Here is a 72,089-nt window from a genome sequence, read left to right as displayed (position 1 = left end):
ATCAAAACATCAGCTTCAATGACCAGCCAAGTTTCAGCTTAGAAGATCAGAAATTCCTATAAAAACGTTTTTTTTAAGTTCTAAAAGAAAGATCAGGAAGTAGTTCGAGCCAAATTTGATAATAAGAATGCAGAAAACTTTTAGGTATTTTCAGGGTATTTTTCAGAGTGCCAATGTCTGTCCCTTTTGTGTGAAAGAAAGGGTCTATATATAACTCTTAAGGGATGCCCTCTGTTGCTGAAAACAGCGTGGGAATTATTCCCTCACAAGGCATCTATCCTAACAGAATTGGGACAACTGGCTGTCCCTCATTGGCTTATGCATTTTGTGCAAACCAAATGAAGCCAGCTGCCCCTATTCTAGAGCCTTCCTAATATAAAAATTATTTAAAAATCCCTGTTTATTTCCCAGCTCAACCCCTAAGTTTTCAGTTGTGCAATTAACCCCCTAGAAGTTCTAATGATTTACAGATTAAGGCAAACAACACAAAAGTCCATCAAAGATCAGAATGCAAATTGAAAGGGCAATAGAACCAAAAATGATGAAATTCAAACCAACACTAACCTAATCAAAAGTGTTTTATCTAATTGATTTAAACAAAGCCAGACTTAAACGACTAAAGTATCCATACAATAATCAAACCAACATTTAATTAACAAAATACAGGCGTGGAACAGTTAAACAAAACAGAATAATCGCCTCACCAAAACCCTAATTAAGCATAAACGCAAAATTAACTTTAGAAGAACAAATATCAACATGCTTGATTAATCAGAAGGAACGAACAAACACAACCAAAAGAAAAGAAGATAAAACCTAAATCAAACGGCTAAGTCAGGAACAATTAAATGAGATGGAATCAACCAAAAAGAAAAAAAAATAAAGGAAAAGGTAAAAGAAGTTACCAAACAGGGCCACTTCAGACGAGTCTTGACCAGGCTTTGGAAAGGGTAAAATGAATATGGAACTATTATTAATCGACCGTTCTCAACAAGAACAGTCGGCTAATAAAAGTTTAGAGTTCAAATGACCGGGTTCTGACCAGAAGACCAAAAAGGGGCAGGATTAGGGTTCAATGAATTCCAGATTCGAAATTGGAGGAAATTGGCTGGGATTTTCGGGAAATTAATTGTAGTTTAGGTTTCAGGGGTTGTAAGGACTATGGGGTGTGATTTTGGGGCCTTTTGAGTGACTTAGGGTTTTGGGGTTCTGATCTTAGATCTAAGATTTGAGGGGTTTGACAAGGATTTTGGGAAAATGGTTAAGAGGTTTGGAAAGAGGAGGGCGAGGAGGTTATGTGGTGTTAATTTGGTGGTATTTGGAGTGTCGTTGCCGTCGTGGGGCAATTGCCGGTGGGTGATTGATGGCGGAGACGACAGGGATTTTGGGGCGGCGGTCTCTAGGGTTTGCTTGAGGGAGACGAAGGTTAGGGTTGGGGTTCGAATGAGGGGGGTGGAGGGCTTTCAGACAGTTTTATATTTGGTGGGGGGAGGGTTAGTTTCGAACTGTTGGATCACTAGGATTCAACGGCTATGATGAAATAGGGATAAAACAGTGTCGTTTAGTGGTGGGGAAAATCTGGATCGGGTATTTTGGTTCTTGGGCTCGAATTTGGGGCAAAAATGGTTTGGGCTTCAGCAATTTTGGCCTAGCAGCCCTTTCATTCTCAAATTCCTTTTTTTTTCTTTTCCAACCTTTTTCTTTTGTTTTTCTTTTCCTTTTAATTAATAAAAATCCTAGATTAAAAATTCTAAATTAATCTAAATTGTAAAATTAGGCTAATTATCTGATTGTAATATTTATAAAAATTAGTTGCTCCTGGATTAAAAGATAAAATTTACTAATCTAAAATTAAATAGCTAAAATGTAAAAGTGAGTCATTTTTGTGATTTTTATTTTTAATGAAACAACTAATTAATTAATTAATCCTAAAAATGTGAACACAAAATCTAAATGCAATGCATGGTATTTTTGGTATTTTTCATTGTTTTAATAAAAGTAAACATGCACAGAAATACAACAATTTAACAAAAATTCTTACAAAAATCCTATAAAATTGCAAATAATTGGAAAAACTCTATTTCTTTAATTTGTAGGAGTATTTCTCCTAGGGCAAAAATTGCGTTCTCACAGGCGACGTTGAGTGGTCATAATATGGAAGAAGCGAGTGTTGACATCTCCTTCATTGAGCCATTGGATGTGCGATTTTAGCTTCCAAAAGTCTTCTTCATGTTTTAACAGTTAGCTAAAATCAGTAATTAGTGAATTTTTAAGATGTAATGAAAGCTATTTTACTTAGTTACATCCATTGTTTGCAACCCCTTAAGTCTAGGCTAATGTAATTTTCCTTTTGTAGAAAATGTTGCCAAAGGTCTCCTTATTCCAATTAATTGCATGGTTGGTAAAATTTTGTAATGTATTAGGATAGTGTGAATTGGAAGACCAATTAGCAGATACGCTAGAAGAGAAATCGGGGTGGCTCGAATCTGAATGCGGGTGGAGGCTTTGAGGCAGCTTTGTGGAGATTAAGTATTAATGAGCAATGGATAGATTGAGTATGTGGTAAATATAGGACACTGCAATCGACAAACATGAGAAGCCAAGCATCATTTGCATAGAACTTATCTAGTCGTTCTAGAATGAGATTACTCCTAATAGTACGTTTATTAGTCCTAGTACTAGTATAATTTGACCCAGTGAAACCTAGATCGATTATGGTAAGGCTGTTATTTAATGCAGTAGTCCGATTTAAATTAATGGGATTACCACCAAACTTGTCTGTACTAGAGGTGACTTCATTGAAGTCTCCACATAACAACCATGGGCAGGTATGGCTACTAGCAAAGTGTTCTAGATTTTGCCATAAAATTTTTCTATAAGAGATACTGAGTACAATTAACAGATTTTACTTTTATGTATAATGTATAACAATTTTAAATTACTATCATGACGGGTTAAGATTTACAACATTCTTTTTGTTAGTTTTTTCCTGGAGCATATTGCACCAAGTTTAGATAATTTAACTTAGGAATCAATATTGGAAATTTTAAATATGTTTATGGGTGGCTTTCCCATACTCTCGTTACTGGATTTCCTAAGACGTACAATAGAGTGTGCTAAAGTACGCCTTCGCCGGAATGATCGGGGCACGGAAATGGAAGATAGTCAATAAGATACAGCTTTTAGAATGCAAAGTCACAAACGCTAATCGATGGAAAATTTGTTGGAGATGGATGAAATCAGGGAAATTCAAGGAGCTAGGTCAGAAATTAGGCAATAACTCTTCAACCAAATTTATGTAGAGAGATGAAGACCCCTCCCATTCCAGCAACTGGGAGAAAGACAAGCTAAAATTAGTTGAATCAACCCCAAATATTCAAACAACGAATGGCCCAAAAAATATGGTGACGGAGAAGAGCACTGAGATAGGGGTAGACCAGTAAACCCAACCAATTGAGCCAGAAAGGAAACAAGGCGCCAAGTTAGAGCTTAATTGGGGGAATTTATTCACTAGTAACAAACTTGCTGCTAGATGCATGAGCTTAACATATATAGATAGCTCCAGTAATTCATGATGGTGAGAAAATTGCACAATTACAACAACATGAGATAGAAAAAGACACTGCAAAAAATGGAAGATGGTTGTGATCCTATATGTAGTGGATGATTCTCCTAAAGTAGGTTCTTTGGAACATTTTATTGCAATGCAATGGAATTTTTCTACGAACCCAAAGATCTTTTATCACAATGATGGGTATTTTTTGGCGAGGTTCAACAATATAGACGACAAAAATGAGGTATTGTACTCTGGCCCTCATACAATGAATAACAGACTTATTATTATCAAAGCTTGGGAGGCAGGCTTCAATTTCAACAATGAGGTATTGATCACGCCCAACTATGCCTTATAAAAAGGACAATGCGGACGTTGCAAATATAACCCGAGTATTACGCCCAGGGTCGAATCCACAGAGAGTCAACCTATCAATCACTATCTTTAGACTCACTAAACTCTTCAGAACCAGCTTCCCAAATGTTTGAATCACAAGTTGATGATTTCTTTATTAACTAAGATTGCAAGTAAATTAAACAGGCTGTAAACTAAAACGCTAAGGTTGTAAACAATGAAGAGATAAAGCTAAGGTAAAGATTTCCCCTATTGATGGAATCCCTTCTGTTTATGCTTCATACAAATGTACCAACACTTCTCTATCAATCATGAACGCTCGTCTTACCATAAATCTCTCCCGAGTAATCACAGTAATATACTATTGCACTCTCCCGAGATACACTAGCTAGCTTTAATTAACACAGTTCACTTAAGATTGCACCCAAGGCTTCGTTATCCCTAATCCCGCCTTTAAACCCGCAGTTATAGATTCCTCTTATACTTTAGGAGTGGTGTTATTCAACAATAACCTAAATATGCACTCTCTCCCGAGTTATGCACACTAAATAGGCACAGCTAATTGAGGATCCTGTCAATTAACTACAACAAGAACATAGTTGAATAAATAAAGATTGAAACTAGCAATTTGTATTCACATAAACAAGAAGTTCATCCCCCAATAGGTTCCATCAAAACCTTAGACAAAAGATTTAGCTACTCATAACTATGGGTAAACAAACTAAGATAAGATTCATCATAAACTAGCAATAGAAATCAAAGAAAAGAAGAAAGATGTTTTGGGTGATCTCTCACAATTGTTTTTCTTGCCAAGATACTCTCAAAATCAATACATGCCTCTCTTGGGCGAAGTCTAGTGTTTAAAATAGGGTTTTGGGCTAAAAATCCCGTGTTTTGCACTTTAGTCCCTGAAATTCCCGCCTCTTGCCGCGGTTCTGCCGCGGTCGCGGTAGAACCGCGGCCAAACATGGCCTCTGATCATCCTTCTATCCGCGAACATCCTTCACCGCGGTTCTACCGCGGTCGTGGTGGAACCGCGATAGACTCAGTTTTCTGATTCTTCAGCCTGTTTTGCATGGTTCACTTGGGATATTTCATGGTTGGCCTCTCTTTCTTCATTTTTTTTCACTCCAAACGTGCTCCCTAGCCTTCCTTAGTCATATATAACCTGCAAATCATGAAAAGCACTAATAAGAGCATTTTGTTATCACTTTTATTATCAAAACTATGCAAGAAGGCGGTTATTTAGGGTCTGAATAAAGTTAAATTCACCTATTATCAACACCCCACACTTAAACCTTTGCTCGTCCTCGAGCAAGCTAAACCACACTTCTAGGCCTAACCATTTGACGCATTACCCCATGTATGTCACACCTTCCATTTTGACAGAACAGCCTAAGAAATGTGCCGGTCACACCCCAGTTGCAGACTCTACTGCCATGACACACTTGCGCTCACTCTAGTTACTCTAACAGAGGTGAAGACTTACTTTTTCTTCCTGAGTCACATTCCCTCACATTAAAAATCTGAGAGCAGTTCCACACGCATAAAATTTAAACACAAGGAATCGAAGATATCAAGAATTCACTCACTCTCAGAAATAACATTCATATGCCACAAAAGATGCACCATAAGCTTGCCCGTAGTGTACTACTCTACTAATGGAGCTCATTCAATCTAGGATCAATTAGGACTTTATTTGGTTGTAATGTAGGTTGAGGGACGGGTAGGATACATTTAGATATAAGAGTGACTACAACTCCCTTAGCACTTTAATACTTATACTTTAACATTCAAATCCTATACTTATGTCAAGCCAAACTCCACCTTCACATTAATATACATCAACTCCCAAATTATTTAAGCATAATTATATCAAAAGTCACCACTATCAAAGAATATTGTTTTTTTTCATTCTTTTCTTTTTCAATTCAAGTGGCTCTTGCTTTTCAAATCAATGCACCCTTTCTCCTTATTTCATTAGTTCCACTCAAAAGCCAAACCAACCACCCCACACTTTAACTTTTACAAAGTTCATAAACAATTCAAGTGCTCATGAGAGGTTACAACGGTTCACAAAGATGGTTAATTCAAGCAATTGGGTAAGACTTGTAATGTGGTTGCCAAAGAAACAGGATTACAGGCTCAAAGGGGTTAACTACGATATATGACAATTAGGCGGGTAAAATATAGATATCTGGCTCAACAAAGAAATGCCTATATCACTTCCAAGACTGAACAAACTACTATTTCGCTTTGCAAACACACCGGGCAAGTTCTAGGCATCAAATGCAATGCACAGAATACCACAAACCTCACACACACACAACATGTAACTCATTCTGAATCAGTTTATCAACACACTCATACAAGCGTTCGAGCAAGGCAAGATGTTCAATATTAAGGCATAGATTTATAAGTCCACAACTGAGCCCAGACTTCACACTCTCAAGTTCGTTTTAGTTGTTTGCAGGTGTGTACATCACGGGTAGAATTCTAGCCTTTACCTATCTCAGTTCTAACTACAAACGGAAAATCTACCTAACCTGGTTCAAGCAAAACCCTTGGAAAAGAACCGTGGCCAAAAGAAAAACCAAGGGGGGCTTGCTACACTACCTAAAAAGAAAAAGAAAAAGAAATAAATAACAAAATTTTTATGGACTACTGTCACACCTCCTTTTTCCGCGCCCGTGGGGCGCAAGGGAGTTTTTTCCAATTAAAGGACAATCGAAACGGGATTTATTTGTTTATTTCAGAGTCGCCACTTGGGAGATTTAGGGTGTCCCAAGTCACCAATTTTAATCCCGAATCGAGGAAAATAATGACTCTATATTACAGTCTGCGTACCAGAAATCTAGATAAGGAATTCTGTTAACCCGGGAGAAGGTGTTAGGCATTCCCGAGTTCCGTGGTTCTAGCACGGTCGCTCAACTGTTATATTTGGCTTATTTATCTGATTTTTAATACACTATGAACTTATGTGCAAATTTATCTTTTAACCGCTTTATTATTATTGTTTTTACAAGAATGTGAACATCGCTTAAAATATATCTTTGGACTGTGTCACATGAAATGCACCCACAATCCGAAACATATTTTATTTGATGTTTTAGGATTTGGATTTGGGTCGCATGAAATGCACACCCGAGTTTAAGAAAATTAGATTATTAAAGGTGCGCCTAAAGCGACTAGCACATTATTATTTTTGGGTAGGGCCGTGAAATTTGCTAAACGACCCATCCCGGGATCTAAATATTTAATACATATATTTTGTGAGGGCCCCGCAATTTGTCCCTTTTATTTGGCGAGGCTCGTCTCATTTTATTTTTTATTATTATTATTTACTATTTATTTATTTTTTATATTTTTAAAGGGATGCCATTTTTACGTTTTTAACCATACTAAACCTTACAGCTTCTTTACAACTAAAATCTCATAACTTGTTAGAAGTTTAATAAAAAGAGTTTTAGCAAATGAGTATTTCGGTAGTAGTAACAGCATGCACTAATACTATTTTTTCGAATGAACTAACCGAAGGAAAAGACGAACAGATTAATGTCAAACTTGTGTCATAGAACAACTAGCCCAACTTGATTAAATGACATCAAATAAACAAGAATAACACAACGCAAAATGAACCAAAATGCAGACAATGAAACATAGGCAGAAAATTTCCATACCAATTTTTATATTGCATCTCCAACATTCAACGTAAGTTTATTTATCTAATACATCGAGGTTTACTAACCTTTGCACCTCGACAAACTCAGGACGACAAACACGATTCCGACGGAACTCAAGCCGGACCTCTCTGAACGAAGAACAACGACGGAACCTCGGACAGCACCTCGACGAACCAAAGTCGACCTCGACGGAAAACAGAAAACTCGGCAAGGCGGGATCGCGGCAACCCGCAACTGCCTGCGAAAGACGGAACGACGTCGACAGCAGTAAGGTCGACGCGGGGGGAGGGGGCTACTGACGGACCTGTTTGGTGGTTTGGACGTGGGGGGTGGTGGTTATGGCGTCGGGGTGGTGTTTGGGAGGACGAGGGTGGTCGTTCATGGCTGGACCTGCGGCAGTAGGTGGTTTGGACAGTAGGGGTGCCGGGGAAGGTGTTGGTCGTAGTGTTGGTGAAGCTGGTGGCGACGCTAGATGGGTAACAATGGTGGTTTGTTGATGGTGGTGATGGAGGAGGCAGAAACAGTGGTGGGTCTCGACGGGGCTCCGGTGGTTCCGGCAGCTGGGGCGACGAACGGGCTAGTGGTTATGGCGTTCGTTTGGTGTTGGGTTTGGAAATGACGACGAGGGGGAGGGGTCTGCTTGGTAATGGAGGGGGGCTCGTTTTGTTCTGTTTTCTTTAGGTTTTTGCTTCTTCTTCTTTTATGAAGAAGAAGCGTCAACAGTAGCTGTTTTCTTTTTCTTTTTTTTTTTCTTTTTTTTTTTTTTAAATTCCAAAATTCCCAAAAATCCCCCCAATTCAAAGTTTTGTCCGTGTATTTGTATAGTCTTTGCCCAGAAAAATGAGCCCACGCGTGGTGGGGTTCAAGGCATATGTCCCCCACGCGTGGTGGGGTTCCCCACGTGTCCTGGACACGGTTTATTATGGGCTAGGTCCGAAAATTAGGCCTAAAACCGGGTAGTTTGAACCCGAATATTATTCTTTTGCCCGGACCCGAGAAATAGGAACACGTTGCTTAACTAGTCCTATGTAAGCAAAATAACTACCAAAAATAAGACTAGTATTTAAACAAAACTATATATTTTTTTAAAATATTTTATTATTTTTTAAAGATTTAAAATAGCTACAAAATATTAATGAAACTATTTTTTTTGTAATTTTCGTTTTTCTTAAATATTAAGATAAAATATGAAGTAATATTTTTTTGTATTTTTCAAAGTTAAAATGACTATAGAATATTAATAAAAAACTATTTTTTGTAATTTTCGTTTTTTAATAAAGACAAAATATAAAGTAATATTTTTTGTATTTTTCCAAAATTAAAATGACTACAAATCATTAATAGAATTATATTTTTTGTAATTTTCGAATTTTATATAAAGTACCAAAATAAAGTACAATTTTTTTGTATTTTTCAAGTTTATGAGAAATACATAAACTAAAATTTATATATATATTTTGTGATTTTTTCTTTTTGCAACAAAATAAGGTAAAATAGTTAAAATAGCTATACTAGACCCAATTTCACATATTCACGCTAAAAATGTGAAAATTCTCGGGGAGGGTTAAAAATCACGTGCTTACAGCTGCCCCTCTTTGACTGGAAACACGAAGAGTTTTCCGACAAAGAACGACTAGACGTGTTTTTGACCCGACCATTGCTTGGACGGACTACACTTAAGGAAAGGGAGGGATTGTGACCGAGCCCTGGTATCTGAGCTGCCTACATATCCTTGGTTATACAGGAATCAGGCCACGTGTAGTTCGGAAATGAGAGAGATAGTGAAGTGTACCGAGGTGAAGAGCCGATCGAGGTGCCGTTCCGTCGAGGTTCCGGTCCGCGATCCTGTCATTACAACAAAAATGAAAACTGAAAAAGACTAACTAAGCCTATCAGCTACTAGTTACAAGGATTCCTATCTCTTAAGTCTTCTGAAGCTTGGTCTTGAGTCTTGAATGGTGCTTCACGCAGACTTTGGATCTGAACCTTGATACTTGCTAGTTGTAGGTGCTAGTTCTTGAGCAGACCACATTTGCTCTCCACTTTCGTGTTTTTCTCCCTTTTTGTTTTTCTCTTTTCTGACCAGCCTTTTGTGAATGCTGGGGATTTTTATTGCTTCTTGATGGGGATTCCTGTTGTATTCCTCTGCTTTATTGATTATGAGTGTGCTCCTTTCTCATATGAGCGGGCTTTTGACTTCAATACTTCAATTGTATTCCCTTATTCTCCAGGTGGGTGCCTGATTTCTATTTCTTTTGTCCTTGTTCTCCAGGTGGATGCCTGATTTCTTCTTTCTTTTGTCCTTGTTCTCCAGGTGGACGCCTGACTTCTATTTTTCTTTGTCCTTGTTCTCCAGGTGGACGCCTGATTTCTTCTTTTCTTTGACACGCAACACCCTCCGTTCTACAGGCGGGTCCCTGACAATCAAAACAAACAAAACAAACAAAATTTCCTAACCCAGTTTGTACTAGGAAGATTCGTGAGTCGTTAGCAAAATTGTAACTCATTTATACTACTGATGCAATGATGAGTAAACTAAAGACTAGGCTAGGATGTGCATCTCCTACGGGTAAAACAAAACTTTTGTTAGCAAATGCGTCTGCTAAAATAAAACCTCAATGACTCAAACAAAAGTATTCCCGCATTATACTGGTGGGCGACCTAGAACTTAAATGTATTCCCGCATTATACTGGTGGGCGACCTAGAACTTAAAATGTATTCCCGCATTATACTGGTGGGCGACCTAGAACTTAAATGTATTCCCGCATTATACTGGTGGGCGACCTAGAACTTAAATGTATTCCCGCATTATACTGGTGGGCGACCTAGAACTTAAATGTATTCCCGCATTATACTGGTGGGCGACCTAGAACTTAAAAGTATTCCCGCATTATACTGGTGGGCGACCTAGAACTTAAATGTATTCCCGCATTATACTGGTGGGCGACCTAGAACTTAAATGTATTCCCGCATTATACTGGTGGGCGACCTAGAACTTAAAATGTATTCCCGCATTATACTGGTGGGCGACCTAGAACTTAAAAGTATTCCCGCATTATACTGGTGGGCGACCTAGAACTTAAATGTATTCCCGCATTATACTGGTGGGCGACCTAGAACTTAAAAGTATTCCCGCATTATACTGGTGGGCGACCTAGAACTTAAAATGTATTCCCGCATTATACTGGTGGGCGACCTAGAACTTAAAAGTATTCCCGCATTATACTGGTGGGCGACCTAGAACTTAAATGTATTCCCGCATTATACTGGTGGGCGACCTAGAACTTAAATGTATTCCCGCATTATACTGGTGGGCGACCTAGAACTTAAAATGTATTCCCGCATTATACTGGTGGGCGACCTAGAACTTAAAAGTATTCCCGCATTATACTGGTGGGCGACCTAGAACTTAAATGTATTCCCGCATTATACTGGTGGGCGACCTAGAACTTAAAAGTATTCCCGCATTATACTGGTGGGCGACCTAGAACTTAAAATGTATTCCCGCTCTTCCGAGAAAATTTTCGACAATCGGCAGAAAATTTTCTGCCCCGGTTTTTGGTAACTTCCATGGCATTGCATCTTGTTGCCGTCATCAATTCTTTGCTCTCCTGCAAAAGACAAAAGGATTTAGTCAGTTTTAATCGTGGTGGTAGAGGGTGCCTTTCTGGCGAGCAATTTTTCTCTCTTCCCCTTTTCTTGCTCTTTGTCCCCATAATTGGTTGGCAGGCAAAGTTGCCTGTTGGGGGTCTCTAGCCTGCTGGGGATTGGTTTTCAATTTATCCCCTTTTCTGCTTTCTCTTTAAACACATGATGTGGGAGTCTGCTTCTAACTCCCGAAACCACTCCCTTTTGGAGCTTACTTCTTCCAAAATTTCCGGGCACAATCCCTGCATTGCCTGGGACCGGCCTTTAAGACTGTTTGTATCATCCTGCATTGGATGAATTCTCCTTTGGTTTCTGGTAGTAAGCTTTGAAAAATCCTTTCAAGACACATTTTAGGAAAAGAAATAAAGACATGGAAAAAAGAAAAACTTTCTGAACCAATATTTTGTGGGAGGAGACAATCCAAAGAACTTATCTGGAGGACACAACTGGTCCCCGTGATCATGACGTGCACCATAGATTCCCGACCCAGTCTATTTGTATCAATCGATTTGTCCGACGGTCTGACTTGCTGGGGATGATAAATGGATGTTCATCTTGTTGCGAATGTGGTAGCTTTGCTGATCTGTTTCGTCGCCTCATAGTGCCCTTCGAGGGGTTTTCACTAATGAGACTCTCTCTTTTCTCTCATCTCCCGGCGCCTTATGGTGCCTGTGAAGGTCTTCACCAATAAGACTCTCTCATTTTATATCCCTCATCTTACATCGCCTCTCGGTGCCTGCGAAGGTTTTCACCGATGAGACTCTCTCATTTTATTTCTTTCGAGGAATCGGGGTGTTGTAGATACGACCCTCTTTTCTGGAGATTCCTTTGACTATCAATTCGTTCCCAATCTTACGATCCTCTTCTTTGCTGGGGCTTGGTGTATTATTCTCGGTCTTATTCGCCTGACTCGACATCTCTTGAACATTGATCGGGAGGTCTTTTGGACGTTGATGTTGGTTTTGGTGTGGGGTTAAAGAAAGGCTATGAAAGAAATGAAAATAATTTGATGGGTGATGTGCTACAACTTTTGGAATCGAACCTTTGTTGGAATTTTAAAACATAACTTCTGCCCCAGTTTTCTTGCTTGGGGAATTTATTATTTATACTTATGTTGCGCTATGTGCGTTACGCACGCTGTGCCTATTACGCACACTATGTACATTATGCATCGGATATCCCCTATGATGCATACTATGACCGAGCCGTGAGGCGCCTACGTATCCTCTTTGAGGAATCAGGTCAAACGTAGTTCCCACGGTTTTGTATTTCTTATGATTTTATCTTCTTTTTTCTTCTTTTTTTTTTTTTTTTTTCATGTCCTTTCCATTAGTGATTCCAAAAGAGGGGTATGAAAGAATTACTTAAGGCTCAAAGGGGGAAGCAAGGGTTAAACAGTGTTTGGATAGAAGAAAGAATTGCCTCCGTCATCTCATTATCCATCAAATGCCAAATACAAACAAATAAACCAAAAATTGCCATAATTAAAGAAATTACGCATAATATCTCTTGACTGCATCTGAATTGATAGCCATGTCGACACATCTACCCTCGATATCTGTCAAACACAGAGCGCCGTTGGACAATACTCTGGTCACGATATAAGGCCCTTGCCAATTTGGGGCGAATTTGCCTTTTGCTTCGACCTGATGTGGGAGGATCTTCTTTAACACCTGCTGCCCTACCTCAAACTTCCTGGGGCGCACCTTCTTGTTATATGCTCTTGCCATTCTCTTCTGATACAGTTGACCATGGCACACTGCTGCCAATCTTTTCTCATCTATCAGGCTCAACTGTTCCAATCGAGCTTTTACCCATTCATCATCATCAATCCCGGCTTCAGCGACAATTCGGAGGGATGGAATTTCGACCTCCGCTGGGATCACGGCCTCAGTTCCATACACCAACAAATAAGGAGTTGTGCCTATGGAAGTCCGGACGGTAGTGCGGTAACCCAACAAAGCAAAGGGCAATTTCTCGTGCCACTGTCTGGACCCTTCCACCATTTTTCGCAGTATCTTCTTGATATTCTTATTGGCTGCTTCGACTGCTCCATTTGCCTTAGGACGATATGGGGTGGAATTGCGGTGTGTAATCTTGAATTGTTGGCATACCTCTTTCATCAGGCTGCTATTAAGATTCGCACCGTTATCTGTGATGATCACTTTTGGGATCCCAAATCTGCAGATGATATGGGAGTGAACAAAGTCCACCACTGCTTTCTTAGTTACTGATTTGAAGGTTTTAGCCTCAACCCATTTGGTGAAGTAATCAATGGTCACTAGAATGAACCTATGACCGTTGGACGCTGCTGGCTCGATGGGCCCAATGACATCCATGCCCCATGCTACAAACGGCCAGGGTGCTGACATCGTATGTAACTCTGTTGGCGGAGAACGAATCAAATCTCCATGTATCTGGCACTGATGGCATTTCCTTACGAAAGTGATACAGTCGTGTTCCATGGTTAGCCAATAACACCCTGTTCGAAGGATCTTTCTTGCCAATATATATCCGCTCATGTGTGGCCCACAAACTCCGGCATGTACTTCCGCCATAACCGTCGTTGCCTGCCCGGCATCTATGCATCTCAACAATCCCAAATCCGGGGTTCTTTTGTACAATACTCCTCCACTGAGGAAGAAACCATTCGACAAACGCCGAAGGGCTCTTTTTTGGTCCCCAAAAGCATGTTCTGGATATATCCCCATCCTAAGGTATTCTTTGATATCATGAAACCAGGGTTCGCCATCCGCTTCTTCTTCTATGGCATTGCAGTAGGCGTGCTGATCACGGACCTGGATGTGTAGAGGATCAACATACATTTTGTCAGGGTGGTGCAGCATTGATGCCAAGGTGGCTAAGGCATCCGCAACCTCATTGTGAACTCTCGGGATATGTTTGAACTTTACCGATCGAAATTTCTTGCTCAGATCATGCAAGCATTGTCGGTATGGTATGAGCTTTAGATCTCGTGTTTCCCATTCACCCTGAATTTGATGTACCAAGAGGTCCGAGTCTCCCAAGACCAAGACGTCTTGGACACCCATGTCAGCAGCCAAGCGCAGACCCAGAATGCAAGCTTCATATTCGGCCATATTGTTGGTGCAATAGAAGCGTAGTTGAGCCGTAACAGGATAATGCCGTCCTGTTTCAGAAATGAGTACTGCTCCTATTCCAACCCCTTTTGCGTTTGCCGCTCCATCGAAGAAAAGCTTCCAACCCGGTTCCTCGGGTATTTCCAACTCATTCGTATGCATCACCTCTTCGTCAGGAAAATACGTTCTTAAGGGCTCGTATTTCTCATCGACGGGATTCTCTGCCAAATGGTCTGCCAGTGCCTGGGCTTTCATGGCCGTCCTTGTCACGTAGATGATATCAAACTCTGTGAGCAGAATTTGCCATTTTGCCAACCTTCCCGTGGGCATAGGTTTCTGAAAGATATACTTCAACGGGTCCACACGGGATATGAGATAAGTAGTGTATGAAGACAGGTAGTGCTTCAACTTCTGAGCTACCCAAGTTAGGGCGCAACATGTTTTCTCGAGTTGAGTGTACTTGACCTCATGCACTGTGAATTTCTTGCTAAGATAGTAGATGGCCTGCTCCTTCCTCCCTGTGTCATCATGTTGCCCCAATACACAACCAAATGAATTTTCCAAGACCGTCAGGTAAAGGATTAGGGGTTTCCCGGGCTTAGGTGGGACCAATACGGGTGGATTAGACAGATACCCTTTGATTTGGTCGAAGGCCTCCTGACACTCTGCTGTCCAACCTACTGCAGCATCCTTTCTCAGTAGCCGAAATATGGGCTCACAAGTTGCTGTGAGTTGAGCGATGAACCTGCTGATGTAGTTGAGTCTACCCAGCAAACTCATTACCTCTGTTTTGTTCCTTGGCGGTGGCAAGTCTCGGATGGATTCAATTTTGGATGGGTCTAACTCAATCCCCCGTCGACTGACGATGAATCCTAGCAACTTTCCTGATGGAACCCCGAATGCGCATTTGGCCGGGTTAAGCTTGATATCATACCTCCGGAGTCTTTGGAAAAATCTCCTTAGGTCTGCCACATGGTCCTCCTGACGCCAAGATTTGATGATCACATCATCGACGTACACTTCTATTTCTTTGTGTATCATGTCATGGAACACAGCAGTCATTGCTCGCATGTACGTTGCCCCGGCGTTCTTTAACCCGAACGGCATTACCCGATAGCAGTAGGTTCCCCATGGCGTAATAAACGCTGTCTTCTCAGCATCCTCTTCGTCCATTAGGATCTGATGATAACCCGCATAGCAATCCACAAAGGATCCGATCTCGCGCCCAGCGCAATTATCGATCAGGATATGAATGTTGGGTAACGGGAAATTGTCCTTGGGACTTGCTTTGTTGAGGTTGCGGTAGTCGACGCACACCCTGATTTTTCCATCCTTCTTTGGGACTGGTACCACATTGGCCAGCCACTCGGGATACCGAGTGACCCGAATGACCTTCGATTGCAACTGCTTAATCACTTCTTCTTTGATCTTTACACTCATTTCTGTTTTAAATTTCCTTAGTTTTTGCTTGACCGGAGGGTATGCCGGGTCAGTGGGCAATTTGTGAACCACTAAATCGGTGCTCAATCCAGGCATATCATCATATGACCATGCAAAAACATCTTTGAATTCCCTGAGAGTTTCGATCAATTCTGCTTTGACATTCGGCTCAATGTGGATGCTAATTTTGGTCTCTTGGATGTTATCAGCGTCTCCTAGGTTCACAGCCTCAGTGTCATTTAGGTTAGGCTTGGGTTTCTCTTCAAATTGGCACAGTTCTCGGTTTATTTCTTCGAAGGCTTCCCCTTCGTCACCTTCGGGTTCATTATCACAAACGACCTCTTGCATCATTGAGTCAGATTCAGATTGATTATTTAGACTAGGTCGAAGATCCGCTGTGCATGCCATGTCATTAGGACCAGTAAAAAGAGAACTGTTCAGAAAGAAAAAGAACAAAACAAGAAATTAAAAACGGGACAAAAGAAAAGAACTTTATTAAATTTGCAGGATAAAAAGGGTTCACACTTTTACAAAACGAAAGTAAAATTGGGATTACACCCTTGAATAATCCGATCAAACAAACAAACAAACAAAACATTAATCAAAGCCTACTACCAAGACTCCCCTCGGACAGGGAGAGGAGTAACCGTCCAATTGTTGGTCTTGGCCTCAGGCCCCACAAATTGTATCTCTGCTCTGCTGGAACCCTCTCCAGCTTCCACCATACTGACATCCGCGAATAGTCTCTCAAAACTCTGATTCAGGTCTTCACTTATGCCGATCAAAGGTCCTCGAATCTTTGGGATCGCTGACCCCTTGGCACTAGCTTTAACAAAAGACCTTGAGAGGCGTGGCACTGGTTTAGGCAGAAACCAGACCCTCTTCTTCATTTTTCGCGCTTGCTTCCTGTCTGCTGCGGTTGGTTTGAACCCCAACCCGAAAGTTTCCAGATTCTTAGGAAGGGAGACAGGTTGGACTATCCCTTGAAGTTCAACTCCCAGGCCTTTTCCCGGCACAAACCCATTACCCAGCATTTCTGATACCATCATTACTGTTGCGGCAGTCACCCTAGGGTGCGGGATGATTTCTCCTTCAGAAATTTTGTTGGCCGACCCTGTATCGAGAATCTGGTAGACCCAGGGACCCTTGTCATCAGTGGTCTCTATGAAAGGCACAATGGTTCCGCCCATGGTGCATGTCGTATCCTCGCCGTGCAACACGACCTCTTGTCTTTCCCACTCGAACTTCACTGTCTGATGTAGGGTGGAAGGCACCGCTTTAGCTGCATGAATCCAAGGTCGTCCTAACAGCAAGTTGTAAGATACCGTGGCGTCCAACACCTGGAATTCCATGGTAAACAGGACCGGGCCAATGGTTAGTTCAAGTACAACATCCCCCACAGTGGCTGTTCCGTTTCCGTCAAACCCTCGGACACAGATGCTATTCTCCCGGATTCTTCCACGGTCAATCTTTAACTGGTCCAGGGTGGATAATGGACAAATATTGGCGCTTGAGCCGTTATCCACCAATACTCGGGTTACCACCGAGTCTTCACATTTGACAGCTAGATATAGAGCTTTGTTATGCTCCGTACCTTCCATCGGCAGGTCATCATCTGAGAATGTTACCCTGTTCACCTCGAAAATCTTGCTGGCAATGGTTTCCAGGTGGTTTACGGAAATCTCACTGGGTACATGGGCCTCGTTCAGTATCTTTAACAGGGCCCTGCGATGTTCCTCGGAATGGAGGAGTAATGACAATAGTGAGATCTGGGCAGGCGTTTTTCTCAGCTGCTCAACCACAGAATAGTCTTGTACTTTCATCTTCCTTAGGAAGTCTTCAGCCTCTTCCTCTGACACTGGCTTCTTGGTTGCCACTGGGTTGGTTTTTCTTAACTCCACCGGAACAAAACATCGACCTGATCGGGTCAGCCCTTGCGCTTCACAACTGACTTCTTCCACCTGTTTTCCTTGGTACGTCACCACTGCTTTTTCATATTTCCAGGGCACAGCCCTGCTGTCAAGCATAGGCAGTTGGACCACCGGCTTTATGGTTACCCGTTCTCTACATACCCCTTTCAACACGACCGCCGGTGTGGGCAGGATCCCTGGTATTACCAACTTGCTTGGCTCGGGTTTGCTTGCTATGGCGGACGGGTTCTTCCCCCATATTACTACCGGCTTGACGCCTTCTCCCTGCGACTGTACATTTGTTCCTCCACTGGTTAAGACTTCTTTTGGGGCAGCTTGGATCATCATCACTGTTTGTGAGGGTTTTCTTAATTCACCTCCCTCACACACCAACTCAATCATGTGAGCTTCGTGGTGCGCTGGCAGCGGGTTTTGGTTGATGTTAGGAGCCTCCGGTGTCTGGACCTCGATCTTATTGGTGTCAATAAGATCCTGTATGGCATGCCTTAACTTCCAACACTTCTCGGTATCGTGCCCGAGCATCCCTGAACAGTATTCACAACTGATTGAACGATCCAAATTCTGAGGCGGAGGATTTGGTTCCCGAGTATGGACAGGACTAACCAAACCTAATTGCCGCAGCTTGTGGAACACAGCGGTGTAGGTTTCTCCCAGTTCGGTGAAGGTTCTTTGTTTCCGCAACCTGTCATTTCTGGCATCTGGATTTCCCCGGAAACCTGCCCCTGAAGGATTTCTATATGCCCTTGGTGGAGGGTAAGTGTTTTGTGGTGGTGCATATATGTTCTGGGGAGCCGGTGCGCGCCATTGTGGGCGAACCGGGGGCTGAGTGTATATCTGGGCTTGGTGTACGGAACAATGCGGTTCTCGAGGTGGATAGAAATTTTGTGGTGGGTTGTATGGGTAGTTTGACCTGTGAGGCCTGGGTTGGTTGTAGTGCGGCCTGCCAGCCCTGGACCAACTGCCTGCCTCGATCGTGGCAACCTCTTCTTTCTTTCTTCTTAGCGCACCTCCCGTGCCGCTTTGAATAGCCTGGGTTGTGGCCTTAAGTGCCGAATAGTTTAAGATCTTGTCCGACCTCAAACCTTCTTCTATCATGACCCCTATTTTGACCACCTCGTTGAAAGATTTTCCAACCGTTGTCACCAAGTGACCAAAGTAGGTTGGATCCAATGTCTGCAAAAAGTAGTCTACCATTTCTCCCTCTCTCATGGGAGGATCGACTCTAGCTGCTTGTTCTCTCCAGCGGAATCCGAACTCGCGAAAACTTTCCCCGGGTTTCTTCCCAGTTCTCAATAATGTGAGACGGTCGGGGACTATCTCTAGATTGTACTGGAAATGACCTGCAAAAGCCTGTGCCAGATCATCCCACGTGTACCACCTGCTGAAATCCTGCCTGGTATACCATTCCAGTGCAGATCCGCTCAGACTTTGGCCGAAGTAAGCTATCAAAAGCTCATCCTTGCCTCCTGCCCCTCTCATTTTGCTACAGAATCCCCGCAAATGTGCCATGGGATCACCGTGCCCTTCATATAAATCAAACTTGGGCATCTTGAACCCAGCCGGGAGTTGGACATCTGGGAAAGGGCACAGATCTTTGTATGCCACGCTGACTTGATTGCCCAGCCCGTGCAAGTTTCTGAAGGATTGCTCCAGGCTTTTGAACTTCCTTAACCGGCTTCTCAACCTCTGCCGGTACTTCCAAATGGGGATTGTAAGCCTGTGGTTCCGGTGCGTGGAATGTAGGCTCAGGGGGATAGTATTGTGTATCGTGAGCCTGAAACAATGGCTCACTGGTCGTTCGCTGCAAAGGGGCTGATGCAGGTCCCACAAAAATGGGAATATTGGATGTTGGGAGAGGTTGATGGGGTGGTGGAGCTTGGGAATCATGAGGGCTTCTTTCTTGATGATAGAGGGGGTTTGGGCGGCTTGTGGAAGGGCCAGAGTGAGGGTACTCCGGCACGTGTCCCAGTGTCTCAGGGCTCTTTTGCGTTTTGGCCAGGGCTAGCTGCATTGCATGCATCTCTAGTCCCATCCTTTCAATCTTTTCCATTGCCTCTTTTAGCAACTGGCTCATCGGCCTTTCTTCCTCATTACTATTCTCAGAAGTGGTCATGCTTGTTGCTACCGGTCCTTTGGATCTGGTTTGGTATGAATGTGTTGCCAGAATTCTTTAACAACTAACTGTCTTGTATCAGACAACAACAAACTTTGTTAGTGTTAGAGCTTAACAGATTTGATCATAACACATAGAGGATGCAATGCACCTAGGCAATTAATCGTTTCTACATGCCTTGCCTCAAACAACATACGTCATCCCGGTTTGCTCATTCATCCATTTTTAAAGTACTTTGGGAAACCCTGTGTTTTATTTTGTATTTTTATTTTTATTTATTAAAAGCGGTCGAATCTTATGGGGATTGCCTACGTATCACGTCCCCGCGTGAATCAGACCAGGCGTAGTTCTGCCTTAAAGTAAAGAAACACAAAATTCTTGTGAAATCGTTAAATTCATTCTCAAAATTTTGCTATTACAAATTACTTCAAGCAAGGAATAGCAATAGTACAGACTCCACAGTTCTTAAGCCGTTTTGACTAAAAGAAAAGAAAACAACATATGGAAAAACAACAAAACCAAATAAACAAGACTCAACCAAAGATTAATTTTCCAACTTAGGGGCCCGCGAGGCATCATTCGGCCTTTCCGCGGCCCTTGGTGTGAGGTCTCTCTGCAGACCTTTCAACTCATTCATGATTCGGTGGACGCAACCCATGATGGAAACAAGGAGGGTCTTCCGAGGCATTTGCTCGCATGCCAGGCATCTCATGTAGATGTAATGCCCAATCTCGTCGATCCTTCCTCGAATGTTGTCCCTTTCTGCGAACAAATGCCTTATCTGTCGGTTCTTCAACCCCAGTGTTTGCGCATTGTTGGCAAGCTGATCCTGGAATATCTCCATTCGTCTTTCCATTCTGGTCATTGCATCGTAACATCGCCTTCTGTCGGCTTGGGCATCTCGTGCTTGTTTGACGATCCGATCATGTAGAGTGGAGTTCGTCTCCCTCAATATTCCGATGCTCATCTCATAATCCCTTATGACCTGTTGCAAACGCTGCTTCCGGGCCATTGTGTGCCTTGCCCATCTGACCTTCATCCTTGCTATGCATGCTTCTGATTGTTCTAATTCTTCTTGGCTCTGGATGACCTGACTTCTCAAACTTGCTATCAATCTTTCGTCAGAGCGACGCTTCTGTCGGTCAACGTCACTCTTACTGTCTTGGTGAAGGCGGGCCTTCAAGATTTGGTTTTCTTGGGCTAGCTTGTTTCTTTCAGCCTGCTCCGAAGCGGCTTGCACATTGTTCTCGAATGTAAGTCTTTCGACTTGTTGCTTTAGCTTCCCGATTTCAACCCGGTAACCTTCCTCCCTTTTTAACCATCCCCATTGCTCTTGCGAATCATCTGTGAAGTGTTGGACGTGTGCCCTTTTAGCAGGTCTTTGCCGAATCTGAAACCTTCCTTTGAACCAAGCATCGTACTTTGGGTCTACCTCACCTTTGGCTAGTTCTCGCACCATGGTCTTGGGCTCCAAGAATCTACATTCATGCCACAGTTTTCTAATCTTCCCCTCGGGGAATATGACTCCCGGGCTTAATTCTAAGGCATGCTTGCTCATGTCTTCGTCAGTAGGGACTACTTGAAACCTGCCCAATTGTCGTAATACCCGATGAGGGGCATATGGCTGGATGCTGCGAAGGCCTATTAAGAGAACATGACATTCTTCAGCCGACATGTAGATCACCTCAGTATCAGCCAACCAACCGAATGCCCATTCAATTTGGTCAGCTGTTGTTGACCTTAACCGTGTAAACCATGCTTCGACGCCTTCAGGAAATCTGGCGCCTGTCATGCGCTTCTTGAATCCGCTGATACAATTCCTCTCGGTCAACCCGTGGTTCATGTATCCTACTCGGTGATGGAGATGTTCCTGCATCCATAGCTGAAGTAACAGGTTGCAACCTTGGAAGAACTTGCCTCCTTCTCGGCATATAGTCAGAGCCCGGTAGATTTCGGACAAAATCAAAGGAACCACAGTACTATTGGTTCTTTTGATTGCCACGTCGGCCATCCCTACCAGACCTATCTCTATCTTTTTATCCTTCCTTGGACAGACCATGACTCCCAAGAATGCTGTGATAAAAGCCAAAGTACGTCTTGCTTCCCATTTGTTTCTGTTCCCTCCGTGAGTTAACCCAAGGTTTGGTTCCTCAAAACCCTGCGGGGTTCCGTACCGCTGATACAAGAAATGGAGATCACAATATCCTCTCGATAAATCGTCATGTTGTACCTTCCGACTAATGCTTAGTAGATCCAGAAACGCATGCGGAGACACTGGCCTTGGCGAAAGCAAATATTGCCCTCTTAACCTCTCATTCAATCCCGCATATCCGGCGACTTCCTCAAGTGTTGGTGAAAGTTCAAAGTCAACAAAACGGAATACATTGCGGGTTGGGTCCCAAAATGGTATTAGAGCTTCAAGAATATCTGTCCTTGGCCTAACGCCCAACAAATTTACAAAACCTCCCAATATTCTTCCTACTACCTCTTTGCTATTGGCTTCCAAATCATTCCACCACATGTGGAGTTGTAGGGGGACCTCGCTGAGGGCCGAGAATGGTTCATTTTTCTCTGTGCTCATCCTGCACATTTATTAAGGTGACCTTTTAGGCCAAAACAGAAACCTTTATTTTGACTCTAAACAAAAATCTTGGAAAACAAAACAAACAGTATATGTATTTATATACATGTGTGTACATATATGCTTTATGGTATATCATTATTGGTAAAATGGAAAGGGGAGTTGGACCCGATGAGGGTTGCCTACGTATCTCACATCCGGTGAGAATCAAACCCGCGTAGTTCGGGCGAATAAACTATTTTTGAGAGGACCCTTTTCCATTTTCTATATTTTTTGTTTTTGTTATTTTTCCCACAACAATCAAATAGACTATTATTTTTCATTCATAACAAACAAACAAATTAACGAAAAACATAAAACATTCCTTCTTTTTGAGAAGGTGGGGTTGGACCCGATGAGGGTTGCCTACGTATCTCACATCCGGTGAGAATCAAACCCGCGTAGTTCGGTCAAATAAGAATAAGTAGGCAAATAATAATAAGCAGATGGACTAACCCTTTTTTTTTGAATTTTCGTTTAAAAGAACTACTTTAAAAGAAGCAAGGAAATATTATTTTTTGATTGATTTTCTTTTTAAAAGCAAAACTAATATTTTTGAATTTTCATCATTTTTTTTTATTCTAAAAAAAGAAGAAAATATTTTCGGAATTTTACCTTCAATATAAGAAATGCTTCTAACATGTTTTTTTTGAATTTTCTAAAGAAGAATCTATTTTCGGATTTTTCATTTATCTTTTTGAATTTTGAACCTTCTTTTGATTTTTTTTTTTTTGGATTATATATATACTTATTTTTGGAACAAATAATAAAATCACATTCAACGCTGGACTCTTTTTTATTTTTATTTCTGGCGTTTTCATAGACAAACAAAATAAAATAAAATAAAACATTTTTTTTTAAAAAAAAACAAACTCTTTTTCATTTTCATTTAATGGCAAAACAAACTATTTTCTTTAATATTTTTTTAAAAAAACAGATAGAACAATGGTGATTTTTTTTTTATTTTTCCTTTGCTTTTAATATAACAAACTAACAAGACATTTTTTCATTTTTAAAATTTCGGCAGAGTTTCGACTCTACTCGGACTTCTATGCTGTTATTTTCTCCTCTTTTTCACGATTTATTTTTAATCTGTGGAAAATAATGAAAACATACAAAATCTTTTTGAATTTTCATGCTTTGTTTTATTTGTAATTTTTTATTTTATTTATTATTTCTTTCAAAAATGTGGCATGGGAGACATAACGATTTCCAAGACTTCTTGGATTCCGCAAATGCTCCTCATGCGCTTTTCCCAACATATGAAGCGTGGGGGACATATGGGAATTCCAAGACTTCTTGGATTCCACAAATGTTCCCCATGTGTTTTCCCAAAAAGCAAGCGTGGGGGACATAGGGAATTCCAAGGCTTCTTGGATTCCACAAATGTTCCCCATGCTTTGATTAAAATAACATTATGCTGGGAATGACCCAATGACCCATACGCCCTTGACTAAATACAACATGTAGCACATAGGATGCCATAAGATGGTCTATTATTTTCAGGTTGCTTGTCCTAGACGGACCCAACCCCTGTGTTGAGTCCCCTAAGTCAAATGCACATGATGCAAATAAACGTTCCTACTAGGGATCCGGCATGTGGCTTTGTTATACTAGGTTCAGAACCTGGGTGTTTGTTCTAGACCTGGCTTACCCGAGCGGACAGCTCGAGCCGAGGGGGGGCAGCGTACCGGGAATACAGAAGCTTCACCGGCTTAGCAACTTATCCGAACCTCGTTCTAAATTGGGATTTGACACTATACAGAAAAGAAGTCATACGAAGTACGCCCTTCTTCATGATTTAGAAGACTCAGAGAGAAGATGGGTTTCGGCACAATTTATATACAGTTCACATAATATCAAAGCGGTAAAAGCAACATTTAGCACATTAGGCTTAAAACATGTAAAAAATCAGATAAAGCCAAATATAACAATTTATCTAAGCTCGAATTTCTAACCCTGAACCAGTGGTTCTGGGTTATTAATCCCCAGCGGAGTCGCCAGAGCTGTCACACCTCCTTTTTCCGCGCCCGTGGGGCGCAAGGGAGTTTTTTCCAATTAAAGGACAATCGAAACGGGATTTATTTGTTTATTTCAGAGTCGCCACTTGGGAGATTTAGGGTGTCCCAAGTCACCAATTTTAATCCCGAATCGAGGAAAATAATGACTCTATATTACAGTCTGCGTACCAGAAATCTAGATAAGGAATTCTGTTAACCCGGGAGAAGGTGTTAGGCATTCCCGAGTTCCGTGGTTCTAGCACGGTCGCTCAACTGTTATATTTGGCTTATTTATCTGATTTTTAATACACTATGAACTTATGTGCAAATTTATCTTTTAACCGCTTTATTATTATTGTTTTTACAAGAATGTGAACATCGCTTAAAATATATCTTTGGACTGTGTCACATGAAATGCACCCACAATCCGAAACATATTTTATTTGATGTTTTAGGATTTGGATTTGGGTCGCATGAAATGCACACCCGAGTTTAAGAAAATTAGATTATTAAAGGTGCGCCTAAAGCGACTAGCACATTATTATTATTGGGTAGGGCCGTGAAATTTGCTAAACGACCCATCCCGGGATCTAAATATTTAATACATATATTTTGTGAGGGCCCCGCAATTTGTCCCTTTTATTTGGCGAGGCTCGTCTCATTTTATTTTTTATTATTATTATTTACTATTTATTTATTTTTTATATTTTTAAAGGGATGCCATTTTTACGTTTTTAACCATACTAAACCTTACAGCTTCTTTACAACTAAAATCTCATAACTTGTTAGAAGTTTAATAAAAAGAGTTTTAGCAAATGAGTATTTCGGTAGTAGTAACAGCATGCACTAATACTATTTTTTCGAATGAACTAACCGAAGGAAAAGACGAACAGATTAATGTCAAACTTGTGTCATAGAACAACTAGCCCAACTTGATTAAATGACATCAAATAAACAAGAATAACACAACGCAAAATGAACCAAAATGCAGACAATGAAACATAGGCAGAAAATTTCCATACCAATTTTTATATTGCATCTCCAACATTCAACGTAAGTTTATTTATCTAATACATCGAGGTTTACTAACCTTTGCACCTCGACAAACTCAGGACGACAAACACGATTCCGACGGAACTCAAGCCGGACCTCTCTGAACGAAGAACAACGACGGAACCTCGGACAGCACCTCGACGAACCAAAGTCGACCTCGACGGAAAACAGAAAACTCGGCAAGGCGGGATCGCGGCAACCCGCAACTGCCTGCGAAAGACGGAACGACGTCGACAGCAGTAAGGTCGACGCGGGGGGAGGGGGCTACTGACGGACCTGTTTGGTGGTTTGGACGTGGGGGGTGGTGGTTATGGCGTCGGGGTGGTGTTTGGGAGGACGAGGGTGGTCGTTCATGGCTGGACCTGCGGCAGTAGGTGGTTTGGACAGTAGGGGTGCCGGGGAAGGTGTTGGTCGTAGTGTTGGTGAAGCTGGTGGCGACGCTAGATGGGTAACAATGGTGGTTTGTTGATGGTGGTGATGGAGGAGGCAGAAACAGTGGTGGGTCTCGACGGGGCTCCGGTGGTTCCGGCAGCTGGGGCGACGAACGGGCTAGTGGTTATGGCGTTCGTTTGGTGTTGGGTTTGGAAATGACGACGAGGGGGAGGGGTCTGCTTGGTAATGGAGGGGGGCTCGTTTTGTTCTGTTTTCTTTAGGTTTTTGCTTCTTCTTCTTTTATGAAGAAGAAGCGTCAACAGTAGCTGTTTTCTTTTTCTTTTTTTTTTTTTTTAAATTCCAAAATTCCCAAAAATCCCCCCAATTCAAAGTTTTGTCCGTGTATTTGTATAGTCTTTGCCCAGAAAAATGAGCCCACGCGTGGTGGGGTTCAAGGCATATGTCCCCCACGCGTGGTGGGGTTCCCCACGTGTCCTGGACACGGTTTATTATGGGCTAGGTCCGAAAATTAGGCCTAAAACCGGGTAGTTTGAACCCGAATATTATTCTTTTGCCCGGACCCGAGAAATAGGAACACGTTGCTTAACTAGTCCTATGTAAGCAAAATAACTACCAAAAATAAGACTAGTATTTAAACAAAACTATATATTTTTTTAAAATATTTTTTTTTTTTAAAGATTTAAAATAGCTACAAAATATTAATGAAACTATTTTTTTTGTAATTTTCGTTTTTCTTAAATATTAAGATAAAATATGAAGTAATATTTTTTTGTATTTTTCAAAGTTAAAATGACTATAGAATATTAATAAAAAACTATTTTTTGTAATTTTCGTTTTTTAATAAAGACAAAATATAAAGTAATATTTTTTGTATTTTTCCAAAATTAAAATGACTACAAATCATTAATAGAATTATATTTTTTGTAATTTTCGAATTTTATATAAAGTACCAAAATAAAGTACAATTTTTTTGTATTTTTCAAGTTTATGAGAAATACATAAACTAAAATTTATATATATATTTTGTGATTTTTTCTTTTTGCAACAAAATAAGGTAAAATAGTTAAAATAGCTATACTAGACCCAATTTCACATATTCACGCTAAAAATGTGAAAATTCTCGGGGAGGGTTAAAAATCACGTGCTTACAACTACTTCCCTCAAGAGTACTGTCCAAGTGGTCCGTCCTCAGGAAGAGTCCCTCTTTCTTTTTTATATATACGATTTGGACCCTCAAGAGACCCGTCGACAAGTGTCCGTCGTTGGGTCAAATCTGACTCCTAATATAAGAACAATTACTTATATACAACAACATCAATTTTATGCTACAACACACACAATGTCTATGTACAGTACACATATAACTAGAGCAAGTCTCCCACCCCACACTTAAACATAATGGCATGTCCTCATGTCATATCAAGAAAGTAAAGAGCAGAAGGGTAAGAAGACTTCTCTGAGACTCAATCAGAGTCGGAGACGGTGTTGGGGTCCACATGGCAATCTCTCCCCAAAGCACGGAACCAGGCCATGAACTTGTTCTCAGACCGGGCCTACCTCTGAGACATTGCATCCATTCGTGTGTGTAGGCCATCCACTGAGGCGCGGAGATCCGCGACCTCTTCCTCCATAGAACGCAGCATAGGCCTGGTAGATTGAGATCTGGCGAAGCCTGCCCCAGTATGGAGGCGCCAAGAGGGTCCCGCACTGTCAGTCGATCTCCTGGACGGTGCACTCGGAAATGGGTCATCATCCTCATTATCTAGCACAATTGTTGCACGTGTACCCCTGCCCACTCTGATGCGTGAAGCTCGGAATGGTGCCTCAGGTGCCAACTCTCCATCGGCAGGACCTGTGGGGACCCCCCTCCACAAGCACAGTGCAGTCACCAAGGAAGGGAAGTAAAACCCCTTTGACAGCAGCGGTCCCCGCAGGACCATTTCGTCACTAATTACCCGGGCTGCATAAAAGTCCTTCTTCGTCACGAAGCACCATGTCAATAATGCTCTGTTGAAGTTCACATCAGTGGTGTTGCTGGAGGGCATGAACCGGCTACAGATAACAGTCAACCAACACTTAGCCAAATGCGTGAAAGAATTGGAATTCAGGGTGCTTTGGTCTTTGATCCAGGTGGGGTGCCCCCCAGCACAAAGTACATCCGTCATAGCCTCCCACGTGACACCTGGTCTGTCATGGTAGAAATCAACGTCGCCCGTGAACTGAGGGAGCTGCAATACCTGTTGGACAGCCACAATAGAGGCATCCACCACTATGCCTCGCACAATCACCTCCCGCAGCATATGTGCAGGGCAGTTCGCGTAAAACTCCCTAACAATCATCCGGTTTACCGGGCCAGGAGGATCAAAGAGGAATTCCATTTCCCTCCTCCGAATTTCTTCATACATGTCCTCTTGTTCCACGCGGAGGGCTGCCCGGTCAATTTGAATCTCGTGAATGAAGTTCTTTCCAGCCTTCGCATTAAAATCGTCCTCATCTCGTTCCGATTCAAACCGGGACTCGTCAAATGCCGGCTGGAGGGATGTGCCTGCCCCTCTCCTTTGCCTTTTACGTGCCATAGTACCTGCAGGGAGTCAGAAGAAAAAGAAAAAAAAAAGAAACATCAACTTCATCCTAATTAGTGCCAGTCAGATGGGTACTCAGACATCGCCACCTTATGGCACCAAAACAATGCCCCCATATAATTCTTCATGACAACTAGCCGCACAAGCGGGGTGGTGAAGGTCATAACCTCCATAGGGGCCTCACAACAGAACTACTTACCACATTCTGCCAACACCACCCCACACTTACTCATGTGCCTATCTTTCCAAACATAAACAACACCCCCTATCATCGAGTACAACACTCCACAATTAGGGGTGGGTAGAACCCGCCCCGCAATATCACAACAACTCCAAAATTGTGGCCCACATGGTGCCTAACAACAACTATTCCCAAAAGATTAGATTTTTAGACCAAAACATCACAAATACCATGAAGGCCCAAGCACCTTAACACCAACCAAGTTCACAACATTATCATACAACAACTAAAATCAAGAACAAAGCGAAAATTGACAAAAATTATACGAAGCCTACCTAGGTTTAAACTAAGTAAAAGTATTCTAGATTACACAAAAATAGAAGATTAAATAGAGAGAGAAAAATAAAAACTTACTAGTGTGGTTGAGTAGAAGTGGGTGATGAAGGTGGATGGCAAGAGAGTGTGATAATGGGGTTTTGGGAGGAGAAGAGTGGAAGAGAGAAGATAGAGAGAAGATGGAGAAGAAGAGAATGAGAAAAGAAAGGGGGGGTGGTGTTTTATTGTGCTGGTTAGATGGGGGAATTAGTGGTAGGTGGGGGTGGGGTATTTTGGGTAAAAGGGAAAGGAAAAAAAAAATTTTTAAAAACAAATCGGACCTGGACCCGATCTGTGTCTGCCGCGGTTCTACCGCGGTCGCGGTAGAAACGCGGTAGACCAAGTTCATAGGGTCGTACTTACCGCGTTTCTATGCGACCGCGATAGAAACGCGATAACCTGGGTTCAGAGAGGGGTCAGTACCGCGGTTTGACCGCGGTCGCGGTGGAACCGCGGTCTGACCGCGTCTCTGATTCTGACGTCTTTTTTTTTTATGTTATACTTACAACAATTTTGTGAGTTGCCTCCCACGGAGCGCCTGATTTAACGTCGCGGCACGACGCAGGATGAGCGCATTTAAGGCTCGCTCGACCTCTGTGGTTTAGTCAGGTGTAGTGCAGACCCTTCCTTAAGCTCGCTCATACCCACATACAACTTCAATCTCTGACCATTGACTCTAAATGTACGAGAGTCATTCTCAGTGGCAACTTCAACCGCTCCTGACGGGAAAACTTCAACTACTCGAAATGGTCCCGACCATCGTGACTTCAGCTTGCCCGGGAACAACCTTAGTCTTGAGTTGTATAGCAATACCATGTCCCCAGGTTTGAAATTTCGCTCAACAGTGTTTTGATCGTGTAGTTTCTTCATTCTCTCTTTGTACAGCCTTGTGCCCTCAAAAGCAAGATACCTGAATTCCTTGAGCTCATGCAATTCTGTGACTCTTGATGTGCCCGCAGCTTCCATATATAAGTTTAGTTGCTTCAGTGCCCACCACGCTTTATGCTCAAGTTCTACAGGTAGGTGACAGGCCTTCCCAAACACTAACTTGTATGGTGACATACCAATTGGTGTCTTGAAAACTGTTCTGTAAGCCCAGAGTGCATCATCTAGCTTCCTTGCCCAATCAGTTCTTGTGGCATTTACAGTTTTCGTTAACATACTCTTGATTTCCCTGTTGGATACCTCAACCTGTCCACTAGTCTGCGGGTGGTAAGGAGTAGCTACCTTGTGGCGCACATCGTATTTCATAAGCAACTTCTCGAAGGCTCTATTGCAGAAGTGAGTGCCTCCGTCGCTAATAATCGCCCGTGGTGTCCTAAAGCGGGCGAATATGTTCTTCTTTAGAAATCCCACCACCACTTTCGCATCATTTGTGGGCAATGCTACAACTTCCACCCACTTGGACACATAGTCTACAGCAACAAGGATGTATTTATTGCCATAGAAGCTAACGAAGGGACCCATGAAATCAATCCCCCAGACGTCGAACACTTCTATCTCCTGAATTGGGTTCATGGGCATTTCGTGGTGCCGCGAAATTTTCCCGGTGCGTTAACATTCATTACAACCCTTCACCCATGAGTGCACATCTTTAAACACAGTTGGCCAGAAAAATCCGGCCTCTAGCACCTTCGCTGCTGTCCTGATCCCTCCAAAGTGTCCACCATAAGCCGATGCATGACAAGCCTGCAAAATAGAAGATTGTTCTATCTCGGAGACGCATCTCCGGATCATGTTATCCAGGCATATTCTAAAGAGATAGGGCTCATCCCAATAGTACAAGCGGCTTTCACGAAAAAATTGTTTCCTCTGGACCAATGAAAGGTCGTGAGGGACTATACCACTAGCTAGGTAATTGTCCAAGTCCGCATACCATGGCGCTTCCTAATGAGTGGTGGCGAGCAGTTGCTCGTCTGGAAAAGTTTCCAGAATTTCCTCAACTTCAATTGCATTTTCAGATCCCTCAAGTCGTGATAGGTGATCAGCGACTTGATTCTCAGTGCCCTTGCGGTCACGTATTTCAAGATCAAACTCTTGCAGAAGCAGCACCCAATGAATCAGGCGTGGCTTAGAGTGTTTCTTTTCTATTAAGTATCTGAGAGCAGCATGGTCAGTGTATACAATTACCTTTGATACTATCAGGTAGGACCGTAACTTGTCGAATGCGAACACCACAGCTAGCATCTCCTTTTCAGTCACCGTATAGTTCAACTGGGCTCCACTCAGCGTTCTACTAGAATAGTAGATTGGGTGCATCCATTTATCTTTTCGCTGGCCCAGCACTTCCCCCACTGCATAATCACTAGCGTCACACATTAGTTCGAACGGTTGCTCCTAGTTGGGGGCAACAATGATGGGTGTTGTGACCAGCTTCTGCTTCAGCTCCTCAAATGATACCCTGCAATCATCAGAAAATACAAACGGGTGATCTTTCTCTAATAACTTACAGAGAGGATTGGCGATTTTGGAGAAGTCTTTTATGAACCGCCGGTAGAAACCGGCATGTCCAAGGAAACTCCTGATTGCTTTGACCGAAGTTGGTGGAGGCAGCTTTGCTATTACATCAACCTTTGCTCGATTCACCTCTATTCCCTTGATTGACACCCGGTGCCCCAAGACTATGCCTTCTTGTACCATGAAATGGCACTTTTCCCAATTCAGCACCAGATTAGTCTCGATGCACCTTTTCAGCACACACGTCAGATTCACCAGGCACTCATCAAATGAATTCCCCACCACTGAGAAGTCATCCATGAACACCTCCATTATATCCTCAACCATGTCAGTGAATATGGCCATCATGCACCGTTGGAATGTGGCGGGTGCATTGCATAGGCCAAAGGGCATCCTCCTAAAGGCATAGATGCCATAAGGGCATGTGAAGGAGGTCTTCTCTCGATCCTCAAATGCAATGGAAATCTGATTGTACCCTGAGTACCCGTCCAGAAAACAAAAGTGTGACCTCCCTGCTAATCTATCCAGCATTTGATCAATGAAGGGAAGTGGGAAGTGGTCTTTCCGGGTGGCTAGGTTCAACTTTCGATAATCCATGCAAATTCTCCAGCCTGTGACGGTTCTCATTGAGATTAGTTCATTGTTGTCATTCTTCACAACCGTCATGCCACCCTTCTTAGGCACACATTGAACTGGGCTAACCCAGCTGCTGTCAGAGATTGGGAAAATAATTCCCGCATCTAGCCACTTTATCACTTCCTTCTTCACCACCTCCTTCATATTCGGGTTCAGCCTCCTCTAATGTTCCCTGGAAGGTTTGTGCCCCTCTTCCAGCAGAATCTTATGCATGCAGTACGCGGGGCTGATCCCCTTGATGTATGCCATGGTCCACCCAATGGCAGTTTTGCACTCCTTCAATACCTGTAGAAGCTGTTGGACCTGCGCATCTAACAAACCAGATGAGATAATAACAGGTAGAGTGGAGTTAGGTCCTAGAAATTCATACTTGAGGTGGCCTGGTAATGGCTTTAGTTCCAGCTTCGGTGGTTCTTCAATGGATGGCTTAGCTGGAGGAGTCTCCCTCTTTTCTAAGTGTAGGGGCTCAAACTCTAGATTTCTTTCCCAAAACCCTCTACCTTCCAATGACAACACCCATTCTGCCATGTCCTCACCGTTCACTTCCTCCAAATTCATCAAACATGCAGCGATGGGGTCCTCAATCGTCAACACTTCATCATCAGACTGAACGATTACATCCACGGCATCCAGAAGAGAGAAATTTGCGAACTCACTTGGGCGCCTCATAGATTTCTGCACATTGAATATAATCTCTTCGTCATTGAGCCTCATCTTAAGCTCCCCGGTCTCACAATCAATAAGAGCTCTCCCTGTGGCCAAGAATGGTCTTCCTAAGATGATAGGAATTTCTTCATCCACTTTGCAATCCAATATCACAAAATCAGCAGGGAACACGAACTTCCCCACCTGAATAAGTACATCATCAAGGAACCCAAATGGACGCTTCACAGTCCTGTCGGCCAGCTGCAACAACATAGAAGTGGGTCTAGCTCTCCCAATGCCCAACCTCTTGTAAATGACCAGAGGCATAAGATTAATGCTGGCCCCTAAATCATAGAGTGCTTTCGCAAAAGCAAAGTTTCCAATAGTACATGGAATAGTAAAACTCCCGGGATCCGAGAGCTTTTCAGCAACAGGTCTAGTTACCACTGCACTGCACGTCTGAGTAAGTGTCACCGTAGCCAAGTCTTGGAAGTCAAATTTCCGGGACATTAAGTCTTTCATCATTTTTGCGTATCCAGGCATCTCATTTAAAGCTTCGATCAATGGAATATTTACCTGGATTTGCTTGAGCATCTCAAAGAACTTTTTGTATTGCTCCTCCTTTTGGTATTTAGCCAACCTCTGGGGAAATGGTGCAAGAGGTCTTTTCTTCCCAATCACTTGGGACTTTTCTTTCTCAGCTACTATCTCTACTACTGGCTCTTTAACTGCTTCAGCAACTTTCTCAGTCTCCTGCTGAGTATTCTTTTCTTCCTGAGCAGGCTGGACTGTCACATCTGTCAGCCTTATGGATTCATCTAGTTCAATGGGTACCTGAATAAGTGTCTCAGCCTGTATATTGGCACGAACTCTCTCCTACTCTTCATCGAGATCCCTGCCATTACAGAGACTCACCGCCATCAGCTGCTTCAAGCCCTGATCTTTAGGATTGATTTAGGTATCTGCAGGTAGCGTTCCTTGAGGATGATTATTCAGAGACATTGAAATTTGGCCCACCTGCACTTCAATATTTTTGATAGTTGCATCATGTGCATCTACTCTCTCATTTATCTTCGCAGTGGACCCAATAACCTGCTGCATCATTGCTTCCAGTCTAGCAAACCCATCATCCTATCTTCCACCATGCTACTGCTGAGGCGGGTGGTACCCCTGCTGCTGATTGTTGTACCCCTGGGATCTAGGATACGGTGCCATGTTGTTGAGGGGTCTTATACCTCCCATGTTTCCGGCATTATATTGTGGCGGAGGTGGTCTGTACTGTTGTTGAGTCTGCTTACCCCAGTTCTGATTTCCCTGTCTCTGACCCCCATAGTTAGCTACATAGTTCATATCTTCAGGGTGCTGATGATGATGATCAAGCTCTGTATTCCAAGGATTACCAACTGGTTGACTAATGCAAGATGTGCACAAGCCCCCATTGGTAGTGTCTACTATGTGTACCTGCTGCTTCTGTCCTGATTCCTCCACCTTTTTGGTGAGGATGCTCATTTGTGTCAAGAGGGTCGCCATATTTTTAGCCATAGTGTTTGAAGGATCAAGGGGCACTGAGTGTACCACTGGAGTGAGGGGTGCATTCCTGGATGTCCATCCCGAATTCTGTGCCATTTTATCAAGTAAACTCTGAACTTCTCTCCATGTCTTGCTCAAGAATGCCCCACCAGCTGAAGCATCCACAATATTCTTCAACCCATCCGACAGTCCCATATAAAATCGTTGTCCCAACATCTGTTCTGGAATACCATGATGTGGACACATAACCAACATTCCTTTGAACCTGCTCCATGTTTCATGCAGTGTCTCCATTGGTTTCTGCTTGAAGCTCACGATCTCATCAATTTGTTGGGCAGTTTTGTTGGGTGGATGAAACTTGTTATGAAACTGCTTGACTAACTCATCCCACGTTGCTATAGAATTTATGGGGAGTGAGTTTAGCCAAACCTGTGCAGCTCCTGCCACCGAGAATGGGAATAATAATAACCTGATAGCCTCTGGAGTGACATTGGGCTGCCTTTGGGTCTTACAGATCGACAGGAAGTTCTTCAAGTGTTGCTGAGGATCTTCAAGTTGTGTCCCAGAGAAGAGTCCCTTGTTTTGCAACAAGTGTAGCATATTATTTGTGATCTGGAACGACTCAGCTTGTATTGCAGGCACAACTATGACAATAGCTAAATTGTCAGTTGTGGGCTGTGCCCAGTCATACAATGCACCCTCGGGCACCAGAGGTGCCGCGTCTCTGACATTCAAGTTGACTTGCTCATGCCTGCCGTTTCCGTTAGGGTCGATTGCGTCTCCCATGTCAGTTTCGAATTTGTCTGTTTGTTGAGGTGGTTGAAGTCTTTTGTTGGCACGGTTCAATGCCCTAAATATTTTCTCAGGGTCTGCGAGTCCTTCAAGTAGTTCTCCAGTCCTTGTAGAGTTTCTAGGCATACACCTGTGCAACCAAGTCAACAACCGTCAAAAATTTCAATCAAAAATTGGGTGTAGAGGAACTGCCTACGCGAAGAATTTTTTTGTATTTCTAGCAATGGTAATTGATAATTCCGTTAACTCCCCGGCAACGGCGCCAAAATTTGATCACGCCCAACTATGCCTTATAAAAAGGACAATGCGGACGTTGCAAATATAACCCGAGTATTACGCCTAGGGTCGAATCCACAGAGAGTCAACCTATCAATCACTATCTTTAGACTCACTAAACTCTTCAGAACCAGCTTCCCAAATGTTTGAATCACAAGTTGATGATTTCTTTAGTAACTAAGATTGCAAGTAAATTAAACAGGCTGTAATTTAAAACACTAAGGTTGTAAACAATGAAGAGATAAAGCTAAGGTAAAGATTTCCCCTATTGATGGAATCCCTTCTGTTTATGCTTCATACAAATGTACCAACACTTCTCTATCAATCATGAACGCTCGTCTTACCATAAATTTCTCCCGAGTAATCACAGTAATATACTATTGCACTCTCCCGAGATACACTAGCTAGCTTTAATTAACACAGTTCACTTAAGATTGCACCCAAGGCTTCGTTATCCCTAATCCCGCCTTTAAACCCGCAGTTATAGATTCCTCTTATACTTTAGGAGTGGTGTTATTCAACAATAACCTAAATATGCACTCTCTCCCGAGTTATGCACACTAAATAGGCACAGCTAATTGAGGATCCTGTCAATTAACTACAACAAGAACATAGTTGAATAAATAAAGATTGAAACTAGCAATTTGTATTCACATAAACAAGAAGTTCATCCCCCAATAGGTTCCATCAAAACCTTAGACAAAAGATTTAGCTACTCATAACTATGGGTAAACAAACTAAGATAAGATTCATCATAAACTAGCAATAGAAATCAAAGAAAAGAAGAAAGATGTTTTGGGTGATCTCTCACAATTCTTTTTCTTGCCAAGATACTCACAAAATCAATACATACTTCTCTTGGGCGAAGTCTAGTGTTTAAAATAGGGTTTTGGGCTAAAAATCCCGTGTTTTGCACTTTAGTCCCTGAAATTCCCGCCTCCTGCCGCGGTTCTGCCGCGGTCGCGGTAGAACCGCAGCCAAACATGGCCTCTGATCTTTCTTCTATCCGCAAACATCCTTCTCCGCGGTTCTACCGCGGTCCTGGTGGAACCGCGATAGACTCAATTTTCTGATTCTTCAGCCTATTTTGCGTGGTTCACTTGGGATATTTCATGGTTGGCCTCTCTTTCTTCATTTTTTTTCACTCCAAACGTGCTCCCTAGCCTTCCTTAGTCATATATAACCTGCAAATTATGAAAAGCACTAATAAGAGCATTTTGTTATCACTTTTATTATCAAAACTATGCAAGAAGACGGTTATTTAGGGTCTGAATAAAGTTAAATTCACCTATTATCAGGTATTGAAAATAATTCCAATATGGATGAAATTGCCAAACCTACCCCTAAACTACTGGAACATGAAGTCGTTGAGTAGAATTTGTATTACTTTGGGGAACCAATTATATGTTGATTCCTGTATAACAAAAGTAGATAGAATATCTTTTGCTAGAGTCTTGGTAGAAATGGATGTCACCAAACCCCTCTCCAAAAAGACTAAAATCCAGGACCCTATGGGAAGAATCTTTGAACAAGAAATATGGTATGACTGGTTCCATGGTTCTATGAAACTTGTTTGCAGGCAGGCCACAATTGCAACACAACATATCATAAAAAAGCTCCCCGTTAGAAATTAAATAGCACCCAAAGGCGATCCCGAAGCTAATAGAAGCGCATAGAAGACAAATGTAGGAATGGAAGTCCATGCCTGCCAAAGCAGTAGAAATAGAAGGAAAAAAGGAGAAATAGAAAAGTCAACTCGGTAGAAGATAATCAGAAAATAAGTTCAGTAAGGCACGAACCATCCCCCTCACAGAAAAACTGGCAGAATATTAAAAGCAAGTCTGCAGCTAAGAAGTCACTTATTCCTAAGGTTGATGCTAGTAATGTTAGAACAACCAGTGGATTATCCTCATTAATGACTCATGAATAAACACTACAACAACATGGAACAATGATAATTGGAGAAAATGGCAGCAAAAGCATGGACAAGGGGAGCACTAATAAATCTTGCATTCCAAAATGAAGCTTATCACTTAGAATGTTAGGGGGTTAAATAAGTTGCACAAACAGAAGGAAATAAAGTTGTTTATTAAGGAAAAACATTAATATTATGGCAATTTTGGAGCATATGGTGAAAGAGGATAAAGCTGATAAAATTATAAGGAAGATTGCTACAGGATGAGAATGGCAAGCAAATTATTCTCATAGTAGTAGAGGAAGGATATGGGTTATTTGGGGCAGTAATAGTATGGATTTTAATGTGCTCAATATGATTTGCCAATTCTTTCATGGGCATATAAAAGTTCTTGCTTTGGAATTGGAATTCAAGTTTACGGCTACCTATCGATTGCATATATAGGAGGATAAAAGGAATCTATGGTGCCTAGAAAATCAACAACAAGGGGCGTGGATCATTATGGGGGGCTTCAATGCAATGTCATAGATGATAGAATCAATTGCACAGAAGTTCAAGATAGAGAAACTAAAGACTTTAGAAGTTTTTTGGTAGACACATGAATGAGTAAATTGAGGAGTGTGGGAAGGGACTACACATGGACAAATAGTCGTGTTTTTAGCAAAATCGATAAGAGTAACTGTCTCGGCTGAATGAATGCTCAATATGTCACAACTAGAAGTAGAGATAATGGATCTTGGTTTCTCAGATCACTCCTCACTGGCCATCACCTTTGAAGACCATACATCTAAAAGACCAAAATTGTTCAAGTTTTTGAATCACTTAGCTAAACATAGTGATTTTCTGAAAGAGGTTGATAGTGGATGGATGAAACCTGTTACTAGAACCTATATATTCAAAAAGTATTGCTGCAGCTGAAAAATGTTAAAGCTAAAATGAAGACTTTAAATATTAGGGAATTCTCAAACATTGACAGGAGAATACAGGTCTTGAGAAGGGAACTGGTTGAGACATAGGAAGGGATGAGATAACACAAAAATGCAGGTAATCTTTTTGTAGCTAAGAAGAAAATAAGAGGAGATCTTGAAAAATGGTTACTGATTGAGGAGATCATCTTTAAGCAGAAGTCCAGAGTACAATAGTTGCAACTAGGGATGCAAACACAACTTATTTTTATGCAAGCATGAAACATAGGTCTGCATAAAATCAGAGTACAGAGCTACTAACAGCAGTTGGAAAATGGATACATATAGAATCATATATTAAGGAGGAGATTACAGGTTTCTATAAAAAATTATTGGGTACGACTGCTTCGCACTTACTTGCTGTGCATCCTTGGATTTTTCAAATGGTACAATTCTAAACAGATCACAACAGCTCCAACTAGTATCCCAATATCCAATGAAGAAGTTCATGCAGCTTTACAAGATATTGATGATTCAAAAGCACCTGGAAGGGATGGTTTTAATGCCTTTTTCTTCAAGAAAGCATGACCTGTGATAGGTGAAGACATAACAAGAGCAATTATAAAATTCTTTGAAACAACCTCTCTCTATATAGACCTGTTAACTGCACATCTGTGACTCTCATCCCAAAAGTTAAAAATCCCTCATCTGTCAAGGAGTTCAGGCCCATTTCATGTTATACTGTGTTGTATGATATCCAAAGTTTTAACTACAAGATTACATGGGGTGATAGATGTTTTGATTGATAAGAGCCAATCAACTTTTGTGCCAGGAAGAATAATTGCAGATAACATAATACTCAGTCATGAGTTAGCTAAGGGATATGTAAGAAAAGGTATATATCCTAGATGTATGCTAAAGGTGGACATGCAAAGCAAGTTGGCTGAAGGGGACCAGCACTTCTACTCTTCCACCGAGGAGCCGTTATTACGAGAATCAAGGGATGTCATAAACGGTGGGAGGTCATAGAGAATTGACCTATTCATAGAGTGATCCTATGATCGATGTAGGATATAGACTATCTCATTCTTTATTCTATTCTATTTCTGAAAGAAAAAAAAGAAGGGTGGCTCAACTTCTCAGCTAGAGTTGGCGATGGGACCTGTTGGCATAATGCACACAGGAACGTGAGAATTTGAGGTTTCATGAACTACTACTAAAAATCAACTTTCTTTTGTTTTGTTTATGTAAAAACGCATATCCGATCAGGCCTAGGACTGGATATTTTTAGATCTACAGGCCGGCCGGCCCTGACCATTTACATGAGCATAGGGAATCTATACTCGAGCGTTCCACTGGGTCCTTGACAGGATAGGTGAGGAATCACTCTAAAAATATTCTGGATGAATATTTTATGTATCGTGGACGATACATTTTAATAATTTATGATGATCCCTCCTAACAAGCTCAAGCTTATCACCAAATGTCTCTTCTACTACGAAGATCGGCCAGTCGTGAAGCTTATCCATGAAATATTTTTTATTTTCATTCACGCCTTTTGGAAAGAGCCGCTAAATTAAGTTCTAGTTGAGGTGAAAGAAGTATGACCGCCTTACCAATAGTTGAAACCCAATCGGGATATGTTTCGGCTTATATTCCTACTAATGTAATTTTCATTAATCTTCTTATCCCCTGACCTATTCAATTCTGGAATCAGACTTGCTATTAATATGGGTATCTCCGTTAGCCTATGATTTAGAATGGGCTTTTATAGAGCAAGCGCTTCAATACATTAATTTCCCTCGCAAATTCATTCAATGGATCATGGACTGTCTTAAATCAGTCTCATACTCAATTTGTATTAATGGAGTGCCTACTGAACCATTTTTGGCAAAAAGAGGCTTGAGGCAGGGAGATCCAATATCCACATTCCTGTTTGTTCTTGCAATGTAGTACTTCAATAGGCTACTAAAAAGGCTAAGGGAATAACCAAACTTCAATTACCATCCTAGATGTTATAAAATGCAATTGATCTAGTTGGGGTTTTGCAGACGACGTGCTTCTTTTCTGTAGGGATGATGTAATCTCTGTGAAAATATTGTTTGATTGCTTCCAAGAATTTTCACAAGCATCTGGTCTAATAGAAAACAGAAAACAAGGATAAGAGTTCTATATACTTTGGGGGAGTTGATAGAGATACTCAAACTGAGATCATGGAGCTGCTTGGTTTCCCAAAGGGAGAAATGCCCTTTAGATACGTGAGAATCCCACTGAGTACCAAAAGACTCTCACTTATGCCGTGTCAACCTTTAATTGAGAAAATGTTGGGACAGATAACCACATGGACTGCTAAGTTTCTTTCATATGCAAGGAGAGTCCAATTAATTAAGAATGTCCTTTTCTCTATATAAATCTTTTGGTCACAAATCTTTGTACTATCTGCCAAGGTTGTAAAAATGATTGAAGCCATCTGTAGAAGCTTTATATGGTCGGGAGGTGTGGAGATTACAAAGAAAGCATTACTTGCATAAGATAAAATTTGTTATCCTAAAGTTGATGGTGGACTTAATATCCTGGACATAGCCACATGGAATAAAACAGCTATTAGCAAGCTTCTATGGAATCTTTGCTGCAAGAATGACGAGCTCTGGGTCAAATGGGTGCATAGCTACTATGTCAAAGAGGGGCAAGTGTGTGGAACGGTGGCCAAACAGTATTCTTGGGTGGTGTAGAAAATATTAAAGGCAAAGACTTGCTTAGAACAGATTGATATAGGGGAAGCTGAGTCACAGAGTATGTCTGAGTTCTCCATAAGAAAGGTGTATCTTCGTTTGAGAGGTGACTTTCCTAAGGTGCAGTGGAGAAGAATAGTTTGCAATAATTATAGCCAACCAAAATGGATCTTTATACTAAGATTGGCTGCTCATGAGAGGTTATATACAAGAGATAGGCTACTGCAATGAGGAATCATCATAAATCAAGAATGTCTGTTGTGCGACATAGGAGTTGAAAGCATATACCATTTTTTTAACTGTAGTATCTCTTCTCATGTATGGGAAAAGCTCCTACAATGGCAGGGAATCTCGAGACAGGCTCTGAAGTGGCAAGAGGAACTAAGATGGGGATTGAACCATGCTAGAGGCATAAATACAACTGCAGAAGTGTATAGGATGGTCTTGGAAGTTTGTGTTTATCATATTTGGATTGAAAGGCATCAAAGAGTTTTTCAAAACAAGCAAACTGATGCGAGAACCATTATTAGAAGAATCATTCAAGAGGTTTTCTTAAGAGGCTCCATACAGAAGAAGCTAGTAAGACGTCTGGCTCAGTTGAATTATTATCCTTAGGATTAGGAATGCGATCTGTAATAGGTAGCTAGCTGGAGATTGAGTAGCTATTGCAATGATGTGCTGCAGATTGAAGATGCAACTGTCTTTTTTTCTTGTACAAAACGCTATTTGGTAATAAAATTTCTTTTATTTACCAAAAAAAATATGTTTGTGGGTATTATAAAACAATTTTAAGCAAATAGTTTTAATGGGTAAATTTAGGACATTATGCTGTTATTTACTTTTTCTTCCATGGTCTTGAGCTCTTACTATGAATTAAAGTGTTTCTTTTTACATTTGAATTTTGTAAAATTTATTTAAATTAACCACGAGTTATATGTAAAAGATCATATTGTAAAAAAATGTTATGCATCTATTGATCTGATAAAAATACCGATTTGAAGTAATTAATTTTTCTATGTTACCACCCAATTTCAAGAGGAAATGTTGGATCTGAGCATAATTTTTTGTCTCTATTTTTCATATAAATAACAGAAGAGTTAGATTTACCAGTAGAGGTCTTGTTTGTTTACTTTTCTTCTTACCATTCTCTAAATAATTTCAAATATGGCATTTGATCTTGTTGGCATCAACAACTATCCATACCAACATAAATTCTATAACAATCTTGACACAAGTGAATTATCATGTTCCGTAATAAGGACCTATATATTTTAGAACAAATGGTCATCTAACAGAAAAAATGAAACTATATTCCATAAAACCGTGAAAAATTAATTTTTTTCCTTTTTGCATCCCTTTTCTAGATTTCCTACCAATATCGAATTCTATGCCACTATATATTCTTGATACTCAAGGCTAAAAATCTTGTTAAATTGCAGTGTTAAAGGTAAAACTTAAATATCAAGAAGACATGAACAGACAATGGTCAAAGATTGTTTTTCTATTTGCCTTATTTCTTATTTCAACTGGTTTGCTGTTCTTACCCTTTTCCCTTTCCTTTCTCTTATTTTCCTCTTTTTCAAATAAAATGCACACACATTTTGCTAATAAGATATTCAACCTGTAATTTAACTGACAAACTGATTTTAATATGTTGTAACAAGTAATTAAACACGTGTCATTTTCTAAGTTACTAATTCAATTTTCTTATAATTACGTATAGTTATTTCTTAAATAATTGTATGTATATAAAAGTTAAACTCGTTATACGTATGTGTACACAGATTCAATGTTGCAGACAGCAGGCAAAACATGTAACAGTAATCCTGATTGTCTCAAAACTTGTGCTCCAACGTTGTTGCCGGTCTGTCTTCAACACACATGCGTTTGTGTGCACGTAGAGAAGAAGAACAATGGCGTTGAACACAAAAAGTTTGCAAGACGTATGATGACTGAAAATATTGCTTTCCATCAAGATTCATGAATTTAATTAAATTATTGAGACTAATTTATATATATGGTGGTCATTTTGATTCATTATTAGATCAATAATATCGACATGCATGTAACAGTTTGTTTAATTTGTTGGTTAAGGAAATTATTATTTGTTTCAATAGATAAGTGATAAGTCCTTTCAAGTGCTCTCCGATAAGCAAAGGCAAGAAAAATTTATTTAGAGTGAATATGCTTTGCTCCTAATTATTTTAAACATTCGTAATTTAATTTAGGGATGCCAGCGGCGCGGTGCAGGTTCTGTTTTAACCCGCAAAATTTCAACTCGCTCCGCTCCGCATAACATTATATTGTTACTTGCGTCCACTCATTCCGCACCCGCCTCGCTCCATTGCCATCCCTATTTAATTTCGTATATCTCCGGTTGCTTTGAAGAGGACGACAAACTCTCGGGGTAAATTTATATGGTAGATATCTTGTCCAATTTTTTTGTGTGTGCAGAATATGACACTTTTGGGGGTAGTTTTTAACTTTTGACCCTCTTTTGCCCTATGGTATGGGGCAAGCGAGGGAAAAAGCTTGTTAAACTTGAAGCTTTGCCAATAGAACAATCAGGCACAAAAATTCAAGATCATACATTTTGAGGACTATTTGTGTACTTCCCCAAGATGTCACGCTCTACAACTGGGTTGCGATGTGATTCGAACCCCAGGATTTAAAGGTTACATATACATACATTATACTCGCCACTAGCCGCAAAGACCAAATTAGATAGGAAGAATAAGTCGGGTCAATTGATTTTGGTTAATTCAATTAAATCTTATATATATATATATATATGTCAAAGGACCCCACAACACTAATGATTGAGAATTGGGATCAAATCCCACATTTAATTTGGGACTATAAACGGAGAGGATCTTCGGATGACCAATTCAAATCCACATAAAAAAGGAAATACGGAAAAAATATCATTAATTGCTGAAAGTAACCAGCAATCAAGCGACGTATAATACGTAAATTTAAGCTATATAAATGGAAAAAAGATAGGAGATCCAAATATAGAAAAATATAAGTAATCAATGAAAGAAATCAAATAGTTGTGTGGATATCGTTGTTATTCCTTGAACCGAGCGTCTATCCAAAATAATCTTTTTATATAAATGTAAAGTCTGCATACATACTGTTCTTCCTGTCACACCTCCTTTTTACACACCCGTGAGGGATATAAGGGAGTTTTTTCCAATTAAATTGACATAATCAAAATGAGATTATTTATTTCAAATTCAAAGTCGCCACTTGGAATATTTTAATTGGTGTCCCAAGTCACCGATTTATTTTAAAATCCCAAATCGAGTAAATTTTATTTTTTTACAGAGTCTGCGAACCAGAAATTCTAGATAAAGAATTCTGTTAACCCGAGAGAAAGTGTTAGGCATTCCCAGGTTCCGTGGTTCTAGCGCGGTCGCTTAGCAATTTATATTTGGCTTAATTGTTTAACTATTCATTTTTAAAACCTATATGCAATTATCTTTTACCGCTTTTAATCACTTGATTTATTCGTAATTAAAGAATTGAGTTACGCGTACGTATACTCTTTTCCTTTGGCGCGTCAAAAATCATGTCACGCGATCGTGTCCACAATTACTAACGCTTAGTTTATTTATTAAAAACGTTTGGTTGAAGTTGCGCGAACGCATCCCTCGAGTTACTTTTTTAGAATTAAATTCGCAATTATGTTACGCGAACGTATACATAATCACAATACTAGTCTAAGTCGAGCCCAAAGCAAACTACGAGTATATCAAGTGATAAAAACATTAAATGAGAGCAATAAAATATCAAAGTTCCAAATTCTCGTTACTATGTTCAGGACTTCATGGCTTATTTCCATTTAATCATAATTACCCTAATGACCCAATTGGTCAATGAATTTACTATCCAATTGTCCCTAACATTGTAACACCATTCTAAAGTCAAAATCGTTATTCCATCACTATATAATAATCCAAATTTTCTAGCATTGAAATCAACTAAGTAGCTTGTTAATAACAAACTAAAATGAATTGACGACGTCAAAATTACTTACTACTACTACTATTACATAAATTAAATCCTACTCAACATAAGAGATGGTAATTAAATAGGAAACTTGAAATTAACTAAGGAGCTAAAAATAATAACGAAAGGGACTAGTTTTTTTATAACTATTATATTCATGCCAAGAAGCACATAAAAAAACTTTAGCCAACTAAAGTTACTAGAGTCAAAAATTATTTTTTTCTAATTTCACCAAAAGTCAACATATTCTCACAAAAGAGTATGGTCCACTCTATTTAAAATTCACCATTCTTGTTCTCTCTTAAATATCAATCAACACGCACCCACATTCATTACTTTTTCACCTTACCCCATCAAGCTCTCTTTTAATTTTGATCGACCAAATCATCTCAGCAATTTCATGGCTACGCAGATGGAACATTAAACCAACGTAAAACCAAAAGCTAACATGGAAAACAAACTATTTCTGTTTTGAAATTCAAGTATCAAATAAAAGAGCTTAACAACTGAGCACTGAGAAGATTTTAGCACATTTATCATCAACAAATCCTTCACAATAAACGTTAAAAAAAAGCACTGAAGAGCTGCAAAAGATGGGCCTTTCAAGATGCTTTACAAGGCAAAGTTTCAGTTGAATGGGATCCTCGACCAAAATCAACAAACAGAGCCCGAATTTAACCTCGACGACTCAACTTTGGAGCTGCTATTTTGTTCACAAAAGGAAACTGTTTTTACTGCTGATTTTGGAGCTTTTAAGCGGCGTCCATGATGGTGGACGAAGCTGCTCGTGTGTCGGCTTTCATGGTTGTGTTTTAAGTAGGAGATGAAGCTATTTTCGGATTGGTTTTCATAGAGGATTTGGCTGCGCTGAGGCTGTTTTCAGCTGAAGTTTGGGGCTGTTTGCGAGCTGGTTTTGCAGCTGATTTTCAGCAGGTTTTCCTCATTTTTGGGCTCATCTCGGAGGGTGTTTTGATGGCTGGTTCCCGAGTTATTTTAGCCGGGTTTCCTGGTATTTCTGGTGAGGGGTTGCTGGGTTTGTTTTTTTTGTGATTTTTTTCGGAGTCTGCAGCGCTGATTCCTCCTTTTTTCATGGCTATGGATTTTCGTCTTTAATGAGGTAGAAAAATGGGAGTCAGATGGGTCGTGAATTGCGGCTTCTCCTAGGTCTTAGATCCTAAAGTCATCTTTGTATTTTTCTCCTTATTTTTGAAGACAAGCGGCGGATTTGAAGGTTTTTAGGTGTAGTTTTATTTTAGGTGTTAGATACTATTATATAGGGATAGAGATTAGGTTAGAGGTATGGGCCTAGGAATTATGGGCTAGGTCCAAAATTAGGCCTAAATTAAATATTGATGTGCTAAAATATGAAAAATCTTGGGGATGGTCAAAAATCACATGTCTACAGCTGCCCCTCTTTGACTGGAGACGTGAAGAGTTTTCAGACAAAGGATAAGTAGACATGTTTTTTGACCCGACCCTTATTTAAAGAGGCCTAAATCTAAAAGAAAAGAGAATGTGATCGAGCCTTGGTATCTGAGCTGCATACATATCCTTGGGTATAAAGGAATCATGTCACGTGTAGTTCAGAAGTGAATGAGGTGATGGAGTACCGAGGTTCAGAGCCGAGCGAGGTGCCGTCGAGGTTCCGGTCCGTGGTTCTGTTATTACATCAAAATCAAAATTAAAAAAAAAAACTAACTAAGCCTATCAGCTACGAGTTACAAGATTCCTATCTATGAGTCTTCTGAAGCTTGATCTTGAATCTTGGTTGGTTCTTCATGCGGACTCTGATCTGAATCTTGATGCTCGTTAGCTACAACTGCTGGTTCATTCTTCAGCTTTTCGGATCAAAGCGGGACTCGGAAAGCTTGTGACTTCAATCAAATTTGAGTAGTCTGCATCTTTTCTCCGCTTCTTCACCTTGAGTTCAACTTCTTTTTCTTGTTTCTTCTTTTCTTTTATTTGGGTTGAGACTTCTTCTTTTGGTCATCTCAAACCTTGTGTCTCGCGGTGAAAATCCGTTTAGGCACCAAAGCAAACAAACAAACGAAATTTTCTACCCCAGTTTTCAGTAAGAAAATTTCGTGAGTTATTGTAACAAAATTTAAAGTATTTCTTTATTGAAAGCAATAAAAGTCAGGATGGTGTATCCTTGGGAAAAAAGAGATTAAGGAGTGGAGCCCTATATCTATAATAAAATCAACTAGGGAGTGGATACCCTATGTTGGAAAAGGCGACTAGGAAGTGGAGACCCTATGTTGGAAAAGGCGATTAGGGAGTGGAGACCCTATGTCTAAAATAAAACTCAACTAGGTAGTGGAGACTCTATGTTGGAAAAGCAGACTAGGGAGTGGAGACCCTTTCTAAAAATAAACTCAACTAGGGAGTGGAGACCCTATGTTGGAAAAGGCGACTAGGGAGTGGAGACCTTATGTCTAAAATAAAACTCAACTAGGGAGTGAAGACCCTATGTCTAAAATAAAACTCAATTAGGGAGTGAAGATCCTATGTTGGAAATGACGACTAGAGAGTGGAGACCCTATATCTAAAATGAACCAAGAAGGATTTTTTTTCTTCTTTTTTGGTTTAGAAAAATCATCATTTTTTTTCTTTGGGAAATCATTCTTTTAAACAATTTTTTTAATCGAGACATTCTCTTTTCCTCGTTTTTTTTCTACTTATCTTAGGAGAAAGATTCATCAAACTAAGATGTTTATCCTAAGAGAAAGATTCATCAGACTATGTTTCTTATCTTAGGAGATAAATTCATTAGACTAAGATTTTGATCCTGGGAGAAAATTCATCACACTAGGTATTTATTCTTTTTTTTGGTATCTTAGGAAAAAGATTCATCAAACTAAGATTTCTATCATAGGAGAAAATTCATCAGACTAGGTTTTCTATCTTAGGAGAAAGATTCATCAGATTAAGATTTCGATCCTAGGAGAAAATTCATCAGACAAGGTCCTCTTTTTGTTATCTTAGGAGAAAAATTCATCAGACTAAGACGTCGATCCTAGGAGAAAATTCATCAGACTAGGTTTTCTATCTTAGGAGAAAGATTTATCAGACTAAGATTTCGATCCTAGGAGAAAATTCATCAAACTAGGTCTCTTTTTGGTATCTTAGGAGAAAGATTTATCAAACAAAGATTTTGATCCTAGGAGAAAGTTCATCAGACTAGGTCTCTTTTTTGGTACCTTAGGAGAAAGATTCATCAGACTAAGATTTCGATCCTAGGAGAAAATTCATCAGACTAGGTCCCTTTTTGTTATCTTAGGAGAAAGATTCATCAGACTAAGATTTTTATTGGGACAAAAATCCATCAAACTAGAACTTTTATCCTAGGAGGAAAAATGTGAAAAGCAATGGCAAAATTTTATGCACATGCAGACAAGTAAAGACAAAGATTTGAGAAACTTTCCTTTGTCGGCTCTTCTTTTCTCTTCTTTTTTCTTTTTTTCTTTTTTTTGAACCACTTTCCTTACACTACTATGTTCCTATTTCAAACAAAGAAAATTTTGTCAGTTTTAAAAGTGATGGTCGGTTCATGGCCTTGACGTCTTTGGCAGCTTAGCTTCTTCTCAATCATCTTGAGTCGGTTTCAAGAGACTCTTGCTCTGCATCAACCCTAATTGTTTCACACCCAATACCATTTGTAGTTGTGGCTCAATCTGGCTTATCCCAATTGGAGATCTTTGCTTAGGTGACCTTTTCTGATATCTTGAATGACTTCCTGATTTTTGAGCAATTTGTCTGTCAAAGAGAATCACAAGTTATCTTTGCTTACGGCAAGTAGGCTGACAAGAGTCTTTTGGGGGAGCCTTTGCTTGAATCCTTGAGGCACGTTGACAGTAACAACCGAGTGCGCTGGCCAAATTTACTTTGTACAATTGAAAAGCTGGTAGCAAAGTTTGAAATCTTTTCTTGCTTGTTTTGACAAGGACTGACTCGGAGTGAAGGACACAATAACACAAAGAAATAATATTAACAAGAAATGCCCCTGTCGGAAGGACGGAAGGAAGGGTTTTTTTTCAATAACTAGCCTTAATGATCATGACATGCATTTTGGACTCAACGGCCTAATCTATCAAACTAATCCAATTTTCCCTTTTACCATTCTTATGACCTTTGAAGTCGGGCTTGTTCGTGCCAATCCTTTGCATCAGCTTCAAGACTCACGTTCGACTAGTGGTTCCATGAGGGGTTTTCACCAACAAGTCTCTCATTTATTTATCTCTACTTACTGTCGTCTTACAGTGCCCGCGAGGGTTTTCACTAGTAAGACTCTCTCATTTTTCATTTCTTTTTCTTTTTCTTTTGCTTTCTTGTGTGAGCAACTTGACAGTGTTCTATGTCGCGTGACAACAGTTGCTCATTGCATGCTTCTCTTGGCATTCTTGAAGGTGCATCGGGAGGTCTTTATTTGGAAGGTTTTTTGGATAACGTTGGAAAGATGGGTCGGCATGACGGCTCAAAATTGACTCAAAATGAGGGGGTTGTAGACTTACAAATCTTGAAATCGACTCTTTCAAAAGTGAAATAAAATCTTTGCCTCAGTTTCAGCTATTGGGGATTTTTCTTATTTTTCTTATTTTCTTTTTCTTTTTCTTTGAATTCTTATTTGGTTGGACCGAACCGTGAAGCTGCCTACGTATCCTTTTTTAAGGAATCAGGTCGAACGTAGTTCAAATATCTAACCTAACTAATAATTTTTTTTCATCTTCCTTTTTTGTTTTTTTTTGTTTTTCTCTTTTTGTTTCCTTTTGTTTTCAAAACAATTTGCCCTATCTTCTATTTTTTGAGGACATGGACCTTTGACAATTTTTTTTTCTTCTTTTTTTTCACTTAGAACTTTCTAAAAGTTGCCCCAGTTTGTACTCTTGGGACATAGACTTTTTTTTTCTTTTCCTTTATCCTTTTTTTCCTTTTTTTTCATTTTTTTGACTCTTGACTCTAAACTTGATTGCAAAAGAGGGTGGTCAAAGAAAATAACACAGGCTCAAAGGGGTGACAAAGGGTATAAAGTATTTTGGGTAGCAGAAAAAGGGCCTCTCACCTTCGAGAACGCCAATTATAGTATAATGTCGCGATCATATCATTGATGAACATGCCTGTCTTCTTGGTGTTCCGTGGTCACAGGACACTTTCCATCCCTTAATGTCAAACTTTCCAACAAATTTCAATTGATTAAACATCCTCAAGCCCAATTTTCACAATGATTTGAAGGTGAATTTTACTCGACCTTAATTCGAAAGTATTTCAACTCTTTATTCATCCTCAAAAATATTTTTTTTTTCAGCTATCCAATTCCAGATTAAATCAGTTTCTAAGATCTGGCCAAAATTTCCGCATGCATGTCATGTCATTAGAACTAGCGAGAAAAGAACTAAGAATGGAATGACACAAAATGACAAACTGTATTTTATTGAGTAAAGGATAAAAGGGTTAGACAACAAGACAAACAACCTAAAATCCGAGTTACAACCCTAAAATAAGCCAGATAATGAGAATAGCAACAAAACAGACAGACAAGACTCACACAGACAGAATGGAGGGATAGAAGGGTTTAACTCAATAAAATGAATAAAGTCTGGGTCACAACCCTGAAATAACCCAGATAATAGAAAAAACATCAAATCAAGCTACCAAAATTCCTTCCTAGTAAGGAAAGAATGACTTTTGAATTGTTAAACTTGACATTTAGCCACAAATTTGCTCATCAGAATCACCATGGCCTTCTCCAATTTCAGTCGGCAAGCTCCCGAGAGGATCTTTATACTACATGTCACCACGCATCATCCCCACAAAGTGTGCATCATCATGTGTAAGTAAAGGATTCTGTGTGATATTCTGGGCGTCACTGTCTTGGATCACAATCAGTTTTTCCTGGATCATCCTTTCTATTTCTCTTTTCAAATCCGGACAACTTTCAATATTGTGCCCCTGGGCATTGGAATGGTATTCACACCTTTTAGATGTGTCAAAGCTTCTACACGTAGGTCCACATGATTTGGAGAAATGAGTGCAATCATGTCATGATGCTTTAACTTCTCAAATAAGCTTGCATAGGACTCTCCTATTGGTGTAAAATTATCTTTCACCCTTTGTTCCCCTTTATACCTCTGGCTTGGATGTGGGTTATAGGACACCTGAAAATTTTGTGGAGGCTGATGGAAATTTTGCGGTGTTCGGGCTCGCCTTCTAGGGTGTTTTGGTGGCTGGACAACATACTAAGGTGGAGCAACAAAGTATTGTGGGTTCTGAGGTGGATAGTAATGCTCATGAGAGTTATCAGAAAATAGAAGATGTTGGTCATACCTTCGAGACGTTCTCCTAGGACCTCTTCTCGACCCTGATGTCATCATGATTTCTTCATTCATCTCATTCGTGTCACCAGATTCAATTTGGACATCCTGAGTTGGTGCTTTAAGAGCTACTTGACTTATAATTCTGCCTGTCTTAAGACCATTCTCAACTATTTTCCCCATTTTGATTGCTTCCGAGAAGGATTTACCCACTACGGACATCATGTTTTGAAAATAATCTGGCTCTTGAGCCTGAAGAAAGACAGTGATTAGCTCGTGGTCATCCATGGGTGGCTTAACTCTAGCTGCTTGCTCTATCCATTTAATGGCATATTCCCTGAAACTTTCAGTTGGTTTCTTCTTCAGGTTTGAAAGGGAATTACGGTCTGGTGCGATGTCAATTCTGTATTGGAACTATTTGACGAAGGCTTGTGCCATGTCCTCCCACACATACCAGCGAGATGTGTCTTGATCCATAAAGCATTCGGATGCTACTCCCGTAAGGCTTTCCCCAAAATAAGCTATTAGCAATTCTTCATTTCTTCTCACACCTCTTAGTTGATTGCAATACATTTTCAAGTGGGCTATGGGGTCTCCATGTCCATCATACTTTTCAAATTTGGGAGTCTTGAAACCAGGTGGCAAGTGGACATCGGGGAACATACCTAGATCCTTGAAGGCAATATTCTTCTGGTCTGCCAACCCTTGCATGTTTTTCAACCGTTGTTCTAAGCTTTTCACTCTTTGGGTCATTTCTTCCTGTGCCATCTTTCGAGCAGGCTTCTCAATGTTTGCAGGAAGATCAAACAAGTACGAGTGGTACTCAGGGGAGTTGTATTGCTCTTGCTGGGTAGCAAATTATGACTCATGACAAGGTTGTCCTTGACCGTTGGCCCATGCTTGACACATTTTGGTCATTTGCTGTTTCAGTATTCTATTTTCCTCAAACACAGTAGACTCTTGTCGAACCCTCTGACCCTGAGTCTCTTGAGCACTTGTAATAGCTTCGATGTCAGTTATCATTTTTCCTTGGATCTTCTGTTGTCCTCTTACCACAAACCGACCACCTCAAACTTTCTTCACAATTTAGTACAAAAGACACGTTAGAATGGACTCAGTCAGTCCTTATTATTATCATCATTTTTTCTTTTTTCTTTTTTTTCTTTTTTTCATTTTTCACCTTTTTTTGGTTGATCGAACCTGATGTGGGTTGCCTACATATCATGTGGGAACATGAATCAGATCTGGCGTAGTTCGGGAAGATCGAGAATAGATAAACTAACTTTTTTTTGAAATTTTTGAAAGAAATGCTTTTAAAGAAGAAAGAAAATATTTTTTTTTCGATTTTTGATTTTGATTTTCTTTTATTTTTTGAAATAAAGACTTCTAAAAAATCCTTTTCTTTTGATTGGAACTTTGGGAATTTCAAAAGTAAAAGGAAAAAATATATAGATTTTTGTTTGGATTTTTATTTGTTTTCTCTTTTTCTAACGAAGATAGAAAATATTTTTTGGATTTTGGATGTTGCCTCTTACTTTTCGAAAGAGAGACTTTTAAGAAAATATTTTGGATTTCTGAGGTTTTTTTAATTTATTTACAAAAATACTTCTAAAGAAAAGCGAAAATATTTTTAGACTTCAATTTTTTAATTTTTTTTTTTTGAAAGAGAGACTTTAAAACAAGGAAAAGAATTTTTTTTAATTCATTTGATTTTTTGAATTTTTGAGAAAAATACTTCAAAATAAAAGAAACCCATATTTTGGATTTTTCTTTTTATTGATTTTTCTTTTTATTTCCTTTTCCATATGAAAGACTTCAAAAGGTTTTTTTTTTTTGAGTTTAACAAAAACCCTTTTTTTTGAATTTTTTAAGGAAAGACTTCTAAAGAAGGAACTAAAGAAAAATATTTTTTGGATTTTTGAAAATTGGGGTCGGAACCGATGAGGTTTGCCTATGTATCTCACATCCGGTGAGAATCAGACCCACGTAGTTCGGTCAGTTTTGACGGAACAAGGGAAACATGGCACTTGAAAATTTTGGCTCATTTTGAAATGACTTTTTTTTTTTTCCAGAATTTCGACAGAGTTTCAGAACTTTCTAAATACTTACCTCTCACTTTTTTCTATTTCTTGATTTTCTTTTTTCTTTTTATTTTTTTATTTTCTTTCCCTATTCTAGAAGCCGGTCAACATGCAAGCCGAAACAAACAGATGCGCAAATAGCACGTAAGATGCATCAGGATGGTCTAAAAAAGGATACCTGTCTTATACGGACCCGACTCCTATACCGAGTTTCGCTAAGTCACAATTACCCCAATGACCCAATTGGTCAATGAATTTACTACCCAATTATCCCTAACACTGTAACACCATTCTAAAGTCAAAATTATTATTCCATCACTATATAATAATCCAAATTTTCTAGCATTGAAATCAACTAAGTAGCTTGTTAATAACCAACTAAAATGAATTGACGACGTCAAAATTACTTACTACTACTACTATTACATAAATTAAATCCTACTCAACATAAGAGATGGTAATTAAATAGGAAACTTGAAATTAACTAAGGAGCTAGAAATAATAACGAAAGGGACTAGTTTCTTTATAACTATTATATTCATGCCAAGAAGCACATAAAACACTTTAGCCAACTAAAGTTACTGGAGTCAAAAATCATTTTTTCTAATTTCACCAAAAGCCAACAGATTCTCTCAAAAGAGTATGGTCCACTCTATTTAAAATTCACCATTCTTGTTCTCTCTTAAATATCAATCAACACGCACCCACATCCATAACTTTTTCACCTTACCCCACCAAGCTCTCTTTTAATTTTGATCGACCAAATCATCTCAGCAATTTCATGGCTACGCAAAAGGAACGTTAAACCAACGTAAAACCAAAAGCTAACATGGAAAACAAACTATTTCTGTTTTGAAATTCAAGTATCAAAGAAAAGAGATTAACAAGTGAGCACTGAGAAGATTTTAGCACATTTATCATCAACAAATCCTTCACAATAAACGTTAAAAAAAAAAGCATTGAAGAGCAGACCTTTCAAGATGCTTTACACGGCAAAGTTTCAGCTGGACAGGAACCTCGACCAAAATCAACGAACAGAGCCCGAACTCAACCTCGACGACTCAACTTTGGAGCTGTTATTTTGTGCACAAAAGGAAACTATTTTTGCCGCTGATTTTGGAGATTTTAAGCGGCGTCCATGATGGTGGACGGAGCTGCTCGTGTGTCGGCTTTCATGGTTGTGTTTTAAGTAGGAGATGAAGCTATTTCCGGACTGGTTTTCATAGAGGATTTGGCTGCGCTGAGGCTGTTTTCAGCTGAAGTTTGGGGCTGATTGCGAGCTGGTTTTGCAGCTGGTTTTCAGCAGGTTTTCTTTCTGGTGAGAGGTTGTTGGGTTTGTTTTTATTTATTTTTTCCGGAGTTTGCGGCGCTGATTCCTCCTTTTTTCATGGCTATTGATTTTCGTCTTTAATGAGGTAGAAAAATGGGAGTCAGATGGGTCGTGAATTGCGGCTCCTCCTAGGTCTTAGAGTCTAAAGCCATCTTTGTATTTTTCTCCTTATTTTTGAAGACAAGCGGCGGATTTGAAGGTTTTTTGGTGTAGTTTTATTTTAGGTGTTAGATACTATTATATAGGGGTAGGGATTAGGTTAGGGGTATGCGCCTATGAATTATGGGCTAGGTTCAAAATTAGGCCTAAATTAAATATTTACGTGCTAAAATATGAAAAATCTAGGGAATGGTCAAAAATCACATGTTTACACTTCCTATGTTGTGTGTGTCGTTATTATTGTTGCTATTGTGGAGATCGTTGTTAGTGAATGAGAGAAAAAATTATCAAGGTTGTACTCAACACAAAATTAAAAGGAGCTCTAAATATAATTCCCTTGTAACCCAATATAATTGAATGTACGCTTGTTGGACTTGTAAAAAAATATAAGCAGTCATTTTAACTTTGTTGATAAAAGCCATCAATTTCTCAAAAATTTCCAAATCCAAAAATACTATAATTGGACAAGTTAGAGCTTTTTCACACATTATTATACTAGATTTAGTGGCAATTGGTAAACTGGATCCATACCAAAATTACATTAGGTCATTAAGAGAAAATTAATAAATTCTCAGACGATATTGACACAAAGTATATTGGTCATGTTGCCTAATAAGACCGGTATCTTAGGAAAAATATAGATAGGCAATAAAAAGAATGAAACTATATATATTCTATAAACAGTGTGAAAACATTTATCATTTTCCTTTTGAATCGATTTTCTTACTGAAATTAACCAATAGTGTATTTTCACAGGATCTTATATTAATTTGCATTCAATTCTACTCATTCTCACTTTAAATTATGATGATAGTAAACAATTACTATCTTGTTAAATTACAGTGTTAGCAGCTAGACAAAATATGGGGTCCGTTCTTGTCAAAGATGATTTTCCTATTTACTTTATTTCTTATATCAACTGGTTTGTTTTTCTTGCCCTTAATTCTTCATTATTCTTTCATTTCATTTTTTGTTTCAATTCTTTTAATTTAGCTATTTCAGATACGGAATACAGTGACACTGAGTCCATATATAGTTCCAAATGCAACCACTAGATTATAATTGGAGGTGAATTTAGTATTTAAAATTTATAGGTTCTGGTACTGAATTCGTAATTTATTATGTATACATATTTAGTGAATTTCTCTATATATACTTATATAGGGTTTGGACAAACTACTGATTTCTGCCAAACCCCGCCATAAGTGTGCACCTGGCCTTGATTATAACTACATTATTCAACTAATCAACCAATTAAAGCTTGGTTGTTCTGTCGGAGTTGTCATTTATATGAATCATATATATTCATTTCGTTCCACCTACCGAAACAAAAGGAAAATCAAGTTAGGAGATAATTCGTAATCGATCCAGCCGTTGGACCCTAGACCCACCGGCCTTTGCTGTCGGATTTTTAACCCCACTCGATCGGCCCTTTGTATTTTAGTCGGTCGGGGGAAGCGGTTCGCTTGGTGCAGGTCCTTTCTTTTCAATATAAACTACATTACAAATGCCAAAATAATTACTACTACTATATTTTGGCTAGGCCAAGAGCAATTTACCTACTATATACTTTAGTTTTGGAAATAGGGATAGATTCATTCATAAAAGGTTAGGGAGGCATTACATCGCCGTTAGTAATAGCAGGGATAATACTAAGGTTCCCAAGTACTGCTAATATATTACATATAGAGCTTGATACTAGTCTAGTAGTTAAAACTTCATTTTTGTCATCTTGGATTGCCTTCTTTGCTGCGTCCGGAGGTGAGTGCAAAATAGTAGTTGTAGAGCTTAGGTGATGCTTGGAACTCCATTTACACAACAAGTGTGCCACCTTGTTGCTTTTGTGGAAACTATGCCGGATCACTGGATTCCCCAATTTCTTCAGCAAGTACTTGCATTCTAAGATAGTGTTAGTATAGGCGGGGATATATTGTATTGAAGCAGTTTAATTATATCCGTTGAATCAGTGTCAATCTCCAGTGGTGCTAGTCGTTGTTCATATGCCAAATTCAAACGTGCCTGGAGTGCTTGCAATTCTGCATGTGTGGAGTTATGAGCTTTGATCCTATTGAAGAAGCCTATAATCCAGTCTCCACCGCTGTTTCTAATTACACCCCCAATGTCTCCCGTGTTATGTTTATCCATGGAGGCATCAATATTTAGTTTGTACTTGTGAGATGATGGTGGGTACCACTTGATGTGTACCAGAGTTTTGTGTATTGTGCCTTTATAGTTGGATGCTAATAACTTAAATTCAATGGCTCGTGTATTAACCATGTGATAGTTTATGGTGTTTGAAGAATTATGAAAGCAGTTATTGTTTCTATTTAGCCAGAGGTGCCATATTGCAAAAGGAAATACATCCTCCCAGGTTATGAAGCTATGGTTAGCCGGTATTTGGAGGTTTTTAATAGCTAAAAGCCAGTATTTGTTGCGAGGGATGTTGTTCGTGTTCATGCCTACAGTCTCCCAAAATATTTGGGCTACGGAACATTCTAGGAAGATGTGAGTTATGGTTTCTTCTGCTCTCTTACAAATTGCGCAAGTATTCTCCATTGTAACTCCGATTTGCTGAAGGTAGGAGTTTGTGGGCAGCCTATTTTTAAAACACTGCCATAGGAAAAATTTGATTTTATTTAGGGTGTGTAGTTTCCAGATCCAATCATAATCAGTTGTTTTTAGGATGTGTTGGTGCAGTACTTTGTAGACTGAGTGGGTGGTAAAGGTGCCATTTGTGTTTGGCATCCACAGGGGTGTGTCCACTGCATAGGGGTTTTGTGTGAGGGGGCTGGGAGTGATGTCTGAGGTAATATTGGTGGGTAGTTCAAATGATATTTTTGACCAGTCCCACTGGTTATTTACCCAGACCTGATCAAGAGCTAGGTTGCTCTCATTTTTGGTTAGAGGACCATGAATGATTGAGCGGATGTTCGTTTTGTTTGGGGCCCAGCAGCCGTAGTAGAAGTTTAAGGATTTTCCATTTCCAATATCCCAAGCAAGTCTCTTGCTGATGGTTTCCCACCCTTTCATGACATTTTGTCAAATGAAGGAGGTGGCCTTGATATTGGTCCTGTTACAGCTGTTCTGGATTAGAGTATTTGCCCACAGTGTGGATGGGTTGGTGAATAGTCTCCAAGCCAGACCTGCTAGGATGGCTTGGTTTTTATGCCATGCTTTTAGTATCCCTAGGCCACCTAGGTCCTTTGGAAGGGTTACAACATCCCACGAAACGTAATGGATCTTTCTTTTAGTAGCGGTTGTCCCCCAAATAAAATCCCGCTGGATTTTGTCAATTTTGTAAAGAGTTTTCTTTAAGAGGGATATATATTGCATGTTGTGGTTAGGGATAGCATTGAGGGCTGCTTTTGCAAGGGTTGCTCGTCCTGCAAGTGTCAGAAAATTTATTTTCCAGCTAGAGAGCTTATTTCTCAAGTTGTCAATTACAAATTGAAAATCCAATGGTTTGGGCCTATTATTGATAATTGGGAAGCCCAAATATTTTTCAAACTGGGTGGTTTGTTTAATGTTGAAAAGGCTGATTGTGTAGTCTTTTAGGGTAGTGGAGCAATTACCGGAGAATAGAATTTTTGATTTATTGTTATTGATTTTGTGGCCTGAGAGGGAGCAAAAGATTGTTAGAGAATGATGAATAGAATTAATTGTTTTCCTATTTGCTTGGGCCATGAATGTTAAGTCGTCTGCGTAAAAGATATGTGATACTAGGGGTCCTTTTGATCCAATTTTGATTGGGTTCCATAGGGAAATATAGACTTGGTAATGTATGTAAACTGATAGCAATTCCATGGTAGGGATGAACAGATAGGGGGATAGTGGATCCCCTTGTTTGATCCCTCTCGATGGTTCAAAGTAATTTATTTGGCCCCCATTGACTAAGACAGCTATTTGACTAGTGGTTATGCAGTTCATGATCAGGGATGTGATTTTTGGTGGGAATTTAAAGAAAATGAGGGCCTTGTACACAAAAGACCATTCTAACCTATCAAAAGCTTTTTCAAGGTCTATTTTAATAATTAATTGACCATTTCTCCCTTTCTTTTTCTTTGAATTGGTTGATCACTTCTTGTATAATAATTCCATTATCACAAGCCCTCCTACCTTTTAAGAAACTTGCTTGACAAGGACTGATTAGTTCAGGAAGAAAAGGCTTGATCCTGTTGACAATTATTTTGGCGATTATTTTATAGGCCTATTGGTCTGAAATTATTGAGATTGTTTGCATGTTTAAATTTGGGAATGAGGCAGAGGAGAGTTTGGTTTATTTCCCTGGGGATTCTGGATAGGGAGAAAGCTTCTTTGCATAGTCGTATGACAGAAGGACCCACAATATTCCAGTGACGTTGATAGAATATTGGGTGCATGCCATCCGGCCCCGGGGCCTTGTATGGCTTGAAGGAGTATACTACAGAAATGATTTCATGAGTGGTTAGAGGTCTATCTAAGGATGAGAGATTTATATTGGAGAAACTTTTGTGGGCACTATTGATAGTATTCCATTCCGATAGTGTATGGTTGGTGGTGAATATGTCTTTGAAGTAGAGGTATGTGTGTTCAATGATTTTTTAGCAATCCGTAATCCAGTTATCTGAATTATTTTTAAAAAAGGAGATACTGTTACGCCTTCGCCTGTTAAGGATAGATATGTGAAAATTTTTTGTATTTGCGTCCCCCTCATTGAGCCAGTTTATCCGAGATCTAATTTTCCAATGATCTTCCTCTAGTCGGAGGATATTGTTATACTTAATAATAAGAGTATGTTCTAAGTTTCTAAGGTAGGTGCTAAAGGTGTAGCTAGGTGAGGTTTGGATACCCTTAATTCTAGCAAGTAACCTCTTCTTATTAGCAAAGATATTACCAAAATTTTGGGCACTCCATTCACTAACATTATCTTTGAAGTAAGCTTGGGCATCATTAAGGTTTCTATTATTCCAGCTTTTCTCAACAATTTTACTAAGCTCCGGGTGGCTTAGCCAATATTTTTCTAATCTAAAAGGTTTTTTGGTAAATGTCCTAGTGTTTGTAAGTCTAAGTAGTAAAGGGTTATGATCTGAGTATGTGTTTGGGAGATGTGTAACTAGCACTGAAGGGTATTCTTCTATCCAGGACTCATTTGCAAGGCATCGATCTAATATTTCTAGTATGAGACCTTGCCTTCTATGGTTGGACCATGTGTATCTAGTGCCTTTAAAACCTAGATCAATTAAGTTACAGTGGTTGACACAACACCTAAAATCTAAAGATCTATTTCTGTTAACACTTCTGCCTCCCCATTTCTCATTTTGATTTAGTACATCGTTGAAATCACCACCCATCAGCCAGGGTCCTTTATAATTTGCAAAAATATTTTTAAGGTTATTCCATAAGTCTAATCTATTTACCAAGGAGTTGCTAGCATAAATAGAACTAAAAATCCAAGGATTATAATTTGGCAATACCCGGACTAGTGCATGAAGCTCTTGGTCAGTTTGCCTAACTCTCTCCACAGCTACCAACGTGTCAACCCACATGATCACCATTCCTCCAGCTCGGCCAACACCTGGATTTTCTATATAGTCAGAGAAGTTGAAATCTTCCCTAAGGCTTGCATGGTTGTCCATTTTTGTCTCCAATAGTGCCACCATGCATGGATTGTGGTTGTTGACAAGTTCCCTAATGTTGCGTCTGAAGTCTGCATTGTTTGCACCCCTTACATTCCACATGATTATGCTAGTAGGTGTATTCATGAGAGAAGAATGATTTTGGAGGGTAGGGACATAATTATTTCCCTTCATGAGGGGGCTGCCCCTTAGTGTTGGATTCAGTAGCACTGCATATTTTTCTTTCATGGTATTGATTGGTGGAGTTATCTCTATTGAGCGCTTTTGGAGTGCTACTGGACAGTATAGTATGTATTTCCTATCCTCCCTCTCCGGAAAGATCATAAGGGCTATATCTCTTATTGTTGATATTTCTGTGAAAGAGCTTCTTCCTAGAGGGGGAGGTATCACTATTTTTTCTGCCTCTGGAATTTCCTAGTCCACGTTTGGACCTTGTTCCATTGGAGGGGCCATATGAGTGGGAGGTTGTGTTTGTTGCGGTGTCCAAGGGAAGAATAGAGGGTCCATCTCTATCACCTCCTATGATGGGAAAAAAAGGGAGGTCGAACATTTGGTTCATGTTCAGGAGGGGATTGAAGTGTTGTGGGAGATTCCAATGGTTGTGCATTGTGTGATAAAAGGCAGGGGCTACTACTGGGGCTAGAGGGTCGAGAATATCTGTCATCCACATATGATTCATGTAATTGTCCATGACCATTCTCATCCCCTCCGCCACTACTTGTGCTAAGAAGTTTGGGTTTTGTATGATTATCATGACTTCCTGCCCCTCTTCATCATTGAGAAGAAAAGGGCTTGACCTTGGAGTCCTTGCTCGATCCATGAGGTAGGTTGATGATCCGGGTGTTGTGGCTGAGTTGCATAAACTAGATTCGATTTGTGCATGGGATTGTTTGGATTGTTGGAATTCATTGTTGGAATGTGGAAGGAGTGTCTGGGCACTTTGTGAGTTAATAGTGCCATTCGAGACCTTTTGTTCAGTGGTAGTAGAAGATTTGGCATTTGATTGTTGGGAGTTAATTATTAAAAGGTTTTTGGAGGGCTGCTGAAAAGGTGAGAGGAATGATTGTGTATCTTTTGTATTAGATTCAAGATAGGTTTTGCTATTTGGACAGTGTCCATTGACAAGTGTGTGCATGTATAATTCATGGTGTCCGATTTGTCACCTGGATATTGAGGGTTGAGTGTATGCATGGAGCGATTAGTGCCTAGGTTATAGTTGTCATTAGCTTCTAGACATAATGGCAACTTGTCATGCAAGTGTACTGCATGGTTATTTGTTGAGGCCACGTGATAGACACGTGGCATTTCAGGTGTGGCTTGGTTTCTTGGATGTATTGAAGAGTCTTTGTGTGAGGGAGAGGAAGGGTTTTGTTGTTTCAGAGGAATATTTGTCGAAATTTCCATCTTTGTGTCTTTCTCAAGTTCCTGAAGAGATTCAAATTTGTTATTGAGAGGTTGGGATTGGCTGGGGATGTGATGGTCTGTTATTCTAGTTGAGTTCCCAGTTGAGTGCATAATTTTTTGATTTTTGACAGAGTGTGTTGGGGTGTTTCTTAAAGATTGGGATTCATCAGTTTCTTTCGATCTATAGGAAAGTTTTTGAGTGTGGAGGTACTTACATGTGGCTGCTTCAAGATTTTGACCTTAATACCTGTGTGTCCGTTTTGAATGCCTTGGTGAAGAGGTCTCTGTGGTGCTATGCTGCTCCTTGTTGCTGCTGGGTGTGGTGTGTTTGCATGTGTTTTATTCTTCTTATGGAACACAACTGTTTTCCACTGGTTAGTTGGGGTGTTGGGGTTAACCGACGTGTGTTGTAGGTCTGGAGATGCTGGTGTAAGTTTGGTGTGAGGGCAGTGGTGGATAGTATGTCCTAGTCTTCCACAGGCTTTGCAGAGGATGTGCTCTCCTTCATATATGATTTCTTATTTGTAATTGCCTATGAGTATACAAGATTGGACTGGCTCTTCAAGTTACATTTTAATGTATAGTCGTGCGTATCTTCCTCTTAGTGTTGCACTTGTACATGCATCAATCTTCAGTAGGTTTCCTATGGTGTTGCCTATTTTTTTTAAGTATAATTGCATCATAGAACTCGGTGGGCAACTGAGGAAGACATATCCAAATGGCCGACCTCTCTTGGGTAGCATGTCTTGCTACAAAATTTGGTTTCCATTTTTTGAGGGATAGGAAGAAACCATTGATGAACCAGGGTCCATTTTGGAGTGCACTGGCCATATTTTCTTCTTTGTTGAACTTGACTATGAAATAGTCGGATCCCAGATCTATTAGTGGAAAGTTCTCTGATGGTTTCCACATTTCCTGCAATTTCTTCTTTAGGTATTGATGTTGTATTCGTTTGCCTAGTAGCTTAATGATCAGAGAGTATCTCCAGGGTAGATACATTCTATTTTTGTCTTCTTCTGTTAGATGAATTGTTCTTATACCTTCTTGCAAGTCGTTTGATGTTTGTGGTATTTGGTCCTCTGTTAATTGTTGCTCTTCCATTGTTTGTTCATCTTCTAGCATGTCAATATGCATCATGAATTCTGATGCCAGTAGTTTTTCCTTGAAGGTTGTTTGGAGGCATGCACTTGTGCCATTAGTAATTTTGGGTGTGATAGTGGTAGATGTGGTAGACATGATAGTAATATCTGGTGGCTTTGGCGGTATGTGCTGGGTTGTTGTTTCAGTTTCTTCTTTTTCCATACCAGATTTGAGAATCCTAAAATCTATACTACTAGTATCACCTACTACATACTACTGCTTTATTCCTACCATCACCCCCTTTCCTTGTCTATTAGTAATATTTTTGACTAAAATGAAAAAGAAAATGAATATTATTTTGTGATATATATAAAATAAATTTGCTGATTTATATATTGAAGTTGCAAAAAATTAAATATTTTATTTTAAACTCGCGAAAATGCAGATTCAATATCGAATGCAGCATATATAAGGTGCTCGAACAATGATGACTGTGCGAACATATCGTGTCCTCCAGACGATTTGTTCTATTGCCTAAATCATAGATGTGTTTGCATGCACACTCACAACTTCAATAATGTTGCTGATCACGAACATAGCGTAACAAAAAAATTCGCGAGACGTATGATGACAGAAAATGGTGATATTTTTGCTGATCTTCATGAAGTTTCATGATTCTATTAATAGGATTACTGTGAAAATTTATATATCTTTAAGGATGTCAATTTGATTCATTATTATATCCGTAGTATTTTACATGTAATAGTCTGATTTCAATAAAGACATTTTGCGAGTCTTTCTAAGAAAAAAAGAAAAATATATAATATTATCAATATCCTTCGCCATTTATGTTATAATTTTTGTCATACTTTATCGTTTAGCGATTTCATATACTTATGGAAAATAATGATTAGTTACTCCTTGCTTAGTCTATTTTTTATTCTTAATATGTTGTGTACCATTGCCCTTTTCCTAACATATTTTTGAAATAGGTGTTTATTTAGGGGGTATAAACACTTGTGTTACATTATGTAAATTGTATTTTTTAAAACTATTCTTTTTAGTTTTCCAATCTTCTGTCCTTCATTCTTGCAGATGCAAATTGCGGTATTAGACAAGGAAATGCTAGTTCGCAGAAATACTTTGGTAATGCAAGATATCTAATTACACTACATCTCTTATTTAAAAGTTTAAATATTATGAATTAACCTTTTTCGAAAGAAAAAAAGATCACATCTCCTTTTCTATTTTAGCAAGTTTATTTTGCTCAGACTAAGTAAATTGATTAGAATTAAGCTTGGGATTTTGACATAGTTACCAACAAAAATAAAACTATTTACCCTTGTCTACCCATTTGTTTTCCTACCCATAAACTAATTATATTTCCTACCCATAGTAGGTTTTGTGCGGAGTTTTTTCTTTATTCTCCAACTCTTTTTTATTTCTATGCTTCTTTTCTTTTCTGTTTTTTTTCTTTTCTCCTTTTCTTTTTTCTCGTTTTCTTCTTATTTTTTTCTTTTTTCCTTTTTTCCCTTTTCTAATTTCATTTAATTTCTTTTTTTTTTATATTCTTTTTCTCTTCATAATCTAATTTTATTTACAGTTTTCACTATTTTTTTTATATATTATTACTAAAGAAAAATCAAATTGTGTACCAATTAAATGTAGCTAATACAATCAAAAAAATATTAACTAACATATGATACCAGTATAGTATATATGTATACCAACAGAGCATATGATTGCTCTAGAATATTGCTGCAACTACCTGCAACTATACTATTGTACCAAAACATTAAAGGACGCAATAAAAGTATGAGAAAATTACATACTCATACTCATGTTGCAAGCTAAATATTCGCAAAACAACTTGCTGACTCCATATACTAACATGGTATATAGTTGTATGGGGTCGTTCCAACAATTGCCTATAATTATAAAACTATTACATAATACACATAATTTATGTCCATCATCCTACAAAAATTCCAGCACTGCAAATCATGTTCATATAAATAATTTCATAATAGAATTCACTTAAATTGCAGCTAAAACAATCAAAACAAACTACCATATGATACCAATATGACATATAACTATACCAACATGGTATACATCTTTACTGGTTAATTCCCGGCAACTATATGACTATACTACTATTACATAACACACATGCATAAAGAGAAAAATAAAAAAATAGTGTACCACATATTAATATAATAAAGTATTTCAAGAAATTATACTATATTACTATTATTAAAAGAAAATCAAATATTGTATCAATTAAATGCAGCTAATACAACCAAAAAATGATTCAACTCGCATATGATACCAATATAGTATATAACTATACTAATAGGGTATATAGTTGGAATGAATTGTATACCAAAATGGTTATTTGTATACTATTTGGGTATACAATACAAATTCGTCATCTTCTCTAGTTCAACTATATTTCAACCCAAATTTGTAAAATCTACTACAAAATCTCCATCAAATTGACTAAAACTTTAGCTACAACCTTCAATCAACTTTCCAAACAAACTCATCCAGGATCGGATCAAAACAATTAAAAACTCAAACAAACCAAGTTATGAGTTTCAAGTTTCAAGATCCTTCAATGATGGATTTAATTTTCTCACAATAAAATCTTTGAAAATTAGCATTAACATCATAATCAAAGAACAATACCCAATAAATTCCAACACCAAATACTTCAACACACATGAAAATTCAAATTTAGTTAGATAGTACCTTTTTTTTTAAACTTTTAAAAGATAAAATAAACTATGGAGCACAAAAAAAAGGGGGTGATGATAGCAGAAAAAAGTACAATACTAACAACACTAACCACTATTGAGAAAAGCTAAATATTCTTTGGCTTCTTTTTTGGATTCACACTTTTGCTGCTTAAATTAGATATGTCCATCGCATGCGAGAATTGGGTTGGTCGGGTAATTAGTTGTAATAGAATAGGTATTGATGTAATTACTTTTAAAATGGGTAATTACGGATAATTATTTTTGATTAGGTAGATATATAGGGTAGTTTTCCCATTAAGCTTTGTGTTAGAAGTTAGAACACCACCGTCATAGCAGCCTGGATCTTCAGTTCAGCTTGGCCCACTTCTTGAATCCAATTATGGCAATAGTAGAAATGATACCAGGTAGCCCGAATTGTTATTTAAGACGTATTCGGCTAGAAAAAGTAAATAGTGAATATGACCCGTTATATGTGTAAAGATCCCCTATGTTTTTTAAATTTTAGTTTTTCAATTTAATTTTTTGGGATACAAATACCCTGAAATTGTGATTTTTCGTTCAAATTCAGGACAAAATAAGTACAGACTAATTCTTAAATAATAACCCTGAGAATGACCGTTTGTGTACTCCCCCTACTAATTATAGAGTGACGTTTGGAAATTGGCTGGAATGATCTCTTTTTGGTCAGTTATTAGAGTTTACCTAGCTTTTAAATTGTATTGCACTCTTCAATTAGAAAATATAAGTTCGGATAAGAATATCCTGCCTTAAACACGGAAGAACTCCAGCTTACTAGAGTTTAAAAATCTGTAGTTTAAAACTCGAGGAATTGTTCCTGGATTTGAAATATGCAATAGAACTCCAGAAAAAAAATCATGAATTTTAAGCCTTTATTACTTTGAACTCCAGGAACTTTTCCTTGATTTGAAATAAGCAATGAAATTTCAGGAAGAATTCATGATTTAAAACTTTTTCTGGATTTAAAAGAATTCATGAATTTTAAACCTTTATGCTAGCAAATGAGACAAAAGAAGAAAAAAAAAATGGCGATGACTAGTGAGTAGAAAGGCAAGCACGCATGTCTCAAATAGAGAAGACAAGAAAATAAAAAGGGAACTAAGATATATTGGTAACTATACATAGTATATATATGTTTCCTCATCATTCTGAGGTGACAAGGAAACCATTAAAATGATTTATTGGAAGTTGAAACAACCAATGATTTGCATTATTGCATAAAACTTAGAAAAGATCGGAAAGAAATGCATTTCTCCTTTTCGGCGTCATGGGTTTCTGACTCCAACCAATTGTAGACATAATACTAGTACATATATATCAACGAAGGCGACCCAAAATTTAAAGATTACAGGTGTATTCTTTAATTTAATCAAACTTTACTTTGTATTCAATCAAACTATTAATGCATCACTTTTTCTAAGGTCACATACATTTATACATAATTTTTTTATCGAACTTTATCAGTGTCAATAACTTCTCTATATCGCATAGGTTTGGCTTTGTATGTTAGTATTAGATTGCACTGTTTGTATATATGCTAATTGATGGTGTCTTTAGACTCTACGAATGTTTCAGGCAGGGGCGGCTCGATATATTTTGTGATCTAAATTCAAATATTAATACGAGGCTTTTTTTTATATAAATAATTTCTATCTTAATTCAATATCTTTGTAAAGGAAAAAAAAAAAAGAATTAACCCAAATAATTGCTCGTCTAATCTCTTAAATTAAAAATAGCCGGTGGAAATATATATATATAATTATGTATAGTCAATATATAATTTATGTATATCGGTTAAAAAAAGTCCTTCAATTAATAATTATTATTGACAAATGGGATCCTAAAAAATTGGAGGCCCAAAGCACTTGCCTTAGTGGCTTGTACATTAGAGCCTGCCCTGGTTTCAGGCGAATCGTGCATATTTGAGTTCAAAGATTTGCTAGGGATAGAGGCGGAGTTAAATCTTTGAGTATATGGGTTTTAAATTTAAAAAAAGGTAGCTTATTAAATTTTGAATATATTATTTTATACATATTAAATGGATTTCTAAACATATATAGATGGTGTTTGGATGGCTTATTTTAAGTGTTTATTGGCTTTTAAACACTTTTTTAGTTTGTGTGGTGTTTTGCAATGATAAAAAGTGCTTAAAAGTACTTATTTTTAGGCATAAAAAGTACAAAAATAAGCTGTGAGCACGTGATTTTTGCCTCACGAAAATTACTCCAAAATAATTCAAAAAATAATAAAATAATTTTTGCTTAGTGTGCAATATTTTAGAATTTGTGTGGCGTTTATTAAATATTTGTGTTATGTCCGTAAATGTCTACTTTGTTTGTTAAAATGAAAAATAAAATAAAAATACATTCATAATTAGGATTTAATTATGCATTTAAGAGTAAATTAAAATAAAATCACAAAAACATGCATTTATTCTATTTTAAATGTTTCACTGTGTGATTAATGTTTTGTCTATGTGTTAATAGTTGTTAAAAGTAATTAATATTTTGTAAGAGTAATTTTGTTTTTATAATTTTTATTAGGATTTTAATAATTAAAGAATAAAATTGGAAATTGAAAAGAGTTGATTAAAATGTAAAGAAAAACGGACTGGGCCATTTATTTGACAAAAAATTCAGGCCCAAAACAATACATTTTACCCAGCCCAAGTCAGTCAACCCGAAGACCATCAAACGACGTAGTATAGGGCAAATACTACGCCGTTTGATGATGCCCGACCATTTAATTACAAATGCAAACCATACGACGTCGTATGGTTGCAATAGATCGGGGCCGTTCATTACTTCTAATCCAAGGGCTCCCAGGATTTTGACCTAACCCGTGATCCCTACCCGATCTAGTACCCGGGCCGACCCATTCCCCAACTAAACCAAAACGACGCCGTTCATGTAAGCATATAGATCATGGCCATCCATTCTGCCTGATCTAACGGCCAGTATCAATCCACCCCATCCCTATATAAATCCAAATCCCTACCCCGGCCCCCTAACTAAACACCCCCCTCTTCACTATTCATCATCCTCTCCGGAATCACACCCCTAACCCTAGCCGCCCTCATTCCCCATTGCCTGAAACCCGGTGGCAACAACGCCGCCGGTCACCACCTTAATACCCCTGAACCCTCTGACCTTCCTCTATCCAAATCTGTTAGTCACTTGGCTCGAATCCTCCTAAAGTTCTCGAATCTTCATTTGAAGATTCGAGCCAAACTCAACCACCTCCGATGGTCCCCAAATTAACACCGTATCTTCCCCTAACTACCCTAGCTATGGATCTGGTGTTGGTTTGGCTCGAATCACCTCAGAGTTCTTCGAATCATCTTTTGAAGGTTCGAACCAAACATGAACTCACTCAGATTCGTTCCAAACTAACACCAAATGACCCCTAGGCCTCCCTCACCCTTGTGTCATCTTTGGTTCCCTTCGAATCTGTCCAGAATTGGTCGAACCCTAAATCCGAAAAATGAAACCCTAAAAATTTCCAGTCATGAAATCTGTTCAATTCAAGCGAGGGATTGAGGTCTAAGAGACTTTAATCGAGGTATTCTCAACTAAGAATACTTCGAATAAAGTCTGATCAGCCTCAAAAATGTCTGAATCCAAGTTGAGTCTGTGTCTGAATAAATTTGAAGATTCAGAGGTATTTTTCTATTTCCTTTGTGTATTCTATGTGTATTTTATGTTTGTTTCATTAGTCTGTGTAATTTTCCCATCTTTTATTTTTATTTTGTCTCATACCCGTCTATATGATCAAAATGTGAAACTGTTTCTGTTGGTTGTGATTATTTACAATGTGAGTAATCGACTCGATTAAGTTCGTCGAGTAGTTATATCATAGAATCCTGTTTCTGAAAATGCTATTTGAAATAATCTGTTTATCGGTTGTTTGTTGACAATTGTTGTAAATAATCAGTTTAATTAATACTCGTCAGTTAAATCATCCTAGTTTATATTTCAATGAGTCTGTCAAAATAAGTGTTGTGTATATGTTATTTTCTGAACATTAAGTTTCAGGGTATTGTCAGTATATTGACAATGCTCCTGTGTTTGTTTGATCTTAGTTCAATGATTGAAATTCAGTTTAAATTGTTCTGTTGTTCAGTGTGATGTTATTGTGATGATTAGGTTTAATTTCAATTTTTACAAAGTGTTGGTTAAATACAATTATATTAGGAGGTTAAGTATAGGATTGGTTATAGCTGCTTAAACAGATTATAAAGTCTGTTCTATATCAGATTCTGAATTTTAGTTTAAAGGCAGTAATAACAGTAATTACAGTAGGATTTCTAGGGTATTTCTGGGATAAAACAGTGAGGGTAATATGATAATAGTAGTGTGCTGGAAGTGGAATGTTAGTGGCTGTTAATTAATGGAATAATGGGAAACAAAGGGTAATGGGAATGCTGAAAATCAGGAAAAGATCACTTAATGGGATTTAAAGTAGTAAAAACAGGTTTTTAATGGGATTTTCTGATTTTTAAAAGAAGAAGGGGGTCCAGGCAGCACTTAAGAGAAGGGGGGCAGACCTGTATAAGATAGAGGGGATTGGGACTGAAGATGGGGACTCAGATTTTGAAGAGAAAAAAAGGACTGGGATTTGAACTCAGATTTTGAAGAGAAAAAAGACTAGGATTTGAACTCAGATTTTTTGAAGAGAGAGGACTAGGATTTTAAGAGAGATTTTGAATACACAAAAGAGAGACATTAAGAGAAAAGAGAGAGAAAAAAAAATCTGGAGGAATACACAGAACCATATAGGAGAAAATCTGGACAGAAATTAAGAGAGGAAAATTGAACAGAAAAATCAGAATAGGAATCTGAAACAGATAGAAGAAAGAAACTGAAATCTGAAATGTTATTTTTCTAGAATCTATCCGTTGTTTGATTGTGGATATTGTTCGGTTTAACTCTGAAATTTTTCTCAAATTTCTGTCACTGTTCATCTGGGTTAACGGGTCTTGTTCAGACCTGCTGTGTTATTGGTATATTCTGCCGGTGTTTTGTTGCTGCTATTACTGCTAAAATTTACTCCTTCTACCTTCATTTCCAGGTACATATCTTTTAAACTCATGTTGTGAAAAGCTCCAACATGACGAATAGATGAAGTTTGGGAATTATAATTCTGTCTTCCACTTGTCTAAATTCAGTAGTTCAAACTTCTATTTTGTTTCATGTTGGTTAATATAACAATATGCTTGATATGATAATTATTAGCTAATTATTCCCTTTTGAAGTTCGTATAAATGTTGTAACAAAGTTATTTATTTCGAATTTTCATTCAGTATAAGTTATATTTGAATCATCAAAATAGGGAACATGGCAGAAAACTGGCCATTAATTGCATCTCTTAAAATTGCTAGTATAGACTAGTGTGGAAATGTCAAGACAACAGCATTACTAGTCTATGTTGTTAAACATATGATTTTTAAGGCTAAGATAGTATTGATTGTATCTTGTTCATATTTAGCATAATAATGGTCATGTTCACAATCAATAGCCGAAAGATGCATCGATAAAATCTGTTATATTCACGATATTGGCATATGGTGAATGGTGTAGGGGTATATTCATGTTATATGTGATATTGTCTTATTAATTCAACGATTTTTTTTATATATTAATGTTTGCCAAATAACTCGTATAGGTTGAGAATAAAAATTGGTTTGATTAAGTATATCTCGAATTCAATCAATAGCAATTAATCAAAAATAATTAGGCCTATCAGATTAGGAACAAGCAATGTAGAAAGAGATTAAATTTATAATGTGTAACAAGTTTAAGAATCTAGGTGAAAATAACATTCGTTGCAAATGGAATAATGAGAATTCTTCGAAAATATCATTTCCTTTCAAGGATTGATTTTTTTTAGTTTCATACGCTATTTACATTTTGAGTATACATATGTTGTATTTACTAAAAATAGTGTTAATCATATGTTTATTCTTTTCTTTAAATTTGAATAGCTTGGAGGAATATAATTCATACGCGAAAAATATAATTTATGATCAACGTCTAATAAATTGTGAATTCTTTTCAAAGAATTTAAGGGCATCTCAAATGGGGATTTCTCATGATTTTCACAATAAAAATAATATGGATGTAATAAACAATTTGTAAACAAATTTATACTACCATCAAGAATATATTTGTGATTAGGGATACGTTCGCGTAACCTGATTATATTTCTAAAAGCAATTCGGATTATGCGTTCGCGCAACTTCGAGCGAATATTTAATAAAAGGGATTTCTCCGAGGATGTTAAAATAATTTCATATAACCCGAGATGTGCAGTTCACTGTTTAATCATACAAGGGCGACGATGTTCTTAATTTTATTTCTAATTTCGAACGTATGATTTTTTATAATAAAAATATAAAAAATATTA

The 72,089-nt window shown here is 38.9% G+C and overlaps 2 protein-coding genes and 1 long non-coding RNA gene across 3 annotated transcripts; all 3 read right to left on the bottom strand.

Annotated features, from left to right (window-relative positions):
* Window positions 1-32,280: 32,280 nt before the first annotated feature.
* Window positions 32,281-33,867, bottom strand: LOC104223691 (uncharacterized). The gene is made up of 2 exons (XM_070161933.1): window positions 33,781-33,867; window positions 32,281-33,615 (listed from the first exon to the last, which is right to left on the bottom strand). The coding sequence occupies exons 1-2, from the start codon at window positions 33,865-33,867 to the stop codon at window positions 32,281-32,283; spliced, it is 1,422 nt and encodes a 473-aa protein (XP_070018034.1).
* A 2,312-nt stretch (window positions 33,868-36,179) lies between these two features.
* Window positions 36,180-54,670, bottom strand: LOC138882390 (uncharacterized). Its single transcript, XR_011403994.1, has 3 exons — window positions 54,289-54,670; window positions 38,599-38,770; window positions 36,180-36,545 (listed from the first exon to the last, which is right to left on the bottom strand). It is a non-coding gene; the product is annotated as an uncharacterized lncRNA (long non-coding RNA).
* Window positions 54,671-57,844: 3,174 nt separating this feature from the next.
* On the bottom strand, window positions 57,845-60,522 carry LOC138881682 (uncharacterized). Its single transcript, XM_070161932.1, has 2 exons — window positions 59,634-60,522; window positions 57,845-58,419 (listed from the first exon to the last, which is right to left on the bottom strand). Exons 1-2 carry the CDS (start codon window positions 60,520-60,522, stop codon window positions 57,845-57,847), a joined length of 1,464 nt encoding a protein of 487 aa, XP_070018033.1.
* Window positions 60,523-72,089: the final 11,567 nt, after the last annotated feature.

This window comes from Nicotiana sylvestris, chromosome 11 (assembly GCF_000393655.2).
Source record: "Nicotiana sylvestris chromosome 11, ASM39365v2, whole genome shotgun sequence".
NCBI lineage: Eukaryota > Viridiplantae > Streptophyta > Magnoliopsida > Solanales > Solanaceae > Nicotiana > Nicotiana sylvestris.
The sequence above is the reverse complement of the archived record's forward strand: the minus strand, read 5'-3'. Positions and strand labels throughout refer to the sequence as shown.

Excerpts from the sequence above, each read along its gene's own strand:
- LOC104223691 (XM_070161933.1), bottom strand. The coding sequence starts at position 33,867 with ATGATGCAGCAGGTTATTGGGTCCACTGCGAAGATAAATGAGAGAGTA. Across the intron at positions 33,616-33,780 it reads TCAAAAATATTGAAGTGCAG|GCTGAGACACTTATTCAGGT; the intron begins GTGGGCCAAATT and ends GCCAATATACAG.
- LOC138881682 (XM_070161932.1), bottom strand. The coding sequence starts at position 60,522 with ATGTGGAATGTAAGGGGTGCAAACAATGCAGACTTCAGACGCAACATT. Across the intron at positions 58,420-59,633 it reads GTTACTTGCTAGAATTAAGG|GCCACAAAATCAATAACAAT; the intron begins GTATCCAAACCT and ends GCTCCCTCTCAG.